At 37.4% G+C, this 60,948-nt stretch overlaps 4 protein-coding genes across 16 annotated transcripts in view; 1 reads left to right on the top strand and 3 right to left on the bottom strand.

Moving 5' to 3' along the window:
• Window positions 1-258: 258 nt before the first annotated feature.
• Window positions 259-26,983, bottom strand: c21h15orf39 (chromosome 21 C15orf39 homolog). 2 transcript variants are annotated; one of them, XR_007972768.1, is made up of 5 exons: window positions 26,816-26,983; window positions 9,838-12,746; window positions 6,396-6,432; window positions 5,586-5,775; window positions 266-390 (listed from the first exon to the last, which is right to left on the bottom strand). XR_007972768.1 is itself a non-coding variant. In XM_052152376.1 (4 exons), exons 2-4 carry the CDS (start codon window positions 12,707-12,709, stop codon window positions 339-341), a joined length of 2,961 nt encoding a protein of 986 aa, XP_052008336.1. In that variant the 5' UTR covers window positions 12,710-12,746; window positions 26,816-26,983; the 3' UTR covers window positions 259-338. The 2 variants fall into 2 exon arrangements, 1 of the variants encoding a protein (XP_052008336.1); XM_052152376.1 differs by lacking the exon at window positions 5,586-5,775 and having other exon boundaries at window positions 259-390.
• A 16,476-nt stretch (window positions 26,984-43,459) lies between these two features.
• On the bottom strand, window positions 43,460-52,445 carry LOC127661622 (phosphopantothenoylcysteine decarboxylase-like). 2 transcript variants are annotated; one of them, XR_007972769.1, is made up of 3 exons: window positions 52,260-52,445; window positions 43,933-44,101; window positions 43,460-43,697 (listed from the first exon to the last, which is right to left on the bottom strand). XR_007972769.1 is itself a non-coding variant. In XM_052152412.1 (3 exons), exons 1-3 carry the CDS (start codon window positions 44,226-44,228, stop codon window positions 43,645-43,647), a joined length of 237 nt encoding a protein of 78 aa, XP_052008372.1. In that variant the 5' UTR covers window positions 44,229-44,352; the 3' UTR covers window positions 43,460-43,644. The 2 variants fall into 2 exon arrangements, 1 of the variants encoding a protein (XP_052008372.1); XM_052152412.1 differs by lacking the exon at window positions 52,260-52,445 and adding an exon at window positions 44,214-44,352.
• Window positions 52,446-52,533: 88 nt separating this feature from the next.
• Window positions 52,534-59,697, top strand: LOC127661616 (very-long-chain (3R)-3-hydroxyacyl-CoA dehydratase). The gene is made up of 11 exons (XM_052152402.1): window positions 52,534-52,743; window positions 53,965-54,007; window positions 54,087-54,160; window positions 54,337-54,501; window positions 54,726-54,774; window positions 54,884-54,994; window positions 55,374-55,501; window positions 55,595-55,707; window positions 58,195-58,301; window positions 58,466-58,597; window positions 58,999-59,697. Exons 1-11 carry the CDS (start codon window positions 52,663-52,665, stop codon window positions 59,073-59,075), a joined length of 1,080 nt encoding a protein of 359 aa, XP_052008362.1. The 5' UTR covers window positions 52,534-52,662; the 3' UTR covers window positions 59,076-59,697.
• Window positions 59,698-59,879: 182 nt separating this feature from the next.
• Window positions 59,880-60,948, bottom strand: part of LOC127661613 (integrator complex subunit 14-like) — a 23,275-nt gene continuing 22,206 nt past the window's right edge. For all 11 annotated transcript variants that reach the window (XM_052152389.1, XM_052152390.1, XM_052152391.1 and 8 more), the window contains 3 exons: window positions 60,631-60,749; window positions 60,453-60,518; window positions 59,880-60,298 (listed from right to left, as the gene is read on the bottom strand). In XM_052152389.1, coding sequence (XP_052008349.1) covers window positions 60,044-60,298; window positions 60,453-60,518; window positions 60,631-60,749 — 440 coding nt within the window. In that variant the 3' untranslated portion in view covers window positions 59,880-60,043. The remainder of the gene's footprint in view (window positions 60,299-60,452; window positions 60,519-60,630; window positions 60,750-60,948) is intronic.

Raw genomic sequence — 60,948 nt, 5'->3', positions numbered from 1 at the left:
AGGTCAACGGTCGGCCCCAGGAGTTAGCAGGCTCTACCTGGGTTTCATCTTCAATATTTACCTCCACATGTTCTTTTCTCTCATTGCAAGCAACAGGAGGTTCTTCCCATTCTTGTGTCTCACAGGAATTGACAATCCTCCATCTCTCTGGTTCCTCAGTGGAGTCCTCCTCTTGTGATGAACTGGAATCAGCTAAAAAGGTCCTCTTAGAGGAAATCGTTACCCTGCCTTTCTTTTTCTTCAGGCAATATCTTTTTTTGAACTTCTCCACACGTGTAGTGGTTTCTTGTGTAAGTGGTCTTGAAGATCCTTCAGATACATTTATACAACTGCTAGATTCATCTGAGCTGTCCGTGCTCTCTCTCTTGAACGGTGAGTTGGTTTCTGCTCCTGTAGAAAGAAACCAAATCTGAATTTAGTATCAGCATTTCTTGACTGAACACTTCAATGATAGAATTATTTATTATTCTCATTATACATGAGAAACAAGGCCAGTGGTTGGCAACCTTTTTGACATGAAGTGCCAATGTCTATTAACAATTATAGGTGCTTGTGGCAGGGCGGAGGGCGGGGCCGGGTCGTGATCCTACACACCCTGTCCCGTATTAGGCAAATCAAGCCCCCGAGAGGGATAAAGGTCGACTGCAGAGGATCGTGCGGGAGAGAGAGATCGTTTACGGACATGTCAGTCATGTGTGTGTTTGTATTTTGTTTTAGTTTAAAATTAAACTATTATTTGTATCGTCAAACCGGTTCTCACCTCCTCCTTTCCATTGATCCCTTTACACTGGTGCCGAAATCCGGGAAGGAGAAGGGATACGCCGTAGTAGAGTTCTCGCCACTACCGTCCACCCCAACGGAGTAGCCGCAGCTGTCTGCCGGGGGACGAGGAGCCCAGCCGCCTGGAAGAGGACGATGGCCGCCGACCGCGAGGGGAGAAGGGGCTCCTAGCCGACCACCTGGAGCGGTCAGGGCCACTGCCAGGGGCGCAGGAGTCACCTACCAGCCGCTGAAACGCAGCAGGGATTGAGACCGCCGACCGCAAGCGGGGAGGGGCTCGCTGCGACCACCTGGAGCGGGAGAACAGCTGCCAGGGGCGGGGGAGACCCCTTCTGTTCCCCAAGAACGCGGTGGGGTGTTCCGTCCGCCAGGGGCTGGAGGTCTGCCTCTGATCCGCCCGGAGAGGCGAGGCTGTCGTCCGATAGAGGGTGGAGGAGTGGCCGAGGAACAAGCTACGGCGTATCGGAGAATCGGCGAGTAGGTTTTTTTTTCATCTCTCTCTCCTCTCTCTCTCTCTCACACTGCCGCCCTGCGTTGGCCTTTTCCCTCTCGTTTAAATTTTAGTGTTTTTTGGGGGTACTGCACGGTTACAGGAAGTACCCCCCCATTTTAATTATTTCTGTTTCCCTTCCCTCATCCAGGTAGATGGGGATGACCTGCCGGCAGACTAGGCTTAAAGCACGCCTCCCCCGGGGAAAGAGGGGGGGGAGGGGGCCCAGCCTGAGAGAACGAGGGAGGAATGTGGCAGGGCGGGGCCGGATCGTGATCCTACACACCCGGTCCCGTATTAGTCTAATTAAGCCCCGAGAGGGATAAAGGTCGACTGCAGAGGATCGTGCGGAAGAGAGAGATCGTTTACGGACATGTCCGTCATGTGTGTGTCTTTTGTTTGATTTTAAAATTAATTATTATTTGTATTGTCAAGCCGGTTCCTTTCCATTGATCCCTTTACAGTACTGTAAGTGATTTTAGCATTCTAGAATTTCCACAAGCTAACCCATTGGATTAGCCACGCCCCCTCTTTCCAAAACCCTGCACTCAAAATATACCAAATGAGCTTTATTAAGACAGATATTGAGCAGAAACTGTTGTCAAAAACAGCAACAGAAAAATAGCACCCTCAACTGACCTGTTATTAGCAGCATGGCATAAAATTGGCTTTAAACTTCAGTCATTTGCTGCAACTCCAATACTATGAGAATGCCCAAAATTCTCAATGAGTCTCAAGCGTCATTGACCACAGACACATTTTTTTTTTGCCGTTTACAGAGTCTAGGGTGAGATATCTCACAACACCTATTTCATTAATATCTTTCAGGGAGTAGGAGCATTTTTTGCCTTTCCTTTCCATGAAAAAAATAAAATAAATCGATTACAGCGCCTTTAACATGAATGTCAAGGTTTCCTAATAATTTGGTATGCCCTCTTTCAGCTTTAAGGACAGCATATACTCAAGCTGACATGAACAAAACGTGATATTAATTGATATCCCAACAAGATTTAAAAAGGTTTACCAGAGAATCTTGTGTGCTTCAGTGGAATTACCTTGGAGGTAACAATGGCAGGTTACAACTTTTATACAACTACAACTTCAGAGTATGTATTTCTAATTCCCTAAATTATGTCGTTTTGAACACTTACAAAAATTAACCATGGTTTTACTACAATAACTATAGTTTACCCATGGTATTTGTAGTAAAACCATTGTAACCACAAAATGAACCAGGTTACTATATGGATACTACAGTAGCTTATAGAGAAAAAGAATTGTTGCTCTACATAAAGATGGCTGAGCTGCAGCACGGTGGCCAAGACCATACAGCGGTTTAACAGGACAAGTTCCACTCATAACAGGCCTCGCCATGGTTGACCAAAGTTGTTGAGTGCACATGCTCAGTGTCATATCCAGAGGTTGTCTTTGGGAAATAGATGTATGAGTGCTGCCAGCATTGCTGCAGAGGTTGAAGGTGTGTGTGTGGGGGGGGGGGGGGGGTTGGGGTGGGGGGGCAGTTCATACATGAGTGCAGCAGGTGACCTAATCCTGAAAAAAAAATACTCCACAAAATAGACTCCAGCCAATAGGAGGCACAAGCACAAAGAATGTGCGGATTCATACACAAATGGTCCCGAAGGAGTGTTACTACACAAAACAAACACCAGCTGCTAGGCAAAACCAGCACAAAAAGAAACCTCAGATGGTCAAGTGAATGTTCAGTGAGTCCGGCCCACTTGACTGCAAATTGAGAATCACACCATGACTTACTCATTCCATTGACTTTATGAAGGACATCGCTTGCTGTGGGCATGCAAATATTTTGCGGCCATCCTTAGTATCTATTCTCAATTTGGAAAATCTATTATCAATTTCGGGAAAATCAGTGCAAACACGAACTTCCGTTGATGTAAGAGTTTCTTGCATTCCTTGAATCGATCACGTTTCTCTCGTCGAAATCACAAAGTATGGGAACAACAAGATGTTGTAGTTCTTCCAAGAAAGCCTTCCTTTGCTCCTCGCCTTGCATAACAGGCAAGCTTTATCAGATGATCTCAGAAATTTGGCCAGAATTGATTGGGGCCTGTGAGCTTGCTCGATTTCCAGCTTATGGCCTGTTACGTCGAGCAGATTCGGAAAAGAGCTCATCCAGAAATTCTACCATATTCTGACCCTCTGCTCACTCAACAATTCGGACATTGTTTCGCCGGTAACGATTCTCAAGATCTTCCAACTTTTCCCAAACAAGTTCCAAGTCCACCTTGGTTGCTAGCGGATTAGCAGCTAATTCCCTCTCTGATGACTCCAGATAATTGATCCGCTTCTCAACATTTGACACTCTTAACCAACTCAGTGAATTTCTTCTCCATTGCAGTGATCGATCAACATGTTACAGCAAGATCCTCCATGTCAGCAACGACCTTCGTCAGCATTGCCATCATGCTCGACAGTTGATGCGGAATCTTTTCCAACGCACTGTCCAAACTGAGTCCCAGGCTTTAATCCTCTGGGAGGGGCATCAGCTTGAGCATTTTAATGTCTCCAGAGCCTGAGAATACATTTGCACGCAAACAGAGAAATACAGTACTTTCCAAGTCTTCTGAAGGGATTCAATCTGGCAGAACTTTTTTAAAGAGAACTAACGGCAGGATTTAGGTGAGAGAAGCAGTTTTAATGATGCCCATGGCAGGCAAAGGCACAAAGGAAAATCAAACTGCAATATTCGAGGAGTGTTTTTACTATTTAACCCTTGTGCATCAATTAAAAAAGTTACACATAGGTTCATTATGGACAAAAATGGCCATGTCCAAAAACTGTCATAAAAATATTATAGATTTATATTTTTTTCCACTTTCACTGACATAATTTTTTTAACCAGCATCAGCTCTAATCATAATGACCAAACATTTATTCATTTTTAGAATTTTAACCCTTTAAACACTGGTTTGTTTACATAATGCCACTGTTGTTTTTTTTAGGAAAAAATAGTAATTATTTTTAATTTAATAGATGCTAAGCAGAAATTTTTTCTTTGATTATTAGAGCCTCGGATATGTCAATGATTAACAACAACATTCATTTTGATGCTTTCATATTTTTTATGCAGTATCAGATTTAAAAAAAAAGCTACCACTTAGGTCCATAATGGACAAAAATGGCATGTCAAAAAAAGTGTCATAAAAATATTATAGAATAATATTTTTTTCTACTTTCACTGACTTATATTTTAACCAGAATCAGTTCTAATCCTAGTTACCAAACATTCATTTATTTTCAGAATTTTAACACTTTAAACACCGGTTTGTTTACATAATGCCACTGTTGTTTTTTATAAAAAAATATAATAATTATAATTATTTTCAATTTAATAAATGCTAAACAGAATTTTTTTTATTTTTATTATTAGAGCCTCAGACACATACAAACCACACTCTGAAATCCATACCAACACACTCACACAATTATATATTCATAATGTATCTAATTGGCTCTATAATATGCATAAGCCAAAAACAGCAGAAAACAACAACAAAAGCGTATGATATGCCAAACCTGAAAAAATGGCACGATCTGATAAAAAATATTTAAAATGTACATTTTGAAGCCTTGCCAACATAATGAAAGCATGTTAAACAAGATTGCATAATTTTATAGTTAAATGGCACTGGGATTAAAAATCGCAATTTTAATGGGTTTCAATGTGCCATTTTTGTCCAAAACGACGCTAAGAGGGATTATTTTGTGTAACTAGTGCAAAAAATATTTTTTTAAAGAAAATAGGGTGAAATATTAAAATTCCAATAAAAATTCACACCTGTGGAAAATTTTATGCAGTTAGCATTAACACAGACAAAGTTATCAAAAAAACAAAACTGAAAAAGCCAAAACTGTCCACAAGGATGCACAAGGGTTAATGATTATTAGATTATTTGTGAACATTCCTACTTAATAAATCACTATATGTAGCTTTGTAATATATAGATACTTGAATGGAAATCATGTTATAAGTTACTCTTAAGGACAATGAATTCTTCACTCCAACACGGACACAAATCTCGTCATCAGCAGTGTGCGCGAGCACTGAATGAGCGCAGCCCAATTTTTCTAATCACCAACTTTGAACACGCAGAATGCACATGGAGTTATTTGCACTAATTAATGGGTCCACAAGGTGACAACACTTACATTTTGACCCATTGCTGTTGGGAAGAAGAGCTAGAAGATAAATGCCACTAAACTTCAGAAGATGAAGGTAAAAACAACAAAAGTGGCTGTGCAAGTCAAGAGAGCGTGTGAGGAAGTCAGGAGATACCTGCATTTGTATAACTCGAGTCTGAAGGAATATAAAGACATATTTATGAGTCTAAATGCCTTTAGAGAATGTCCAGTGTCTCATAGCAGTTGTAGTGCTTATGCGGCAACCGCCAGTATGCAAACAGCCACGCAGCATTCACGTCAAACTGGAAGAATACCTAGGGCTTTAGAAGCAATTTTTCCAAACACTGCAAATAAGAACAGCAAGCTATTAGGTGCAACAGCATACTGAAAAAAAAAAAAACATTGTAAAAGGTGTCATAAATGAGAGATAAAAGCATTAGCACACTGCAGAAAGAAATAGATTGAAAGCACGGAGAAATCAAAATGCAGTAGGATTAGGATGTCTGATGCAAGAAAGGGCATGATCCGGTGAACCTCCAAAAACAAATTAGATAATTTTCGTAGGAAAGACTACCTACATACTAATTCTGTTTTTCTGAATTTGAGCTGAATATGCGCTGAAATGTACGAAAAACAATGACAGTGTATATAGCAACCCTTTCCGTCCCCCACCCTGCATTCCTCCAAATTAATGTTAACTTAATTTCCCCTGCCAAGATGTATGCAATGCATCAGAAACTGAAAGACACCCAAAGCCATAGCACTGTTCAGCTCCAAACTATATTTGATTAATAAAAACCTGCAATAAAACTGTATCAGTAAAGACACTGTGACTGCAAGAGCAGTTAGAAGCTATAGAATCCCTATCTGCAAATGACAATAGATTTACTATGAACAAAAAGTTTGCCATTTTAAGTGATCAGAAAGATAAGAGGTTTTTGGGACAAAGTAATTAGGAAGGTACCTGGGCAATATATGGACACCATCTGTAGCAGTGGAATCTGCAAAAACAAATGTGTATCAAATCAAAATAAGCATGCCAAAATTATTATTTAAATAAAAATGTCAAAATAAGAATATTAAAAGAGATGTCACTAAAGGTAAACACTACCTATGGCTGATCCTATGATAAAAAGCTATACAAATAATTAAACTACATGAAAATAATTGAAGTGACTGAAAGTTCAAAATTAAACAAGGTTTGTGTAAAGTTTTCATTATTATTAGTTTAAACAATTTTATCATTTTAAAAGACAGTAAGTTTGTTCCTGGAACTCTAGGAACTACGAACAAGGCCACAACCTAATTATAAGAGCATACAGGACAAACATCAAAGAGACAACACAACCCAATAGCTCTGCATACCTTAGAAATGTGGAACTTAAATTTAAGGCAAGTAAAATGCTAACAAATTTTCCAGTTACAGTCATGAATCATTATTGTGTCTATAGAGCAGCGTTTCTCAACGGGGGCGGTACCGCCCCCTAGGGGGCGTTTGGACAGTGTTGGGGGGCGGTGTGAACGAGGCAGCAGAGAGGGGGCTCAGGCACAAATGGGGGCGTTACTCAGAGGTACTCAACAGGCGGCCTGCGCAAAAATCTTTTCAGCTCTTCTCCTTAGCCTATGTCTTCGTCTTGCTCGGATTACTTCTGCCACTTCACCAGGAGGATAGTCCAGGAGAGCCGCTTCTAAGTTACACATGCTTTTAATAGGCGGAGAATTTTCAGCGCAAAATAGAGGCGCTTTCACCGGCTTTTTCTGTACATAACGCTGAATACATAATTAGGCGCAGTTTACGCTTCCCTCCCATCTATTTATGTGACACTCCCACTTTCCCCTTGTCCATCCCATGAATGCATATGCATGACACGAAAAGCGCATTTTGCCATTTTCTATTGCGACAGGCAATCTGCGCTTTCATCTCGGTAAGCGCCCCGCTCAGTACATACCTCGCCATGGTTTTATGCGCACTTTGCTAAACAAATACGCCTGAAGTGGGCGCAAAAGCGTTAGTACATCTGGCCCTGAGAATTTTAATTGTAATGTGATGATCGGGTGCGGATATCTAATCGGAGAAAATCATTGGTGATGGTGAGTTTGTTTTTAACAGCTGATTCGGGTGACGTTAGAGCTGATCCGCAGCATCTCTACTCTGCAATGTGTAATTGGTCGATGGGAATAATAAAGTCATAATAATATAAATATTGATTTTATATTATTTGTCTTTTGCAGCTATTCACCTAGTATATTAATATTAACTTAAGTTCTCCCTCGTGTCCCGCAAAATCAGGTCTGCTGACCTGCAACAGAGCAATAGCCAGGTGGTCACCCTACGTTACTCACTGTTATTCATCACAACGCTTAAGCCTCTGACAACTCATACAATGTTCATTTGAATGTAAAATAAAATTATGTCTGTGCAAATTAATGAATTCATATTTAAATGTTGCTAATAACCCACTCGCCTAGTTACCGCAAATGATCTCCATAGCAACGCCTAAAAACAAATGCCGCAGCTGTCAGAGTGGTAGAAATGACCGCTTGTAGGCTATTCAAATTTGAAGCCTAGTATATATTGCCTAATTGAGTGTGCTGAACGACCGCTGCTTTTTCATTGGCCATTTAGGTTAGTTACGTTATTGTTCACGTGATTGGTTCATCTTAAAAAAAATTTTGTGTGAGCCTGAATTTGTTTGAATTTCTAAATACATTTGAAATACCTTTCAAACAATCCATGTGTTTTTGCATTTTTTTCCAAACACAATATTACTCAACTTGAGGCTTTTACATGTAGTTTATACAATTAGAAACTTCTGTTTCAGTTTTTTTTTTTTACCAAAAACTCAGGCTTCAGGTATCAGTGTTGCAATTGTTTGGCTGTAATAGTATTTCTGAAGTGTTTTTGTTAAGAGGCGTTAAGAGGATCATGAAGAGGTCAGGGGGGCGTTTGTTCAAAAAAGGTTGAGAACCACTGCTATAGAGCATTAATGAAATGTTCTAAATTTCCTAAAATCATCAAGTTAAACCTAGAAAGTAACTAAGTTTTAAAAAAATGTCTTCTGCCCTACTTATTTTAGAGAAACCTGTTAACCATAAAAATGCATACCGCTAATCTGATAATTAAGAACTTTCTACAATTGAGTATTCCACAATATGTTTCAAGCCACGAGAAAACAGTTCCACCATTACCTTATGGCACTTTTCCACTGCATGTTACGGTTCGACACGACTCTAAATCGCTTTACTTTTCTGAGCTTGCATTTCCACTGCAGTTTAGTGCCTCATCAGCGTGGGTGGGATTATAGGCTGATCGTCATAGTTGCACCACATCTACTGCAGTGACATAATCTTAACCACGACACAAACTGACCAAACAATAACACAACTGCTAGCTACTAGCTCATTGTGCTGCATAAAGCAGTTGTTGCATGGTGATTTTGGTGTAACAGTTAAATTGACCTGGTTGTTTTAGAAGCAAGCTTCCAGTAGCTGGTCAACTAAATAAAGTGAAGCTTTCAAGCAGAATATAGAGTTAACGTAACAAAACGTGCCATCCTCCATCGTGGCTGAGTCCAGGGCACTCTCCCTACCATTGCTCGCTGGTTTAGATAGCGTCCATTTGGTCGAACCACTTCCACTTTTCCTTGATGGTTCTGTAGACATTTAAGTTTTTTTTTTTTTACTTTTCCCTACAGTGTTTGTAGGTCCGGTGGTAGCTGTGTGCAGCCAACAGCTCAGACTCTTCCTGAGAGACTTTTTCATTTCACTCATCGCTAACGAGTGGACCGTCTGCACCTTGTTTATTGACCATGGCGTGGTTTTGTGTACAGCCATTTCTTTTATCACAAATCGAAAGTCACATGGACAAATGATACTGCTATCGCTGTTACTAACTTTAAAACTAGCGGGTTGATGTTGCGTGTCGGAAATCCAGTGACGCTGGTAGTGACAATCAGTGATCTGCAGGATTTTGAGGTCACGTTTAGTATCGGCTTGGCTCACTTGGAACCTCGACCGAGGTGGTACTAAATAAAAGTATCAGGTACCAGGTACTATCCACAGTGGAAAACCCCCAAAAAGCGAGCAGAGTCGAGTTCCGTGCAGTGGAAAAGCCCCATTAGTACTAAATTCCATTTTTTTTTTAAAAATGGGTGATAAAACCATTGCAAAGTAATAAATTACATTGAAACAAGAGAGAGGTATGCAATCAATATGAAATGAGTTTTTGTGCAGTCATATTAAATACTTAGAATTGTAGTTACACAAGAAAAAAGGTCTGGCATTCTCTCACATTGCATTTCAACACTTAATATCATTAGTCAACTGTAACCCCTCCAGTATCTTTACATTATACATAATCAAGGAGGTCTTAGGTCGATAACAGAGGTCAACCATCCAAAACTCACCAAGAAACTTGCAGACATTGGCATGGTAGAGAAGGTTGACAACATCAGGGTAGATATCTGGAAGATGTTTAAGGGACAGTAGCCTCCTGAGTTTTGAAGAATAAGCCTTCCGGTGGAGTTGAGTCAGTTGCCTCTCCTCTGAGAGAGTGGTGGGCCGTAGTTCCACCCGATGCTCCTGGAGGACCTGGTCTATGAATGTGCCCTGAACCTGAGGAAACAGCACCTCTTTCACCACCAACATGGGAATAAACACCGCGCCTGCCCTCATGACATGAGGAAAGGGACATTCACGGCTTTCAATGTACTTCTGTAGCTGGCCAACAACCTTTTGAAGAGCCATCAACACATCTTCACCTTTCAGCCATATCTCCCTCATTTTGGACCCTTGCAGGCCAGAGACTCTCTGAGTTTTGCTTGGATGAGAGACTGATTCTCTAAGGTCCTGTTTGGATAACCAGTCCTTAAGCTCTTGACATGGAGTATGAGTAACACAGTGGTATAAGAGTCTACAAAGGGACTGGTGAAGCTCCATAAACTGATGATGGGCATGTTTGCTGCTACTTATGATAGGCCTTGTCTCCACAGGAGACTGAGAAATCTTGACAGATTGGGTTTCTGGAGCTTTTAGGACCTCAGGGATGACTATCTTATAATTGGACAATTTTAGGCAATGAGGGGGGATTTTACTGAGAGAGAATTTGGTAAATGAAGGTGCCACTGCAGCTGTTGAGGGCAGCAAAGGAACTGTAACAGATTCCACATTGTCCTTTACAACTTGATCTGTCTTGCATGGGGTTGGAGATTCTGGCATTTTAACTAAGGGTGGATAGCTTTCTTCTTCAGAGTTACTCTTTATCACATTGTGGCAAGGCACAGAGTCAGACATACTTGAGTTCAACTTCCCTTGCTCTTCTTTGACCACAGAATGGTGACCCTGATGATTCACCTCCTCAATGATGCTCACTTTCATTTCAGATTCATCTGGATCCAGTTTTTCTTCTTTGATCTTCACAGTCTCTGGAATATCAACTGGATCGTTACGGTTAGCTGGTGACGTTTGAGTTTCTTGTTTCAAGCTGAGCTTATTTTCAACTGAATTTGACTCATCACTGTTTTGAATTTCTGGCTGTGGCTTTGGACTTTTTGAGTCGCCTGGTGGAGGCAAAATGCCTGTAGCTTCAAAATAGATTTTATATGGAGCCAAGCTAAACACTTTATTAATTACTGGCATTGGTGGGAAGGATGGTGACTGAGGCTCATCTGGCTGCTCATGGGTTCTTTTAGTATTTAGTTTTTTCCTAGGTATGTCAGTTTCACTACCGTTTCCACATTCCTCTCTTTGTCTTTTAGATAGTGAGCCACTGTTGGGTGAATCGGCTACACAATGCCCATGAGACTTGCAAATATTGCCAAATTCTTTGCTACTGTCTACAAGTGAGCCAGTTCCAGCCATCTCTGAGAGCTCACGGCTAGGACTCTCAGCAGAAGTGTTATTGAGACATCTGTAATGGGCCAGTGTGGGTTTGAAAGCCCCAGAAGTTCCAGACTGTCTACAAAGCTCCCGAGGGAAGTCAGGTGTCTGGACCCTTCGTATAGAGAAATCAAGAGGTCGCTCTGACTGATGCGTGGTGAAAGGTGGATGTGGCCTCTCATGCAGGGATGCTGGGTTACTATTTAAATGCACTCCATATGGATAAGTGGGAAAGTTTGTGATCAGTGGATGACATGGGGGAACAGTGGAGCAGGAATTTGACATATTGTTCAAATCAGGCTGTGGAGAATGAATCTGACCCATGTGACCATGCTGAGTCTGCTTGCCTGTAATAAAATCTGTATCATCTCGGTAAGCCTCAGTGCCATTCTGAGGGTAATAGGCGATGGGACATGGAGGCATCTGTGTGTATTTAGAAATGCGAGAACGATCCTGATATACCTTGAAAGGAACACCATGGTGTGTTAATATCCCTGGGTCATAGGCAGGGGGGAGACCCTTGTATATTTGTGAGGGAATTGGTGTACGCTGGCAGTACTCTGATGTGGAACCAATGAATGGATATGTAGTGTTATAGGTATAGCTTCTATGACATGGTTCCATTATAGGAAGTGACCTCCTGGGCTCATCTGATCTGATCCCTTGGTAACCCTCTGCATTTCCATCCTTTAAAGGTACTCCCTCCGCACCATGCTCCAAATGCAACACCCTCTGCTGTGCCAAAGCCTCTTGGCCCTGTTTATGCAGGTAAGCCAGATGACTGAAATGTGCAGCCCATTCATCTTCATACATGCGAGGAGACATCCTTTGTGGCCCATGTTCCACAACATAGTTATGGCTTGCAGTACATCCACGCTCAGCACAGCAGGGGCTATGACCATACACAGGTCTTGGAATGGCCAACCCAACACAGTTTTCTGTAGCTGTAGAGGATATGCCTGACCCTGTAATGTGACCCTTGGGAACAGCCACTGGAGAGATGACTCCAGCAGCTCTGGGACTGTGTTGTCTAGGACTACTGGCATAATAGGCCAACCTTTGCTTTGTTGCCAAATCTTGCGGTACAGCAGAGTTGCCACCATCCACAGTAAAAGACATATTTTCAGGCCTGTAAATGGCAGATGAGTGAATCCCTGGGCTCGATCCATTTCTTACACAGGTCTTAGAAGGGCTCCATGAAGAGGGAAAGTCAAGGGCATCTTGTCCACTGTGAGAATAAGAGAAGTAGGTCCTGCTGATTGGTAGAGCTTTGTTTTGGGAATAGTGGGGTAGGCTGTCTGCTTTGGGGAGTCCCTCACTGACTACTGTGCCCATTGTTCCTTCCATCTTTCTTTGAACTAGAGGGTTGATGAAGCTCTGTATCTGCTTATTGCTCATCATGGACTTCCAACTGTGGCTTGACCCAGCTTAATCATAGCTATACATGGAAATAAGGAGAAATATAAATATTAGCTTTTAAGTTAGGATCTGATGGTTTTGTTTCCAAATTTTAAAGGGATACTTCACCCCCAAAAGTTCATACAAGGAACACATAGATGTTAAGCAGAATGTTAACCTCAGTCACCATTCACTCCATCTTTTTTCCCCATACAACTGAAGTGAATGGTGTCTGAGGCTAACGGTATGTGTCCACTAGCGCATTTTGAGCTGAGCTAAGTGGGTGTTTTCAATTAATTCCTATAAGAATCTTGCCCAACGTTCGCGTGGAGGATTGTGGGATTGACAGCAGAGAGGAGCAAGCATTGAGGGTGTGAAAATTTGAGAAATTAGAGAAGAAGAAAACGGTGGGGGACCGCCAATCACTTTGAAATTGAAGCAGTAACGTCTGTCATAATTGTTTCAAAATACACACACTGAGCACTTCATTCGGAACACTACGGTCATAATAAAGTGCCTGACATGGTCTTCTGCTGTTGTAGCCCATCCGCCTCAAGTTTCGATATGCTGTGCATTCTGAGATGCTATTCTGCTAATTGTAATTGTACAGAGTGGTTATCTGAGTCAGTGTTTCCCACAGGATTTTGTGAGACTATAGTGGGTGAACCTCTGACCCTTTAGGGGAGTCCGGGGGCATGTTCATAAGAAAAACATTTACATTTTAAAAGTTAAATGCAGCAATCTGGTGCATTTTGAGAGCAAAATTAAGAGGCTAGAACTATGAAAAACTTTGTGCTCTTGTAAACAATTTTGTGCTCTAAGATTAATTTAATCATAAACACATTGGTTGTATAGATATGAGTGGTGATGACACAGCAAAAAAGTCACACCCACAAAGAATAAATGACACAGAGTTTAACGCAGTTCACAAATTGTTAAAACACAAAATTGACGAGAGCATATATTTGAGCCAGAGCTCGACATTAAGCGTTGTCATGTGCTTGTCCTCCGGTCAAGTAAATTGGTCATTCACAAAAAGTTACTTGTCCGGAGAGAAAAAAAAAGGAAATTTAAGTTAAATGCTCAAGTAAAATGTCAAAAACATGTCATCTGATAATTATTTTGTCACATATAGTAGTCAAATAAAGAAAAGTCTCCATCGCCACCATTTACAGAAGGAGTGCTCACACTTCAATGGAATGAGAACTACCTTTTCATCATGTTATTTCAGCAAGATCTACAAATGTACAATAAAGGCTATACATTATCACAATACCAACATTTCAGTAGTCTGTAGTGAATTTACCACTACAAGACTAGTTAACAGTCAGTAATAAAATAACAATAAAAAACAGCAATGGATAGAAATAAATAAAAAAAAAAAAAAAATACAAATTAAGAATTATTATTATTTTTTTTTTTTTTAAAAGCTTTAAAAGTTAACAGCAGTAGACTATCAAATATTCAAGTAAACATTCAGAATGAAATGCAACTTAAAACTACTACTGGTCTTCACTTTATGATTATAATACATTCATAATTTTTAAAGCTACTAAAGTTACCCAGTCAAGAGCAGTGAGTGTTTTCTCGTTTTCTTAGACAGCAGCAGGTCTATAAGCTTGCATTTCTACTTAAGGCCGACATTTTAATACAAATCCGCCTTTTCTCTGCCGTTTACGTTCACTTTAGACATCACTCTCTGTGTTGCATGAATACCTTACCAAGACAGGCATTTTGGCAGAATTTTGAAATGTATTTGACCGTTCAGGCAAACACGTGCATGCACCGCCTGTCAATCAAAGAGGGCGCAGCGGTTACTAATCACTAGCGAATTATAAAATTACGTAATCTTCATTACTTTCAACAGCAGAATAAGAATATAAACTTTCTAATAAAGTGACACAGGCCTAGGCTATCACAAATATAGCTGGTTGTTTATGTTATTGACATTTTAATCTGTCTGCTTGTCTGGTCGGGCAAGTAAAATGTGCCCCTTCAAAAATCCACTTGTCCTGGATAAGCGTTAAGCTGCTGGTAATAACGTTAACGTTAGTTTACCTGACACTGCGTAGCTACGCATATGGGGAGTGCCTTCTTACACAACCTATTTGAAACCTCTCTACAACAACGCCAATATTCTAATATTGGCAATGGTGTTTGGGCCCCGCCTGTTTTGGCGCAAACTGTCTGCTATAAAAACAGGTGCACAACACCATTTCCTCAGAATTTCTTCCTTCAAGACAGCAATCATTCTCTTGTCTAGAAACACTCTAAATTCACCATCGATATACACGAGATAGTGGATGGAATCTTCACGGGAAGACTTTCGGCTGCCCTGCAGTGCTCCGGAAAACATCACACCACCTCGCTGCTTGACGCTTTGCTGGTGAACTGGCCTCAGCATTCGAATTCCCCGCAGTGTTTCGACAGGGTTTGTGTATCCTTACAAAGGAATTGTAAATTCTGAATTGTATATTTTAAATATAAATATATATAAATTTATATATATAAAAAGTCACTTACATGTTCGCGTCTTTTTAAAGTAGCCATCAGCCATCAGATCAGCATGCACTATCAGTCAACAATTCATGTCTGAGCATTTGCTCCATAAAACTGATATCATTTACCATTAAGTAACACGCACTTTCATTATAAATAAACTCTCAACTTACCGACTGGGTTCATAAGGAGTTAATTCATACTATGACTATAGTACATATATTCGTTATGAGAATATTGCCGTTAATGTAGAAAGGTTTCAACTAGGTTGTGCAAGAAGGCACTCCCCATATGCGTAGCTATGCAATGTCTCATTCCCTTCGTCTCAGGGAACTGAGGTTATGTACGTAACTGAGGCGATAATTGGTTATAGTGCGTGTGTGAGCATGTGCGCACAGAGGGTCAGTCAGTCAGTGCTGACTGACTGGAAGTGATAGATACACAACGTTAGAGATCTTTTATGTTATGATGAGAAGTGTAAAATTATTTTCGGTTCATTATGAAACTGTGGTGGGCCAACAAACCACTGTTATCTCAAACCAGTCTTGCCATTCTCTGTTGACCTCTCTCATCAACAAGGCATTTCCATCTGCAGAACTGCTACTGACTGGATGTATTTTGTTTTAGGCACCATTCTGAGTAAACTCTAGAGACTGTTGTGTGTGAAAATCCCAGGAGATTAGCAGTTACAGAAATACTCATCTGGCACCAACAATCATACCACAGTCCAAATCACTGAGATCACATTTTCCCCCCATTCTGATGGTTGGCGTGAACATTAACTGAAGCTCCTGACCTGTATCTGCATGACTTTATGCATTTGCACTGCTGCCACATGATTGGCTGATTAGATAATCACATGAATAAGTAGGTGTACAGGTGTTCCTAATAAATTGCTCAGTGAGCGAATGATGATACTGCTAGAGTTCTTGCTGAATCTTGGATTCAGAGCTTTAATCACATCACTATGTTTAGCCTAATTCAGCCTTCAAATGGTGATTGCACACATACATTGTGGCAATACTGTGGTTGGGTAGGCAAAAGTGTAATAAACCAAAACGGTTTGCATACTTTAGGCATTCAGAAATTAAACTAGCAAATTTCCAGCTGTAATTGTGTATAAGATAATTAGGGCTAATAACGTGCAAATATTTTTAAAAAAATAACGTGTTAAAAACATTAATGAAATTAAATCGCAATGCTTTCCAGAGAAAATCCTGAGAAAGGCAAGCTTGTAGTACCACCGCAGCAAGTGAAATTTCAGCTGTGTGAGCAATGCGCAGTTTATACAGTGAACTATACAGTGAACAAAACATTAACAACCCTTCAGCGGACACATAACATGAGTTACATTCTTGCGTTCAAAACATTTCAAGGGGTGCAAATGTGAACCAAGGGATCTCAAGATGTGTTTAAAGATTGAGAATTAAACTATATTTAACTTGACAAAGTGACCAAAACATTTTATTTTTATGACGCAACACACCCGAGACGCGACAAGCATGTCTGACGCAGGTCGTATGGTCTTTACCTCACAAATATTTAATTACCAACAAGGTTGATGAGGTGTCCTTTAAACTGTTACACCTTTTTTACCCGGTCAGAAACATGCTCCCTGAAATAGATGCACTTTGCTCCTTCTGTAATGCTGTAGATTAATCTGCCCCTCACCTTTTTTGGGAATGTCTCCACGCTGTAGTATTTTGGAGAAAATTTTGGTTGTTTGTACATACCTCTATTTTAACTAGTTTTTCTTTGCTTTATAAAGACGTTTTATTTGGTTTTCACAGTTTTGATAACAAGTTAATATTTTCCGATTAATCCGTTTATTTGTCTTGCCAAGTTTTTTTGTAAGTGTAAATTTATGTCTATAAAGCCCCTATTTGCACTTTTTTGTAAAGACTTGAAATATTATTTAAATACTCTTTGTACCTCCAACAACTCCAAAGCATTGAAAACCATGGCACCGTGTAATGAATATAATGTCTTGGCATTATTGTAAAATATATCTGTAGTATTGTGTACTATGTATTAGTGTTGTCAACAATACCAGTACTCCGGTACCAAGTCGGTACTCAAACAAAAATATATTTACGATACCAGAATTTTTGAAGGTCCTGAAAGGAGTGCACAACAGGGTTTACTAATTTTACAGAGGCTTTTAGATGACACAGTTTGATGACATAGTTTGGCAAAATTTGTGAGTTGGGAAGTATATTTACGTTTAACAGCGTTTGTAAAGTAGCACAACCAAACCTTTAAAAACCCAATGAAGCATTTTCACTCTTTCTACTTCTTGCAAATTATATTCAAGATTTTTATTTTTGAGCTCAACAAATTATCTCCAAGTTTGCTTAATGTCTACAACACTCAGTCCACACAAATACTATGGAGCCAGAAATATGCCAAAACAATTTGAATTTGAATTGTGTAAATTTGAATTATAGACTTTTGAATTTGAATAATAAGTGTGATTTTTGCCAAATTTAATATTACGTTGTATTTTAAATAGGTTTGAATTTAAATTTTTTAAACTCCAATCATGGACATTTCATATTTAACCAAATTGATTTTTTTTTTTTTTTATGGCACAATTTTATAAATATGTATTTTCAAACAGCAAATTTTTGGTTCTGAATTCTTACACTGTAAATATCCCGTTTAAAAAAAATACAGCTTCAAGTTTACAAGATGAAGAACAAATTCAGAACCCCAAATTCAATATTCTAAAATTCAAACCGCAGAAATTCAGATCTACAGAAAGTGGGTCAGAGATCAAGCTTCTGTGTTCCACAGGGAAGAGTAGAGGGTCTCGGAAAATAATTCTCTGGCGCGAGCGTGATTCAAAAGGTCGCCATTCTGACCATGAAGTAGTTCTAAAACTTTTTATATTTTTATGGTTAGCACGTTAGCACATTCTCAGCACATGAGACATTTGTCTAAGCGGTCTCTGGTATTTGTTTTAGTATAAATTATATTCAGTATGAAAGTATGCGTAAGAGTAAGCATAACATATAACTCAATAATTACCCGGTTCCCAATCAGAGTCGGGAACTTTCGAACACTCACAACAAGCAAAAGATGACGACAAGCAAAGTAGCTGCTGCTGCAGAGTCTGAACTTAATCTTGTCGAAAAGAAAAGTGGAAAAAGCCAGGTTTGGAAATTCTTTGGATTTGAGGCTGATGAAAAGGGAAACATCATAGATCAGCAAAAACCTATTTGTAAACGCTTCTTTAACAATTTTCTGAGGAAAGGAGGAAACACATCAAACTTAATAAAGCACCTGAAAGACAGACACCCGGATTTATTCAAGCAAATAAAGCAGGTGAGTTTAAAAGCATATTATCATTTGCATTAGGGCTGAAACGTTTAGTCGACATTATCGACAATGTCGAAAATAAAAAATTGCCGAGAAAATGTTTCGTTGTCTAATAGTTGTTTGATCTCATTTAACGTAACATATGTAGGGAATTAAGTATTAGGGAATTATTAAAAAAAATAAAATTCAGAAGCACTCTCGTTGTGGAATAAACGGAGCAGGAGCTCTTTAAAGGAAACATGCGTTACATCATAAATGCAGTTATTTCAATGTGTTATTGCATTATTAAAGTTAAAATAATACAGAAGCAGCTCATGTTAATAACTATAAACTCAGAAACAGGCATTTCTCTTTGTGGTCGGTGCCTCTTCTATGGGTTGCGTGAATGTCCCAATCTAAGGGGGAGAGATTGAAACTGCACCCGGCTGAGAGAGACTCTGCCTCGGGGACGCTCATCCCTCGAGTGCGGACGCTTAATGCAGCAAGATTAGAACGCGATGGCTCGCGACTTATTTAATCATAATATATGTCACTGTGCATTTCTTATCATGAAGAAAAATTGCAAAATGCAGCTTTATTAATAAGGGAGCACTTTGCACATTAGTTTGGGAATTGTTTTTTATTCATTCTATTGTATGCTTGTTTATTTAGGCTTTTTTTTAGTACTTGGTAAAAACTTAAAGTAAAAGTTAAAGCAAATCTTATATAAGTGTTCAAAAATACTTTAAGCATACATTGTACAGTTTTGTTATAATTCAAAAAGAATATATTTAACTTGAAGTGTTGCTCAATGGTATATTTTTGTTCTTTGTTCAGCTTTTAATTTGTTAACTTTGTTAATAAAAGAGTGTTGTTCAGTAACCTGTTTTTGTTTTGCTTTGGTACCGAAAATGGTATCGAATACCGTGACATTTCACTGGTATTGGTACCGACTACTGAAATTGTGGTACCGTGACAACACTACTATGTATACCCCTGGCTTGTTTAAAAAAAAAAAAAAAGAAATGTCTAACGCAGGTGTTCTTAAACAAGCCCTCATAATAAATCTCCAACTGATTGACAAATTCACTTGTGAAATGGATTGCTGTGAACTGTATGCCAATGATTGGATTATGATCAATAATATGGTATTAAACAATACATTGTATTCTAAAGCTGCTTTTTGAATGGTCTTATCAATGATTAACTCTTCTGCTACAGGAATATAATGCATTTTAATTATCTGAATATTTTTAAATAATATAACAAAATATTCATATTTTTAATATTAATAATATCTGAACTCGTGAACTGGTTCATGGAACACCGGGGTGAAAGCAACAGGAAGCTTAGCGTGCACGAAAGTTCACCCATCTAACTTTCTTGAGATTCATCTATGCAGGTGAGCCTAATTACAATGATTGCAAGGTAGAATATTAAAAAATTATTAAATTGAAAGATAACTATGTATAATTATTTCATCATTATATATTGAATTATTGTTATATGAGGGGCTTTCTTGGCAAATATTTGTATATGCGATTAATCGCGATTAATCGGGACACCATGTAATTAATTAGATAAAACATTTTAATTGATTGTCAGCCCTAAAGATAATATTATTGCTTTTTATTGAAATCAGTGATAGACAATACACATTTGCTTAACATATTACAAACATGCCCGAAGCAGCAGCTCCCAAGCCAATGGAAACATACAGTAGCATTCTCCTAACTAAATCTACTCTTGTGTTCCCACAGAAGAAAGTCTTACAGGTTTGGTACTAGTGTTGTCACGGTACCAAAATTTCAGTAGTCGGTACCAATAGCAGTGAAATTTCACGGTACTCGATACCATTTTCGGTACAAAAGCAAAAACAGGTTACTAAACACTCTTTTATTAACAAAGTTAACAAAACATTAGCAGCAGAACTAAGAACAGAAATATGCCATTGAGCAACACTTTAAATATATTATTTTTTCATTATAACAAAACTGAACAATGTATGCTTAAAGTATTTTTGAACACTTATATAAGATTTGCTTCAACTTTTGCAACTTTTAATTTAAGTTTTTACAAAGTACTAAAAAAAGCCTAAATAAACAAGCATACAATACAATTAATAAAAAACACTTTCCAAACTAATGTGCAAAAAGTGCTCTCTTATTAATAAAGTTGCGTATTGCCAATTTTCTTCATGATAAGAAATGCACAGTGACATATATTATGATTAAAGTCGCGAGCAATCGCGTTCAAATCGAGCTGCATTAAGTGTGCACGCTCGAGGGAGGAGCGACCGAGGCAGAGTCTCTCTCAGCCGGGTGTAGTTTCAATCTCTCCCCCTGAGATCGGGACATTCGCGCAACTCATAGAAGAGGCACCGACCACACAGAGAAATGCCAGTTTCTGAGTTTATAGTTATTAACATGACCTGCTTCTGTATTATTTGAACTTTAATAAAGCAATTTTACTGCATTTAAGATGTAACGCCGGGATGTTTCCTTTAAAGAGCTCCGCCTCCGCTTATTCCACAATGGTACATGCTTCTGAATGTACTTTTTTTTTTAAACATTCCCTAATACTTTGGGATCTACATAAAATAAACTGTGAAAGTTTAGAGTGCATCTGGACTGATCTGTGTAATTCTTCCTCCATCAGGCGTGAATTGTTGCTCTCACGCGATATCGTTACAGTTTAATGTGATTTCATTTTACATTAAATGAGATCAAACGGCTATTCGACAACGAACATTTTTCTCATCAATTTTGTATTTTCGCCGATGTCGAAAATGTTGACTAAACGTTTCAGCCCTAATGCAAATGATAATATGCTTTTCAACTCACCTGCTTTATTTGCTTGAATAAATCCGGGTGTCTGTCTTTCATGTGTTTATTAAGTTTGATGCGTTTCCTCCTTTCGTCAGAAAATTGCGAAAGCAGCGTTTACAAATAGGTTTTTGCTGATCTATGATGTTTCCCTTTTCATCAGCCTCAAATGCAAATAATTTCCAAACCTGGCTTTTTCCACTTTTCATTTCGACATGATTTAGTTGAGCTACTTTGCTTGCAGCAATCTTTTGCTTGTTGTGAGCGTTCGAAAGTTTCCGACTCTGCATGGGTACCGGGTAGACCCGGGACTCGGTACCTTCAGAAATTCTGGTATCGTAAATAATTTTTTTGTTTGAGCACCGACTTGGTACCGGGGTACCGGTATTTTTGACAACACTATTTGGTACAACATTTGGTTGAGTAACAGATTAGAATTTTTATTTTTGGGTGAACTATCCCTTTAAGAGAAATAAAGAGTTATGATACACATTGATTTGAATGATTAACTATTTATATTAACAAACATTCTGTATATTCACCTAGCTTCACCTCTGTGGGTTATTATCTTAATAAGCAATACCTTCCTTTCTGTGCGTGTGTGTTTTTTTTGTTTGTTTTTTTTAAACATACACCTCCTAACAAACTATTTTTACACGTCTTTATGCACTTTCCACAAGTATCACGTGACAGGCTCCCCCATACTTTAAGAAGAAATGGGTGACATTGTATGCGTGATATTGTAACCACAATTTTTAAAAAAGCAGGCACACCTTTCTACTTCACAGCAGTGGGTGCACCTTACTTCCTTTGTGTGCAAGAGTTTTTGGCAGCTTTGCACAGATAAGTCAATTAGGTGTGAATATACACAAATGTTCAAATGGTGGAGTGCACGATGAGTTCAGTTCAGTAAGGATGGAGGAAAATAAGATTTCACTAAATAAGTTTAATATTAAAACAAGATCAATATTATAAACATTGTAATAATGAGTATTTTTATTATTAATATTTTGTATCTGGTGAATATACAATATTGAATAATATGAAATAATAGGATAATGCAGTGATTCTCAAAGTATGAGGCACACCACCTCTCATGCAAATCTCCTTCACTTTTACACATTCACAAAAGTTAAGACAAAACTTGCAAGAACCAATGTACACAAATTCTGTTTCTCCTGAAGCCTTGTTTATACTTTCGCCTGGCGCTGCACCACGTCCTGTGTGCACAGCTCTCAACAGCGTGAGGCGTTTATAATTATGTGGTGTCATGTGCACTCACTGCACTGTGCTTATGTAAAAGAAGATATTTTCACACATGTGCCAGATCCAAATGGGTAAAGAAGTGAATCATGCACAACACTATTGTATGGCTATGGAAGAATTTAAATAGCTTATAGCACACGAGCGATATGCACAACTTTTATGATGTTTTTGGAACTTGACAGTCAAAATCAGTCCTCTCACCCCTCAATCTTGTGTTTCAAGGATGAGAAATGTTATACTCGTTTTAACTAGAAGAGTGAGTAAATTGGGAGAAATAAAAAGTGTAACTTCTATGCAAAAAAGGTAAAGTTGAAAGAACACATTTTTTTACATAAATAGTTTTTGTGACATTAAGTTGGGAAAAATTCAGTTCATCTTTTAAAGTATTATTATTTTTTTACTTGAAAAATGGGGTGGGGTGGGAGAACGTGAACATCTAATTGTATTATTTTTTTCAAAGGGGCGCAACCAAAAAGAGTTGAGAACCACTGGAATAATGCATCTTGAAATGTGAAAATCTTGTGACCTTTCATAGCTATAACATTCCCAGAGTCCCTCAACCAAGGGAGAGCCTACAAGGTTAGCAAAACAAAGCAAAACATAGCAGTACACTGGTGAGAAGACCAGATGCCATTCTTTTTTAATGGATGTCTATGGAGGAGATGCTTCCGCACACTGAATAAACTGCTTCTGTGGGGAAACAGCTCATCATTTAATGAATTGACCACCTGTCCGCTAACATGTTTTACACTAAACAATCCTTTTGGACTGAACTATGTGTTATACTATATTACTATACTATATTACTATAATACAATAGCTGTTTTAGCTGTCGTAACACTCCGAATGCGGTTCATTGACATCTAGGGCCATTAAATGATTGGCTTTGAAGACTCTCATGATCCAAGTTGACCGTTATGCTCTCTCCTATGGTAAAACAGTGGAGGTTGATATTGCAGTATAAAAGTTTCTCTGACCATTCCCCCCAGTTTTGCTCTCCTAACAGCCATGAGAGCATAATGATGCTCACAGGAGGGTAACGTGTGGTTTCAGAGTAGCAGTCAAACTGGGATTTCAGTGCTTGAGACAGTTCCCATGTGAGGCCACCCGGGGACCACAAAGTGATGAAATAACCCATAACATCTTTCAGCACACTATGGCTGTGTGTCAAAACCTAGTTTGCTACCTACGCATACAGCAACATTAAGCATCATAAGAGCATGCTGCATTTTGATAGCATATCTGTTAAGAAGAACTGAAAATCAGGGCTCAACAATAAGGATGATCTGCTGGCCCAAGGCCAGTGTGAGAAAGTTTCAGGCCAGTTCCCGGAACGGTCACTTGCCCCCATTTGGCCAGTGCTGCTGCAATTATTAAATGTTATTATTAACATTTTAATGCCCTGCAAACTTAAATATACTTGGTTTCTGTGAGGTGTTGAACATTGTTGTTGTAAATTCACTTGTCCTCCAGGTAGTTTTCGAGCTGCTTAACATCAATGAGGTTTGGTCGATGCTGTGAGAATTATTTGAGATAGTCTTGGAAGCATACATTGTATAAAAACTGTCTTGGAATACATCTGTTTAATCTCCAGCTATGATTGCAAATGAAAAACTTAGCAATTGTCTCTTTTTTGGAAAGAATGCTTCAAATAAAAAAAATAATAAAATAATTATATATTGTGGCAGGGCGGAGGGCGGGGCCGGGTTGTGATCCTACACACCCGGTCCCGTATTAGGCTAATCAAGCCTCTTGACTAGCCTAATAGTGCGACTGCGGAGGATCGTGCGGGAGAGAGAGATCGTTAGCGGACATGTCGGTCATGTGTGTGTTTGTGTCTTCTTTTAAGTTTATCATTAAACCATTATTTATACTGAAAAGCCAGTTCTCACCTCCTCCTTTCCATTGATCCCTTTACACTGCTGCCGAAGACCGGGAAGGAGGAGGGATACGCCGTAGTAGAGTTCTCGCCACCACCGTCCACCCCAACGGAGCAGCCGCGGCCATCTGCCAGGAGACGAGGAGCCCAGCCGCCTGAAAGAGGACGATGGCCGCCGACCACGAGCGGGGAGGGGCTCATTGGCGACCGCCTGGAGCGAGAGAACCGCTGCCAGGGGCGAGGGAGACACCTTCTGTTCCCCGAGAACGCAGCGGGGCGTTACGTCCGCCAGGGGCTGGAGGACTGCCTCTGATCCGCCCGGAGAGGTGCGGCTGTCATCCGTTAGAGGGTGGAGGAGTGGCCGAGGAACAAGCTGCAGCATATCGGAGAACTGGCGAGTAAGAGTTTTTTTTTTTTTCCATCTCTCTCTCTCTCACTCTGCGTTGGCCTTTTCCCTCTTTTAAATGTTACAGTTTTTTGGGGGGTACTACACTGTTATAGGAAGTACCCCCCATTTTAATTATTTCTGTTTCCCTCCCCTTGTCCCCTCCCTCGTCCAGGTAGATGGGGATGACCTTGCCGGCAGACAGCGCAGAAGGCGCACCCTCCCCCAGGGAAAGGGGGGGGTGTACATCAGGCCGGGGGCTCCCCAGCCTGAGAGAAGGAGGGAGGAATGTGGCAGGGCGGAGGGCAGGGCCGGGTCGTGATCCTACACACCTACTATTTATATTGAAAAGCCGGTTCTCGCCGCCTCCTTTCCATTGATCCCTTTACACTGGTCAATGGAAAGGAGGAGGTGAGAACCGGCTTTTCAATATAAATAATATTTTAATGAGAAACTCAAGACAACATAAACACACACATGACCGACATGTCCGCTAACGATCTCTCTCTCCCACACGATCCTCCGCAGTCGACCTTTAAACCTCAGAGGCTTGATTAACCTAATACGGGACCGGGCGTGTAGGATCACAACCCGGCCCCACCCTCTCACATATACATATACACACACACACACACACACACACACACACACACACACACACACACACACCCACCCACCCACCCCACTGGTCAAAAGTTTTGAAACAATTATTTATTCATTATAATTTTTTTTTTTTTTTTTTACATTTTAGAATATTAGTAAAGTCAAAACATATATATGGAATAACATAAATGGAACTATTGAAATTATGTTATTCAAAACTGTGTTATATTTTAGCATCTTCAAAATAGTCCCCCTTTGCCTAGATTTTGCAGAAATGTACTCTTGACATTTTCTCAACCAACTTCTTGAGGTATCACCCTGGGATGAATTTTAAACAGTACTGAAGGAGTTCCCATCTATGTTGGGCACTTACTGGCTACTTTTCTTTATTATTTGGTCCAAGTCATACATTTCAAAAACTATGTTTTTCCATTACATTTTAGTTCTATAATTAAATAAATTTATATGGAGGCACAATTATATTTTGGTCTACAAAACAAATTTCAAACCTTTAAACATATGCCTTTAGATCAAAAGATTTTTAAGATCCTGAAAAACATTTCAGTCAAGTGTTTCAAACGTTTTGAAAGGTAGTGTGTATATATATATATATATACACACACACACACACACACTACTTTAAATATATTTAATATTTCTTATTTTAAACTTTCTTTACCAAAAAAAATAAAAAAATAAGTGTTTTTCATTTGCAAAATTAGTTGGCCTAAAATAGAAGATAGTTGGCCCAACTGAAATAAATCCTTATTGCTGAGCCCCCAAACAGTTCCTAAAATGCGAAAACGATAATAATAATAATAAATAAAAAAAACTATACTTTAAAATGGGAAAAGACAAAAAAACAGCTTATCTTTATTCCACACTGATAAATTGAGGGCAAGACTCTGTTGTGGGTGCGAGGCGGACATGCAAATATATTCATGCAAATATATTTTAAGAGGAGAGACCATTTTGGACACGCTTTTTGTAAGTGTTCTGGTAAACTTCCTTCAACATAAAAACTTGAGGCTAAAAAGATTGAAAATTGGTTTAAAACATTTTTTAAAAGCGGCAAAGACCACCGAGCGCGAGACATTTAGACGGTTCATGATCCAACATACAGTTTAAAATACTTCTATTTGTTTGTTTTACATAAAACTTCTGATTGTATCATGAGATAAATGACAAGCGGCAATTAATCTCACTTGGGCTGCTAGTCGAGAAATACAATTTTGTCCACTTTTATCAATTAACTGATGTTCGCTGATCAAAGGAATATATAATTAAAGTATGTATGTTATTTTGTTTACTTCTTAATCATTCCAAAAGCCATTTTATTCGTCAACACTCACCTCACGCTCTGAAATTCCTATCCGTCCCCACCAATCCATGACACCTGAAACATGCAAAAGTATAAACCAAATGGTTTGGAAGTGGATGAAATGTTTAGTTTTTTTGTTTGTTTTTTTTTACAAGAGAACAGAAAGCATGCTTCCACGGAAAAGCTACAGCATATTTTGCAAAAGGTTTTTTTCGACTAACAGTCGAAGTACGTCGGTTGCCGCACGTTTAGCCAATCAAAAGGCGACAAGAAAAAGAAGGCGCGGCTTCGTAACAGAGGCGGGCAGCATGTGTGTGTTTCATGAGAGATTTCAACAACAAAAATAAAGGTATGTTGTCATATTCAGCTCACAGTATAAGCATAACAATTGAAATGGTTGCAGTTTAGTAATAAAAAATGATTAGGTCTACATAAAAGTGTTTTATTTGGCATGATTTGAAATGTTCCAAAGAGGATCTTGTGTGCTTTAATAGAGGCAAGGAAATCTGACATTAACATGATCAATGTCACAAATTTGCGTACATTTGATTACTGCTAAAAAAATTAAAAAAATAGTGCAGAGTATTAAATATTTCATTTTATTTCTTCATTTTTTTTTATAATCCTCAAACTTTAAGTTTATTTCCAAGTAAAATAAAAAAATATAGAAATATTGTGCACGCCAAGCTGCAGATTTATGGTTGCCTTTAGAACTTACTAAACAAACTCATTAAACATTTTTAAATGGCAAATGTTGTACTACTTCAAATTTTGCATTTAAGATGATCTCATGTCAGGAAAAAACATAACTCAATATGTTTACTTGGCTAAATGAACAGCTTGGGTCAGAAGGAAAGAAAAATGAAGCCATTTACGTCGACTCCTGTCACTTCCTGGAAGATGATGCAATTTTGGACCTGGCTTTTGTTAGTTAAAGTGATATTACAACAGACTAACAGAGTGGAAAGTGAAATTGAGGACACCTTTAAAATTAAACCAATATTCTCAAGAAAACATGTTTGATTAGAGAAAGGGGTTAACCAGTGAAACACCTGTGTTTGTTTGTACAGTATATGCCATCCAGTTCTACCACTTGATGTTTGATTGATGTGATGTACTTACAAGATCAATAAGCCACATTATTTCGACCGGTTTCATTATACTCAAAGTTTATGTACTCTTGAGTCACGATCTGAATAAGCCTCTTATTAACCAGTCATTAACGTCTTCACATTTATGATATATCAAAGTTGTAGAAGTTGTGTTTTCTCAATAAACAAGTGAACTTCTAATTCAGAAGACAATGTTCAGTATAGATGAGGAAATCTGCAGAGAAATGTGGTAGAATAAAGGTAATGGTACGACACTTTCTAACAGGTCTTGGTCTTTTGTTCCTCATCTGACTCAGATATGATCTAACAGCATATTTTATTTTACACCCAACTGAGTACTGGCATTTTTCCACATGTCTGTCTAGAGGAATGTAATACTTCCCTTTTTATCTAGTTTCCAGTCATCCTGCTAACCCTGACAAAATTGAAGGACAAGAGATTATGTTGTCCGAAACAGAATGTAGAACTAAAAACTCATGATGTAAGAAAATGATACCTAAATGTTAAAGTGTCAGACACCAAAATGACCCCTTAGAGAACATTAAATATTCGAATAACCTTAAAATAAGATTTTTCTTCATTCCTTTTGTTTTTGACTTATTACCCATGGCACGTGCCTTTTCTGTCAGTATTAAAGACTAAATTATCATACTCTTTTTTTTCTTTTTTTGGTAAATTGTATTTTCTTGGAATTTTCCATGAGAGATGAATAAACAACCCTTTTCAAACAGAAGAAATGTGGCTGGAGTACTTTTCAAATCTCTCTCTCAGGACACTCAGTTTATACCATGCAAAGAATCAGCAGTTCTTTAATAATAACAATTCTATATTTGGTTAAATGTCACATTACCCTTTGTGCAGGCATGAACATTTTCCCAAAATATGTCAGTTTCAAAAGAACCTCCTTGCTATATCCTGTTCTCCATACTTCGAATCCCCTTAGTCTGAATTGAGCAGAGAGGGAAAGAGCTCTTCTCTGCTCAGCTTACATGTAAAACTCATTTATTCATTCAAGAATATAAGGTTACAGATATTTCCTCACAATATCAATTATGAAAATAAATGTGATGATTACTAGAAATGTACACATTTTAGTTGTATCCCTTACAGTATAAACTGACCTTGCAAAGAAAAATACAGTATCATTATGTATCATGGTTTTAATTAAAAGAATCAATTTTATTGTTATACTCTGCCAACGTGTGGGTAATACTTGGCATTGTATGTAAGTGACTCATTGTTCAAAAACATCTCTAACTCGGCCAGTGTCACTTTGAGTGCACTCCGTGTGAAACTATTTTAATGTTGTGATACTTTTAACACCTTTTTATTCGACTTTTCTATTTGCTGTTGATGCCTGCTTTGCACCTCAGTTACTTAAATAAGCACTCACTTTATGAGGAACACTGTGGTCCTAATATGTTTGACTTGTTGTGCATTCTGAGATGCTATTATGAGATTGCTATGTGAAAGATCTTTAGGCATGTGTGGTCTTTGACCCACAGCATTCACTAAATAGGACATACTACTTTCTTTGATTCTTTCAATGTTAGCAAGGGTGTGTGAACTGTCAAAAACTGTGAAAAAAAAAGATGCCAAATAAATTGTTCTTGGTTTTCATACAGTGTCTTAAGCATTTGGCCTAGATTAGCAAAAACAAGCTAAAGTAAACATTTGTTGGAAGGACAATAAGATGCCTTAAGTCATTACCTTGAAGTCATAAATAAGACACATAAGTTATCCATTTACCTCAGCTATGTTTTATTGACCATTTACAAAGCCGTATAAAAGAAACTGCTTCAATAATATGTGAATATGAATGTTTTACAAATTGTCTGCAAAATTAAGATATTTATGGATATTCCAGGTGTATTTATACACTGTAAAAGTTATAAATGATAAGGGGCTAATATAGAAGATACTTTGAGGTTATTGTTACGTTTTGTCCCAAGTCCATAGAAGTATCTACATTTTAGTTTTGACACAACACAGATGACAGTGTTAAGGTAATCCAGCAGCCTGTTGTTTATTGGACCAAGTCTTCCTGCTGGAGTTAACGGTTGAGCATGATTTGTATAGGAGGCCAGAAGTCCTTTTATTTGCAGAGTCCATGATTTTTGTTTATTTCCAAAACAAACGGTGTTCAAATAAGGTATTACACCAATATTTTGCATTACCACTGTAGCCTTGCAACTATTATAAGGATACCTGTGTTTTCTGTGAAGAGAGAGAGAGAGAGATGAGAAAAAAGTTGTCCATGACCTCTTTCATTTTAGATTGCAGTTGAATCACAAGTACAAAACATCTGTTAACTGTGCGTAATTGTATACCCGTTGAGATTGCAACTGTGTAGTGTAGACAAGCTGGTGTCCTCCGAAAGACCCTTTGATCCCCAGGGGTTTGGGGCTTTCCTTAAGAACGGGGTCTCAGCAGGAGTCCCCACAGCACCTAGCGTTTCCATGGCATTAAACATTAGAGCCAATCGACACATGTCATGAGGAGTTTATACAGTATAAAACTCTATTCAAGTGAAGATGAAAACAATGCCATTAGATGTGTTTGGTCAGGTGGCGACATCAAGTTCAGTTCCAAAGTGGAAACACAATGAATAAAAGTATCAATCATTTTTCATTACAAAGAATCTTCAAAAACTTGTTCCACAATTCCATTTCTTTATTCTTTCTCATTGTCATAAAATGCTGATATTGCTATTAATACTATTCAAAATGAGTTAGCAGTTTCATCTAGAAAGAAAGAGTTATCGATAATGTTCCATCAAGAAATATTACGGGTTCAATACAAGTGAAGCTTATTCGACAGAATTTGGTGCAAAAGGTTGAATACCACAAAAATGTATTTTTATATGCCCCTAATTTTCTTAAAAAATATAAAGCAAATATCTGGGTTACAGTGAGGTACTTACAATGAAAGTGAATGGGGGACAATTTGCAAATGTTAAACCGTTCCAGAAGCATATCCACAAGAGGTAAACATTATGCACGTTAACATGATTTTAGTGTGATAAAATCATTTACTAACCTTTTCTGTGCAAAGTTGTTTCCAATTTTACAACTTTTTCCCATGACGACGCAACGCTCTAAACCCTAAAACTATAAACGTCTGTAAAAATGACACTTTAAACAACTTGACTGCTCAAATAATACATGAGTTTTAAGAGAAGATTTAATGTAAGTGCTTTTGAAAAATTATAAACTTCACATTTCTGCCTTTAAACCCTCCAAAAATGGGCCCCATTCACTCCCATTGTAAGTGAGTCACTGTAACCTAGATTTATTTTTTATTTATTTTTTACAAATTTAAAGACGGGACAAGTCAAAAAAAAATGTGTAGTAATAAACATTATGTCAGAAATGCTGTCAATTGAGCTTAACTTGTATTACACCCGGAACATTCCTGTCAAAAGGGTTCATGAGTTCTCTATTTTTACTATACAGACCAGATTAATCAGCATGCAATTCCCATAAAAGGCTGAATTTTGCTTGCTATTACTGGTTTAAAAGCCTGGTTAGAACACCAGCACATCCCATGCGATACATTTTTATCTAAACAGTACATCAATATGTAAAGGAGATAAACAAAATTTAGAAATAGAGCAAAGGCTGTGAAACAACAAGATAAGGGAAACAGGAAACCAAACCATGAGTGCCCCCAGTTTGCAACACAGAAAACCAGGTCTGGGGAGGAGAGAATGGGGTGAGATGAGATTGAAATCTGAAAGAGTTTTTGTGCAAAAAAAACAACAAAAAAAAAACAAGAAGAAAATAAAAAAACCCTGATATTCTGCTGTTCTCTACATTTCTTTCAAAAGATGTTTGACACCTCTGTAGTATTTTTGTTTTGCTGAAATAACACCTAAAAAGGTGAGACTTGCTCTGAGACTCTCAGTGCTCTGGTATAAAGGTCCTTACAAGAGAATTCTAACACTTTACTTATTAAACATGTATATACCACCAGCTACAGCATTTAATATAAAACAACCATTTATTTACATGGAAAGTGGTCATCTTTTGTTGTGTAATTATATAGGACCTTCTTTGATTATGTTGGTATTACTTCATAAATTCAATGCTGCTATGGTGTTTTCACAGTTACATTTAGGTAATTGATGGAAAAGTCTTGAAAACTTGCAAACTGCTGTCTTGGGATGATTTAGCAAAAAAAAAAAAAAGAAGAAAGAAAGAAATTCAACACACTCTCATGGCGTAATCGTCAGGATTCGTATGTCTTTTCAAAATTTGGCTTATTCGTATGTGATATCGTGCAACTGCATTTGTTTCAATTCCTATGACTTTCACTGCAGCCAGTGACGTCGCTGGACATCTTATGTCACACACAACAGCTTAATACCATGTTTAAGCACTCTACTGATTGGTTAAGTTTAGATAAGGGGTTTGGGTATGGGCATAATATTAGTAAGTATGTCTTTAATGCCTTGTGCATGGAACTTACTTCCTCATTAGACATCTGGGAATTTGCACGTGATGAAGTTGTACGAGTTTATGCAAACAACATTGTGTGAGACCATACGACATAGCCAACTCATAAATTATGTATGACTTTTCATGAGATCGGGTTGAAAAATTATAGTGAGCCGAAGGTCAATGACTGGAAAACTTATCTGACAAATTTTGTGATTAAAGTAGGTAAAATGCAAACAATGCTTGAGTTAGCATATAGGGTTCAACGGTGCTAAAGACACACCTTAAGATTTTTTTCCCCCTGATCATAAAGTGTGTCAAGATTGAAAAAAATACAGGAATTTTTATTAATTATTGATGGAGCAACATAATTTGCTCTAAAAAGAAATAATACTGGAAGGTTCTTTTAAATAAAAATATTTATTTAAAAGAAGGATCCTTTTACACCACATTTGGGGTAAAAAGCCCCCAGGGGAGTTAAAGAGATATTTGTAAATATAGGGACAAAAGACTGTGTTTTTAACAACAAAAGTTGACAAAAAATTGTCAATGAGGGTAAATACAGGAAGATTGCTTTTTTGAGTAACAAATTAAGATAATAATAACCACTTAAAAATGGTTTGCACTTACACTAACCTAAAGGATTATTAGGAACACCTGTTCAATTTCTCATTAATGCAATTATCTAATCAACCAATCACATGGCAGTTGCTTCAATGCATTTAGGGGTGTGGTCCTGGTCAAGACAATCTCCTGAACTCCAAACTGAATGTCAGAATGGGAAAGAAAGGTGATTTAAGCAATTTTGAGCGTGGCATGGTTGTTGGTGCCAGACGGGCCGGTCTGAGTATTTCACAATCTGCTCAGTTACTGGGATTTTCACGCACAACCATTTCTAGGGTTTACAAAGAATGGTGTGAAAAGGAAAAACATCCAGTATGCGGCAGTCCTGTGGGCTGAAAATGCCTTGTTGATGCTAGAGGTCAGAGGAGAATGGGCCGACTGATTCAAGTTGATAGAAGAGCAACTTTGCCTGAAATAACCACTCGTTACAACCGAGGTATGCAGCAAAGCATTTGTGAAGCCACAACACACACAACCTTGAGGCGGATGGGCTACAACAGCAGAAGACCCCACCGGGTACCACTCATCTCCACTACAAATAGGAAAAAGAGGCTACAATTTGCCAGAGCTCACCAAAATTGGACAGTTGAAGACTGGAAAAATGTTGCCTGGTCTGATGAGTCTCGATTTCTGTTGAGACATTCAGATGGTAGAGTCAGAATTTGGCGTAAACAGAATGAGAACATGGATCCATCATGCCTTGTTACCACTGTGCAGGCTGGTGGTGGTGGTGTAATGGTGCGGGGGATGTTTTCTTGGCACACTTTAGGCCCCTTAGTGCCAATTGGGCATCGTTTAAATGCCACGGCCTACCTGAGCATTGTTTCTGACCATGTCCATCCCTTTATGGCCACCATGTACCCATCCTCTGATGGCTAATTCCAGCAGGATAATGCACCATGTCACAAAGCTTGAATCATTTCTAATTGGTTTCTTGAACATGACAATGAGTTCACTGTACTAAAATGGCCCCCACAGTCACCTGATCTCAACCCAATAGAGCATCTTTGGGATGTGGTGGAACGGGAGCTTCATGCCCTGGATGTGCATCCCACAAATCTCCATCAACTGCGAGATGCTATCCTATCAATATGGGCCAACATTTCTAAAGAATGCTTTCAGCACCTTGTTGAATCAATGCCATGTAGAATTAAGGCAGTTCTGAAGGCGAAAGGGGGTCAAACACAGAATTAGTATGGTGTTCCTAATAATCCTTTAGGTGAGTGTATATAGCACCTTTTTTAACCTTAGTGGTTACCAAAGCACTTTACACTGTGTCCCATTCACTCATTCACACACGCATTCACACTCATAGGGCCTACTCATACACCAATGATGGCAGAGCTGCCATGCAAGGCACTAGCCTGCCATTGGGAGCAACTTGTGGTTCAGTGTCTTGCCCAAGCACACTTCAGCATGTGGAGTCGTGTGGGCCGGGAATCAATCAGCCAACCCTGCGATTAGTGGCTGACCTGCTCTACCACCTGAGCCACATCCGCCTTCAGAACCACTGTCTGTCACATTTGGCATTTCATACATCTCAAGTATTCTAAAAACAAATAAATCTCCATTGTGATTGGATCAGCAGGTTTGGTGAGTAACAGAATAAATGTAATGGGAATACGTATTTAAAATTTAAATATAATTAACTGTAATCCACTACAGTTACAATTTAAATATTTGGTATTTAGAATACAGTTACATTCAAAAAGTATTTTGATTACTGAAGAGATTACTTTGCATTTTATTGTCATTTCTTTAGTTTAATATTTAGTCCTCTCAGATGGAAACATTTATACATATAAATGATGTGATCCAAAGTGCATTTGAACAGCGGTGAAACACTTTCTTATGAAGTGTTACATTCATAAGAGCAGACAGAGAAGTACATTTGAAGTAAGTTTGGAGCAGAAGAAATAGAAATAAACCTTGTGTAAATTGTCAGCTTTACATTAAGCTGAAATTCTGTTTCTAGACATTTTACATGCACATGTGACCAGCACGATCATATTTTTTGTCAAGAAAATTCATGTTGGATCATGATTTTTTTTTTCTAGTAAGACCTTTGATATTAGGGCAAAAATCATATTCTTGATAATCATTTTTGTATTGTTTTCCTGTAAAAATATCTACAAATCCTTAAAACAAGATCAGTTTGATTTACCTTGTTTTAGAAACAACACCGCATAAGATATTTAGGTTTTTCAGAGAATGTATTTTTAACATGTGTATTTTGTCTCACTGTACTGGTAGAGTTTTTATAGTCAAAACAAGTGAGAAAATCTAGCAGTGCTGAAGAAGTAATCCAAAGTATTTCGAATACGTTACTGACCTTGAGTAATCTTATGGAATACGTTACAAATTACATTCTACAGCATGTATTCTGTAATCTGTAGTGAAACACAGTTCAAAAGTAACCCCCCCCAACCTTGTGGATCAGTCAATGTGAGACCGCTTTGTATGTTTTTATTTTTTTGTGACAAATCTATTCACCCCATGTAAAGGTGCTTTATGTAATATTGGCAACAAACGTTTGAAATAGGCACTGCAGTCCAAATTCAAAATATTGGAGAGTTGACAGCCCCGTCCCAGACTCGAAACTCATGTGGGTTGTCATCATGTTGACATGCAAATTAGGCAATTCAGCATCCGTTTTAAAGGATTTCTGGGCTTTAAGCCGTCTCCATCTTCCAAAGGGATTTCCAATATTTATCCTTGTTTTACTACTCCTCTGGTCATGGTGGTGTTTAGATGGATGGCGAGGCTTTTTAGTTTGGGTGGAATCTGCTATCTCTGATCCAGTTTGTTTGCTGGTTTCCACAGTTGCAGATGTAGAATATTTTTATAAATTTAAAAATAAATTAATCAAGTATAATCAATGTATTTTAGCCATTTTATTCTACAATTAATTCTGATGGTTAAGCATGCATCATACTGTGTGTGTCTGTGTAAGGGCCTGTGTAGAAATGGAATGTGCTCACATATGGTAAACTGAGTCTTCTGTTTTGACACTAGAGAAAATATAATGTGAGGCCCCTCCACAAAGGTTTCCTGTCCCCTTCTTAAAAAACCATAGACTGGAGTCACAGAACAAAATGGTAAAAGTATGATAAATAATAGTGATATGTATGGAATGTATTTGCCACACCTTGGTAGATCATATGTATATAAGCAGGTGAAGGGTGAGGGTCGAAATCCCTTGTCTCTTCAGATATATCAATACATATATATATCCTTTTATATCAATATCTATCTATATTCTGTTGCTTAACTTCTTTAATAAAATGATGAATTAACTATATGCATGATCACATAATCAATTTTATTTTTCTTATGCATAACTGAAATATACGCTGAATCATATGTGTGTTACGAGTTAATTTTTGATTTCATGCACATTCCTTGAAGCCTCTCTCTCTGTTCTGCACGGAGGCTGACTTGAAGGTCGTCTTGGGAATAAGCTTGAGATGAGACAACAGGGAGAATGTTAAACATATGTTCCAGATGTATTCTGTGGTTGATTTTTACCTGTCCATGACTAATTATATGATTTAAAATCCTATGTGATAGCACTTGAATAAGTAGAAGTGTAAATTTTCTCTTATTATTTCTTTCCTCTCCTTTGCCTGAGGGGTGAATATTTCTTATCTCACTGTTTTGGTTAAAATGACCTGATAAATGTGTGCTCTGGTTCCCTTAGGCGCAGAGAAACACTGTCGTTCGTCAGTGTTTCGTGTGTGCGTATTGACCTTCTACCCAGGTTTAGAACCCAGGGAGACACAGCAGGCAGACTCGAAGACGCCCGAGACCATCTGCGAGGTCACTTCAGATGTAAATCTCGGGCCAGGACGACAATTGCGCTGATTAATGTTGATGTGCTATAGCTATCTATATGTTGTGACTTTATGCTCTGTTAGCCAATCAGGAGTGAAATAATAGAATGTACTCCTTGCAAATGGTATAATTGATGTAAGATTTTGTGTAATGTATGATTTGGCTTTCGATCTCCTCGTGAGACTTTGCCACTGGCTCTACCAATTTCACTGCAAACTATTCTTCAGTAAATTTTGGATTCTTTGATTGAACTTCTTGACTCCTGGTTTTTCTTTCTCCTTATCTGATCCGTGTCATAACTGTTATACCCCTAACACAGGTATAAACCCAGATGCTACAGTTGCTCTGCAGACAACGTGACTTTTTTTTATCTCTAATAAAAAAAATCTATCTGCTGGCATCAAAACCCCAAGACTTTTAGAGTGATTTTTCACAGAGGCAACAGAAGCCACGACACAGCACGCAGCGTTGTTTGCCTGTAAACTTGTTCAAATGTAGCAACCCGGCAGTGTTGAAATACTATTAGTGAGTGGGCAGTGGGCGGGATCACACGGGCCAAAACATAAACAGAAATTCGGGCCGGAATGGAAACTTTAAAGTAGAATATTCTGGCTATAGCATACCGGTAGTTATCGGAGAACCCAGTATTTCAACTTACCATGTTTCCTAATTCTCTAATTACATACTATGGTCATTTTATGATTTAGTACAGTAAAAATATTACATATAGCACCTTGAATAGAAACATTAGTCATTAAACGTGTTTAATGCGGGCAGGGCTTTTTACCCCAAATACTATCCTTACACTTATTGGATAGTTATTATAAACTTTAGATTTAATCACCTTGAACAAAACTGAAAATGCAAAATAAGTATTTTGCCTCAAAATAAATGTGATTCAGAGATTCTCATTGGCTACATAAATTTGCAACATTTGGAATATTATTAAATTTTAGATCAAATAACTGCAAAATGAAACTTTAGACATTGCAATCAAGGATTTCATGGATGATGAATTGTCTATAGTGGCAAACAGGTGTTTAGGAAACTACTGTGGTAGTTTTTGTTGCTGTTTAGTGTTTTGGGAGACATTTTTTTTTTATTCTGCAAGGCGTTTAGCCCCGTTGTACCCTGTGTGTGAATTGTTTAGCCAAATATTTGTTTATGAAAATATTTTTTCCACTATGTGAGCTTTTCCATCTTTAGAATCAGCACTATCCCGGACGTTTTGAATGTGCAATGTCTTTATACTAAATGTGTGATGAAACCTTGGTAGCCCAGGCCCTAGTGTCATGAGTTCACTCAGCTGGAGAGTTACATCAGCCATGTCTATTACCTCTCTGCTATCTGGGGAAGCAGTGCCATGGGCCTTTCAACATCCCAAAGGACTACAAGCAGGAAATGTGAGAAGTGTTTACTCAACCTTAGTGACATCTCCAACATCAAGCAGTCAGCTGGGGTACACCTGCACCCTGTGTGCGTCACCTTCTTGCTTTTTAAAATCACAATTAGAGTTTATTTATTTATTTATTTTACATTTCAGGGAGATGCTGAAATATATGGTTCACTGGTAACACTTCACAATAAGGTTCCATTCGTTAACATTAGTGAATGCATTTGATATCATGAAACAACAATGAACAAAATTTTGCATTTTATTGTCATTTGTTTAGTTTAATATTTAGTCCTTTCAGATGGAAAACATTTATACATATATATGATGTGATCCAAAGTGCATTTGAACAGCGGTGAAACACTTTCTTATGAAGCGTTACATTCATACGAGCAGACAGAGAAGTACGTTTGAAGTAAGTTTGGAGCAGAAGAAATAGATATAAACCTTGTGTAAATTGTCAGCTTTACGTTAAGCTGAAATTCTGTTTCTAGACATTTTACATGAACATATGACCAGCACGATCATATTTTTTATCAAGAAAATTCACGTTGGATCATGATTTCTTTTTCTATTAAGACCTTTGATATTAGGACAAAAATCATAGAATGTATTTTTAACATGTGTATTTTGTCTTTCTGTACTGGCAGATTTTTTTATTGTCAAAAAATTTTAAAAAATCTACCAGTGCTGAAGAAGTAATCCAAAGTATTTCGAATACGTTACTGACCTTGAGTAATCTAACGGAATACATTACAAATTACATTTTACAGCATGTATTCTGTAATCTGTAATACAGTTCAAAAGCACCCCCCAACCCTGTATATATATATATATATATATATATATATATATATATATAACACCGATCAGCCACAACATTAAAATCACCTGCCTAATATTGTGTATGTCCTCCTCATGCCAGTAAAACAGCACCAACCCGTATTTCAGAATAGCATTCTGAGATTATTTTCATCTCACTACAATTGTACAGAGCAGTTAACTGAGTTACTGTAGACTTTGTCAGTTCAAACCAGTCTGGCCATTCTCTGTTGACCTCTCTCATCAACAATGCATTTTCATCCCCAGAACTGCTGGACTGCATCTTTTTAGTTATTTTGACCAGTTGACATTTTCTGCAAATAAATGCTCTAAATAACAATATTTTTATTTGGATGTTGATAGAAATATTGTCAGTACTTTATAGAATAAAATGTTAATTTTACTCAAACAGATACCTATAAATAGTAAATCCAGAAAAACTTTTTTGCAGTGGTCTCTAAATAGTATGTATATACTGTATTTACAGCATTTATTCTTCTTTTTTAATGTAAGTTAATAAAAATACTATTGTTAGTTCATAGTGCAGTAACTAATGTTAACATTAATCAAAATTAATCAATGATGTAAAAGTATTGTTCATATTAACTAATGTTGCTAAATAATGTAAACAAATGGAACCTTATTGTAAAGTGTTACTGGTTCAATCATGATTCAAAAATGCAATTTCTATCATAAAAACCTTTTCTATTGCTCTTAATCCTTGAGAGAATAAAGGGAGATGTACATGTGTAGCAACATTGTGCAACAGTTAAGCTGTTGGTGTTTCGCAATATATTTCCAAGTCAGCTTCCTGCTAACCCTCAACAAAGACCAGTTCAGTGAACTGACCTTGACTGAAACAGAAACGGTCTACAACCCACATGTGACTGAGATGATTTTACTAGGGAACCTCCTCCACATTATTCCCAGTACTATGTTACTCCCTTCCACCACCACTTGATAAATGTTTAGCCTCCTGTCGGGGCGTTTTAAAAGTCTGGCTTGCCAGCCAATGACAAGAGGACAAGTTGCAGCATCAGAGAGGGGGACATGTGAAACGCAATACTGACTAGATCTGATTACAACACATCAGCTACTTTGCAAAACAAATAAGGATGAACAACTGTTTTGATTATATGCCTAAAAAAACAGTTATGCATCATCTTGATTCAACTGACTGCCGTGGGGTTCAAAAATTTGAGACCACATTAAAATGAATTAAATCACATTTTTGATGAGACCACATTGAAAATACCTGAAAATAAACAACATTTTAGGATTTAAAAAAATGTTATGATGTAAAATGACAAATAAATTTGTAGGCAAACTTGTGATATTGACTATATTACCTCTTTTGTTCAAAGGTCAGATTTCCTTGCACACAACATTGCAAAAAACAATTTGGAACATTGTCAACTCATCATCATGTTTGGCACAAACTTGTAGAGTCCTTGAGTGTATGCTGTAATTCAAGCAAAAGTGGGACATCATTCAAATTCAAATAATAAAAAAATCTGATATTTTATTTATAAAACTCACTCAAACTGTTATACTAAGAATATAATTTGAGATGGCAAAATAAAATCTCTTTCACTTGTCTGAGATTTTTGGACTTTTTGTCTTGAAAATATGCTGAAGGAGAAAAATTCTAATCCCTCTTTGCTCTTGAAAATTATATCTTATATTTCATAATCCTCACTTATTCTTATTATATTCATCAATGTTCTGTTCTCTTTTCCTAAAAGGTACAAGTAATATGTATGTAATCTGAGGAGTCACTGAGGGTCTGGTCCATGTCAGGAGTGCAGTAACAGGGTTTACTCATTCAGCCTAGCCTCCAGAGAATGTGAATTTTATGTTTTTTTGCATTTATTACAGTTCTATTAGATAATGAATCATATACCCTATTTAACCATTTGATTATATTGTGGATTGATTGATCACAAACAGAAATGCAAGATAGAGAGATCGTAGTTATGATTTTTTTTTATTATCTTTGTTTTATGGAACCATGTCTGGACAACACCTCATTATGATCTACCTCATGTCATCAATGAAAGGAAACATGAATTAATTTCCTGATTTTACTATAATAGTAGGCAACTACTGTAGATGCAGCAACGGTGTGCTCTCTGTGCCCTGTCCTAATGGTCCACAGATTGTGAGGTCCGGCATTCAATCTAGGTTGGGGAGAAGGCATCTATTCCTGAGAAGATAACACCTTCTAAATAACTCATGTCTCTGAATTATTTACAGTTATTGTGCCCTCTCAAATGTGACTTTGCCATAGTCAAAAACAACTTCCAAGGATTTTAACTGGTCTCTTTGGTACCCCTTTGACATAAAGAAATAAGGAGTAGGCATAACTGATAGCATTCCTCTGATTTCTGACCATAAGGTTGTGTCAACCAAGGATGGGAACTTGATTCATGTTGTAGCTAACAATTATTGTTTGCAATGTTAAAATGTTTGAAGTAATTGACCTTTCAGAATGCTATAAATTGTGGTACGATGACAACCATTATTAATGCAGAATTAGCAAAGAGGGTTACATTAGTATTTCTGGTCAATGTGAAACTGGTCCAAACATATTTGCTTTTAAGCTTTCTCTTAAAAAAAAAAAGGTGGCTTAGAAACTTCCACATATGCTGTTTATCTCTATACACACATTAGCAACATGTCATCAATCCTTTTAAAACATAGTGACACAGATACACCATTTGTTCTAAGCCCAATGTCAGATATGTACATTTAATATCATTACATTTCATACATCATTATATAACTGTACAGCCTCAAGATTTAGACATAAAAATAAAGGAATCAAGGAAAAAAAAAAAATATTATGTAGAGGAAGAAGGAAAATTGAACAAGAACATACAATATATGTACAGCTTTTTTTAATCCTTCAAATATTTGAGATGAAACCCATTATTGAAATATTCACAGTTAAACAGGTGTCAAATCGTGCATAAACAGGAATCTGTGAAACTTAAATTCATGAAGGTTTCAATAGGAATGCTTTCCTGTGCATGCTTTCCTGCCCCTAAAATAAATCTTGAAAATAATTTGGTATGAGGTCTTTGAGCTTTCAGTCTGACAGCTAATTACTGTATATCTAGACCCAAGGTCAAATGTATATTCTAACATTCACCTTGATTACTGTATTGCTTTATCTGAAGTTAAGTTTAGGCTTTTGCTGTATAAACAGTAAAATGTCCCATTCAGCACAGCAGCATATATAATAGTTTTTTTGTTTGTTTTATAACTGAGAAAATTAGACGTTATTCCAAACCTTTATAAATGTATACAACATCTGAAATAGTGTGAACATTATGTAATTTGTTGTAGCAAAGCTTTTGTTGGTAATTTTATGGTGATTTGTTTGATATAGTAATCTCAAGTAATCTGCCTAGGTATTTTTGAATCACACCAAATTGGTATGATTTAATAATTACTGCAGGTTATAAAGAAATACTTTATTGAAATTAAATATTGTAATCAGTGTTCGCTAAGTTACTTAAAAATAGTAATCCACTACAAATTAATTATTTCTCTAAAAGTGAAATCAGATGACTTTACTAATTACTTAATTGAAAAGGTAATCACATTACTACTTATTTACTTTTAAGTTACTTTCTAAAACACTTTTCCACTCAAAATAATGTCCATTTCTTCCTTGTTAATTGTTACACACAAGTCATACACTCAGCACCTCACATTTCTCCTTCACAATGACTCATTACAGGGCCATAATTAATGTATTCTACAAACTAAAATATATCAGAAATAAGCATAACCCTATAATGTACTTAAAATAAATTAAATTAATTGAAAGTCAGTAGCTTTAATGCATTACACTACTTTGTTTTACTAAAAAGTGTTTTAGATTGAAGAAACTAATCACAATCAGCACTCTAACACTGCTGGACAGAAACATTGCATTCTCAAATCAGAACTTCTCATTACCTCTGTTATGGACTGCTCACTGTATCAAAGTTATGAGGAAAATATTGTTTAGCAATGTAATTGATATCCCACATGATTTGTCTCTCAATTGGTCATTAGTATTATAGTAGTTCTGTGGTCATTACTATGATGGTCATTTTCAAATAGGCTGTGGCAGTCTTCCGATCATCAATTCTTATTCGTTTAGCGAGTTCACTGGTTCATTTAGTCCTAGAATGTATAAGGTAAATTAATTTGGTTTGCTGTCCGATGGGCTCAAGCACAGGACTGGGCATGAGCTCTAAGAGCTCCCCAGGACAATCTGACTAAAGCAAAGAATAAAAATAAATAATAATACAGGCGGTATGAAATATAAAGCTGGTGATGTGGAGGCAGAGGGATGTCCATAGTATTGTCACTGGAGTGAGGGAAGCAGCAGCTTACTTATGCTTGAGATATACATATATGATTGGCAGGACCGAATTTATGTTTGGAGCATAAGAAAGAATAAAACCATTACAAACATGCATGAAAAAAATGTCATTATTGTATCACAATAATTGTAAAAGACTAATATATCAAACCAGTCTACATAATAAAAACACTTCAAACTTGTCTGTTTTTGTTGATTGAAACCTTGTCTCTCCTGATCGCTGGCCCTAGTGAGGTTATTCAGCGGGTTTTGGAGTTATTGTTTGACAGTATTGACAATATTTGAAACATCTGCCATGGCACCTTTACCTGTGAAGATACAAAGGCTGTAACATAAGATGAGTGAAACTTCAATTCATTAAATCCTCTGACCAAGGAGCATACTAATTAAATCCAGATTACAGCTGTTTGATATTCAGATAACTAATAATGCATGAGCGATTTCACACATTGATGCATATACTTATCTGTCCACTAGCTTCCCTTTTCAATGCAATGCCTCATTAAAACCACTCAAATTTAATGACACCACATTAAAAGATACCTTCATCTCCACAGACATGTTTTTTGGTAATACAGATGATCTCAATGTAGCCAATGCCTTTAAGTGTGGTCACATGCTGTGCAGTGAGAGGGTGCTGCCACATGCCTGTGTTCATAGCAGGACAGAAGAGCAGAGCATGGCTTGTGTCCCATGCCTGCACAACACCTGTCTGTTAATAAGAAAACAGGAAAACACACTCAATAATGCATTTAAAAATCCATACAGAATGACGTGTATGCCACCTACTAGGAGGTTGTCACAAATCCCACTAGAAATTTTACCAAGCGTGTTTGCATCCAGCGGGGCACTGACTAAAATGTTCGCCCAATATCGAAGTTCGAGATAATAAGATATTGACTAAAATATTGTTATAATTTGAATGCATCTCCTAGTCTTTATCTTTCTCCCACTCATCCTTATCTGTGTAGACATGGACAGGAATTTCACTGATATCATAAAAATGAGTGGCATTTTCTGTGGTGACCACACATACATTAACCTTTAGAGCAGAAAGTATCTTTTAAAACCTCAAGTATTTAAAAGAGAGCAAAAGTCATTAAGTGTTTTAATGATTAATGAATGTGTTGTACTTTTGTAATAACTTCAGTTCAGGCAGATAGCACACTCTGGTGGATAAATATGTGACATGGCAAGGGCATTGGATTATATGACATATGGCTCCGCTAAACCATTTCATATGGGCTGAAATATGTGCCACCAGAAACTGAATTTGAACCATTATATTTGAATTTGAATGGCTAAACTTGAATAATTGCATTGAAAAACTGAATTTGAATCACATCATTTGAAATTGTATTGTTTAATTAAAATTGAATTTATTCAAAAACTGAATCTGAATTGTATCATTTGAAATTGAATTTATTCGTTTGGAACTGAAGTCCAATAAAATTTGATCCTCACTGAAAATTAAACTCTCTATATATCTTCACATTCACTTCTCACAATTCAGATTCAGTTCTCAAATTCAATTTCAAGTTACTGAGACAGACATCCGGGTAGTTGGAGGATGAAGGAAGAGCAATCGAGCGCAGATCGATAGATAGCGTTCATTGGCGCACAGGACTCCTCTTGGGCCAATCAGCACCAATGTTTTGGAGCACAGTACGTTACCCGCCATGAAACTATGGAATTACGATTGTGTCAATAATAATGAATGTAACTTTATAAAACTGAACGTAACTTTTTCAGAAACTATCAAAAATATTCCATTACAAAAGAAGAAAAACACAATTAAAATGAAAAAAAAAAAATGAACTCAGTCGCACGAATTTAACAGGCTCTTCAAATATGCTTCATTTTTTGTTAATGTTTTTCAAAGATTCGTTTTCGCAAATCGTGGATTCTGAATACATTGCCACAGATTTCGCTTACGCTTCGCAGTTTTTCGTTTGCTGTTTTGAGACAAACCTCTCGTGGGGTGGGCTTAACAGTGATCTACTCTGATTGGATAGTGAGCTTTTGATGGACAGGTGCTCTCTGACCCGGATGTACAGACGTCACTCAGTGGCGCGCATATTGGAAAGCTCTCGCGGTGATTTGTAGTTATGCAATACGTCGTGCTTTGTTGTGTTACTTACTAACAATATGTAAATAATATTTGACCTATAATTATATAATTTAATATTATATGAGACCTTCGATCGTCTAATAATCGTCTTCGATCAGTCTGTAAAGATGAGCTTTCAGGAGAGACATGGAGCGGCATCATCTTCCTCTTATTTATTTAAAAAAAAATATATATATATATATGTTTTTTTAATGCAAAGAACAGGAACATACAAAAGAGAAAGCATACGTACATCACATAATATCAACCAAAACAATAAAGAAGACAAAAATAAATAGAAAAAATAATAATAATAAAAAAAGATAATAATAATAATGTATTTAACAATAAAAGAAGAGGTAGGGCCATTACATCACACAAAAATGTTCACATGAAGAGATCAAATGCAGTGCAGATTCTAACAGTCCTTATGGCTTTCTTATTAGTAGATACTGAAATCAAATTTAGATAATTTTCTATTTCTTTTAAGAAGACAGAGAAGATAGGTTTACAGTTTAAAAATTTGCATTTGTGAATATAGAATTTGCTTAAGAAAATAATTAAATTAATAACAAAACAGACATTTTCGTTTGTGGGGTCTGAATCAAAATACCCAAATATAATGTTTCTCATATGTATTGAGAAGCCTGGCAAAATATTACACTTGATAAAAACATCAATTTCATTCCAGAGCTTCTGAGTGTAATGACACAACCAAAATACATGAACCACTGTTTCATCAAAATTCACACAAAAAGAGCATGTTAGCTCAATGTCAGATTTAAATCTTTGTATAAATTTCTTAACAGGATAGAACCTGTGTATCAACTTAAAGGAAATTTCTTTCACTTTATTTGTGAGAATGAATTTCTGCTGTAAAGACCAGATTTTTTCCAATTAAGGTTACCAAACAAATTATTCCAAAAGGAAATAACAGGTGGAACAGAAATCAAATCCTTAAGAAATAAAGATCTTGTAGTTTTTAGCTTTCGACTCTGAAAAACAGATTTGACCAACAGAAGTATCACAAGGTTTAGGAAAGGATGCAGTAGATACTGGGGTGAAGTAATTACGGTTTTTAAAATGCATACATAAACCAGAGGGAATAGCACCCATTACTGTAGCAAATTCTTTTGGGGTTACTGGTATTTGGTATTCAGAAAGAAATTCTGAATATCTGAATAAAAGACCTTGCTTATTAAACAAATGCTCCACTCCTCCTCCTCTTGTCCTTCAAGGCAGCTTGAAGTAAGTTTGTGTTACTGAAGTAACCAATAACATCGATACAATTTTCTAATTTTACAGAAAACACTCTAAATTTCAACACAGTGGTGGAATATTGCATATATTTTATTATATTTATTCACAATGTTTTGATAAACACATATAAAATATCATAATTTTATATATTTTTTAATAATGTTTTTATTGTCATTCACAAGTTTGCAATGCACTGATGTCATGTCATGATGTTATGTAGTTTGATTGTTTGCTCTTTTGCACAGTTATTATATTCAAGGACGTGTCAATGTAGACAGTGCAGATATCAAACTGGTCTTTATTCTACAGCAAGGCAGAAATCTTGGTGCAGATGCTGCATCGGTACATAACAACCTTGAAATTCTTAACCAGTCGCTCGGGAATACCAGCACAAGGCAGGGTCAGCAGCAGTCCGTTCAGCAGTCAAACAGTGGACCAAGATATGGCCAGGTTTCAGTTTTGCAGTCATGACAATGACAAAACAGCAACATTTTATTTAGCATGCATTTACAATACAACAATAAATTTGCAAAATAAAGCCAGAACTGTTGCACACTGTAACGTTACATGAATAAAAGTTTTATCGATGTTATTGGTTACTTCAGTAACACGAACTTACTTCAAGCTGCCTTGAAGGACAAGAGGAGGAGGAGGAAGATGATGCCGCTCCGTGTCTCTCCTGAGAGCTCATCTTTACAGACTGATCGAAGACGATTATTAGACGATCGAAGGTCTCATATAATATTAAATTATATAATTATAGGTCAAATATTATTTACATATTGTTAGTAAGTAATACAACAAAGCACGACGTATTGCATAACTACAAATCACCGCGAGAGCTTTCTAATATGCGCGCCACTGAGTGACGTCTGTACATCCGGGTCAGAGAGCACCTGTCCATCAAAAGCTCACTATCCAATCAGAGTAGATCACTGTTAAGCCCACCCCCACGAGAGGTTTGTCTCAAAACAGCAAACGAAAAACTGCGAAGCGTAAGCGAAATCTGTGGCAATGTATTCAGAATCCACGATTTGCGAAAACGAATCTTTGAAAAATATTAACAAAAAATGAAGCATATTTGAAGAGCCTGTTCATTTTTTTTTTTTTTTCATTTTAATTGTGTTTTTCTTCTTTTGTAATGGAATATTTTTGATAGTTTCTGAAAAAGTTACGTTCAGTTTTATAAAGTTACATTCATTATTATTGACACAATCGTAATTCCATAGTTTCATGGCGGGTAACGTACTGTGCTCCAAAACATTGGTGCTGATTGGCCCAAGAGGAGTCCTGTGCGCCAATGAACGCTATCTATCGATCTGCGCTCGATTGCTCTTCCTTCATCCTCCAACTACCCGGATGTCTGTCTCAGTAACTTGAAATTGAATTTGAGAACTGAATCTGAATTGTGAGAAGTGAATGTGAAGATATATAGAGAGTTTAATTTTCAGTGAGGATCAAATTTTATTGGACTTCAGTTCCAAACGAATAAATTCAATTTCAAATGATACAATTCAGATTCAGTTTTTGAATAAATTCAATTTTAATTAAACAATACAATTTCAAATGATGTGATTCAAATTCAGTTTTTCAATGCAATTATTCAAGTTTAGCCATTCAAATTCAAATATAAATGGTTCAAATTCAGTTTCTGGTGGCACATATTTCAGCCCATAATTTCATACTATTTATGAGCCCTGTAGAGTCAGAACTAATTATATACAGTAGTGTGCAAAAGTCTTAGGCACATAAGATGATTCAGAAAAGCATTTGTCTTAGGATGGTTATTTATATCCTCAGCTTTAGTGTGTCAATAAGAAATATAAATGTTAAGACTCGCAAACATTACTTTTGCAAATAGAAAAGATTAGAATCTGCAACAGATGTCATGGCCCCCACTGAACATCGTGTCAGTATGAGATTACATGAAGTGACAGAAGCAATTGAGACTTCAATTGAGACCTAAATAGATAGAAGAAATGTGGTGAATTCTCCAAGAAGTTTGGAACATCCTATCTGCCAACAACCAAGAAAAACTGTGTCCTGGTGTATCTAGGAGATTTGGTGCTGTTTTAAAGGCAAAGGTGGTCACGCCGAATATTGATTTATCTTTTATATGTTTACTGGACTTTGTATAACAATAAGTGATTATTGAAAAATATTTATGGCATTATTTAAGACATCCTCACTATGCAACATTTTTCACAAGTGCCTAAAAGTTTTGCAAAGTAATGTATATACTTGCCCCTGGAATTTCAAGTAGTTGCGTTACCAACAAAGGTGCATTGAGTCCAGCAACACTACCAGTCAAACCGACCAGGATCCGACATTTTTAAGTATTTGTTTGCAAGTCCAATTTCACATTATCAAATTCAGAACGCTTCTGTATAAAAATAAATAAATAAAATAAAAAACTTTTTATCAACTATTTAAGTTTTTGTTTGGTTAAATGTATTTATCTTGTAAGACCTAATATTTGTATAGTTCATGTTTATATTACAGTTCGGGCTGAGAAACTGAATTTTACTGTTTAAACTTCAACACATATACTAGTTTGGACTCCACGCGCTCTGAAACTGATTCTCCTGGGGTTCTCGACTTCCGTAAACACTGGCATTAGGCTCTGATAAAACCGTAGAGAAAAAGGAAAGAGCGTAAACTGTTATAAAAATGGTCACAGCGGCACCGCTGGAGGGGAGTGCAATTACAGGTGAAACACGAAAAATTTGAATATCGTGCAAAAGTTCATTAATTTCATTAATTCAACTTAAAAGGTGAAACTAATATATTATATAGACTCATTACAAGCAAAGTAAGATATTTCAAGCCTTTATTTGATATAATTTTGATGATTATGGCTTACAGCTTATGAAAACCCCAAATTCAGAATCTCAGAAAATTAGAATATTACATGAAATCAATAAAAAAAAATATTTTAAATACAGAAATGTCGGCCCTCTGAAAAGTATAATCATGCATATGTACTCAGTACTTGGTTTGGGCCCCTTTTGCATTAATTACTGCCTTAATGCGCGTGGCATGGATGCTATCAGCCTGTGGCACTGCTGAGGTGTTATGGAAGACCAAGATGCTTCAATAGCGGCCTTCAGCTCTTCTGCATTGTTTGGTCTCATGTCTCTCATCTTTCTCTTAGCAATGCCCCATAGATTCTCTATGGGGTTCAGGTCAGGCGAGTTTGCTGGCCAATCAAGCACAGTAATACCATGGTCATTGAACCAGGTTTTGGTACTTTTGGCAGTGTGGGCAGGTGCCAAGTCCTGCTGGAAAATGAAGTCAGCATCTCCATAAAGCTTGTCTGCTGAAGGAAGCATGAAGTGCTCTAAAATGTCCCGGTAGACGGCTGCGTTGACTCTGGACATAATAAAGCACAGTGGACCAACACCAGCCGATGACATGGCTCCCCAAACCAACACAGACTGAGGAAACTTCACACTGGACTTCAAGCATCTTGGATTGTGTGCCTCTCCATTCTTCCTCCAGACTCTGGGACCTTGGTTTCCAAATGAGATGCAAAATTTGCTCTCATCAGAAAAGAGGACTTTGGACCACTGAGCAACAGACCAGTTCTTTTTTTCTTTAGCCCAGGTAAGACGCTTGACATTTGAAGCCCATGTCCAGGACCCGTCTGTGTGTGGTGGCTCTTGATGCAGTAACTCCAGCCTCAGTCCACTCCTTGTGAAGCTCCCCCACACATTTGAATGGCCTTTTCCTGACAATCCTCTCCAGGCTACGGTCATCCCTGCTGCTTGTGCACCTTTTTCTTCCACACTTTTCCCTTCCACTTAACTTTCTATTAATGTGCTTTGATACAGCACTTTGAGAACATCCAACTTCTTTTGCAATTACCTTTTGAGGCTTTCCCTCCTTGTGGAGGGAGTCAATGATGGTTTTCTGCACAACTGTCAGGTCAGCAGTCTTCCCCATGATTGTGAATTCAACTGAACCAGACTGAGAGACCATTTAAAGGCTCAGGAACCCTTTGCAGGTGTTTAGCTGATTAGAGTGTGACACTTTGAGCCTACAATACTGAACCTTTTCACAATATTCTAATTTTCTGAGATTCTGAATTTGGGGTTTTCATAAGCTGTAAGCCATAATCATCAAAATTACATCAAATAAAGGCTTGAAATATCTTACTTTGCTTGTAATGAGTCTATATAATATATTAGTTTCACCTTTTAAGTTGAATTACTGAAATTAATGAACTTTTGCACGATATTCTAATTTTTCGAGTTTCACCTGTATAGTACAAAATGCCAGATAACAGCTGGCAGAAACGTAAAATGTTGCTTCATACATTACATAATGATTTTTAAATAATTATTCATTATCAAAGAAACAGTAAACAAATGACAGAAAGCATTCCAGAGTTGGCATATGTCATCTCTTTAAAGGAATATTCCAGGTGTAATACAATTTAAACTCAATCGACAGCATTTGAGGAATACTACTTTTACAAACAATATATTTATCTATATATACAAGTCAAATATATATATATATATATATATATATATATATATATATATATATATATATATATATATATATATATTCTTTAAAAAAAATTATATCTGGGTTCCAGTGAGGCAGTTAAATTGGAAGTGAATGGGGGCCAATCTGTAAACGTTAGAATACTCACTGTTTGAAATGTATAGCTACAAGACGTAAACAGCATGTGTGTTAAGATGATTTTATAAATTCACTTACTAAAATTTTCTGTGTGAAATAATAGCCAATTTCACAACTTCATTGCCATGACGATATACTGTCAACAAACACTAAACCTCTAAATATGTAGATTTAAACAACTTTACAGCTCAAATAATGGATGAGTTTTAACAGAAGAATTAATTTAACGTCTTATTGTGTATTTCTATATATACTTATATTTTCTATTGGCCTTTTTTATCATAATTATTATTATCCCTGTTTTGCAGTTGTATTGTTTATGCACTGGAAGCTTCTTTCACAACTCCCTTGCATACCAAGCAAGCATACTTGGCAATACATCACATTTATGAGCTTATTTCGGACTTTAAACCCTCCCAAAACATACCTCTTTCATTTCCATTGTAAGTGCCTCACTGTAACCTATATTTTGTCCTTTTTCCCCCTTTTTTTTTTTTTTTTATAAGAAAAGGGGGGACGACTCGAATTTTGTTTATAGGTAGTCAACATTATGCCATCCATAAATGCTGTCGACTGAGAGTAACTTGTATTGAACCCGGAATATTCCGTTAAATGGGTCGTTCACAACGAACTCAACACTCCATAGAAAAAAAGCTAGATGCAACGCAACGAACGCAGCGTCTCGAATTTGTTATTTTTTAAGGGTCCGTTCAGACAAACACATTTTTGCGCTAAAAAAAGTTAGAAGCAACCACTGATCTATCTATCTATATCAGTGTAAGCAACGCATATTACAGCACGCAGTCTCGATACGCGTTTTTAAAAGACGATTTATTTATTTTTTTACCTGACATGTTGTCTGAAAACGCGGCGCTACTGTGCGAGTCAGCAAGACGCAGCGGAACGGTCAAAGACGTCCGTCTAACGCATGTTTACAAAGGAAACTATTTAAAAACAGCGCGGACTGACGCAAAAACGTGTTCGATGTGATGTGAACTGTCCATAAGAACAAGCGTGTCACTACTCGATCCGTACCGGAAACACGATTGGTACTGCGATCGAGTAGTGACAAAGCGTGCGCGCTTCTGCGACTGTCCACATGCACGTGTGCGCACGCGCGTTGGTGGAATATTCTGGCCTAATGACAAAATCTTGGAAACGTCTTCCGGCGGCTCGCACATAAGATTTCTACTGCGTGTCATTCATTGTTATGCTGGCATAAAGCGCGTTCTTTAATGTGAATATTTGCAATGCAGGCTCTTACGCCTCACGTAAACTGGGCTCAGCGGCACGGGGAGATTTACCTGCGAGTGGAGATCAGTGATGCACAGGTACGACGGCTGACATGCGGAAACTATTTTTTGTTAACAGTTAGACACTATATTATTTTACGTATAATTTATATTTACCCTGGCATTTTTAATTCACGTCATCATTATAACATACATAAACATATATATATATATATATATATATATATATATATATATATATATATATATATATATATATGTTTATGTATGTTTACTTTCGTCTATAGTGTTCAGTCTTGACAACTTTATCTATCTATCTATCTATCTATCTATCTAATCACAGAGTTGAAAGGGTGATCTGTGAATTATTGACAGCTTCTGTAGGTCTGATTACAAAGCTTGCACCATCAAATGATGATCAATAAACATGGTTACTAGCTGAATGTGAGATCAGGACTTGATCCTACTGGACCTACATGCCATCTGGTCCAGTTACAATGGCAGGGCATGTTTTATTAACAAACCAGTTAATGACAGAGTGAACACAGGAGCAGCTTCCTCAGTTCTTTCTCAGGGCAGGAAAAGGCATGTGTTTGACCTATCCTCTCATTAAGATAAGTGAATTTGTCTTTTGTCACTGGGAGCTCTGGGACAAATGTGGTATTGGTGTTGTACTAATATGGTTGCTATGACTACGGTTTATGCAAATAAAGCTGTGTATGGTAAACTACAGGTTAAAACAGGTTTTAAGTAGTGTGTCACTGTAAAAACTATTAGAAAATGGCAAGGGTAACTTTGACCCACATGTGGGTCAAAGCATTATAACATAGCACTATTTAAAGGGATAGTTCACCCAAAAATGAAAATTATTTCATAATTTACTCACCCTCATGCCATCCCAGATGTGTATGACTTTCTTCTGCTGAACACAAATGAAGGCTTTTGGATGAATATTTCAGCTTTGTTGGTCCTCACAAGTGAATGGTGACCAGACATTTGAAGCTCCAAAAATCACATAAAGGCAGCATCAGGAAAAATCATGTAAATTAGTAAAAAATACTACATTTCTATTGTGAATATCAATATTTTTTTTTTCAACTGGAAAAGTAATGACAAAAAAAAACAATGATTAAAAAGTGTAGGAACCCTGAAACAGTGACAAAGTGAATGTATTTACATTATGCATTTAGTTCATTACAGTTGCTCCATAATCATTTCATGCATTTGAAGTCAAGTGTACAGAAGGAGGAGGAGCTTGAAACCTCACACTTCTTGTTTTATTGTATCTCTATCTCACAGAATCTGAGTATTGGTGTTGAAGAGAACATCCTGCACTTCCGAGGTACATATGACTAATTGTAACCATTAGATGGTCTTTCTTCATTCTGACTTTATTTTGACCTAATTCTGTTCTTTACAAGGCCAAGGACATGGAGCAAAAGGAGAAAATGAATATGAATTCAGCCTTGAATTTTTAAAACCAGTTAAACCTGAGGTAATAGTCATCTTGTTCGCTATTTAGACATTTGTATTAGTCTCTATGTACAGTGAACATTTGCATTGCCAAATACATTTGTATGTTAAGTTTGCTGTTTATGCTGTTTTGTTTATTTATTTTGGAACCACATTCATTGTGTATCAAAATCTGTGAGTCTGTATTTTTATGCACAGGTGAAACACAAATCCACTCAGCGGCAGGTGAATATTACGGTAAAGAAGCAGGAGCACGTTTGGTGGGATCGGCTTACTAAACAGGAGAAGAAGCTTTGGTTTCTAGCACCTGATTTTGACCGTTGGCTGGACGAGTCAGATGCAGAAATGGAGCTCAGAGAAAAGGTGAAGAGGAGGAATGGCCACATCACCATTAACTGAAATAGATTGAAAGCTAAGAACTGTGTAATGTTAAAATACTTGAAATACCTATCTGAGCTTAATATGCAGAGACAACCATAAGTAAGTTTGGTGATGCTAGTGCTAGTTAGAAATGCACACTTCAGCTTTAATTGAACAACATACAGCACTGTCTAATGTGTTGCCTGTCTGGTGTTTTCTGTATACAGGAAGAGAAACTAAACAAAGTCAGCATTGAGTCAAGGGTCCGAAAGGACCGTAAGTATATTTTTTAATTCTTTGGGTAGAAAATAAAGCAGTTTTGTGGCTCTCTTTACCAAAAAAGAACAACATGCTCATTACTCCTTTTAATGTTAATGTTTTGCAGCTTTTCTCGGCTTGAAAAAAGGATTTCTCTTTATGTACAACTTGGTCCAGTTTCTTGGATTCTCCTGGATCTTTGTCAACATGACTGTACGTTTGTTCATACTTGGGCAAGGTAAGTCCTTTTTTTTTTAAAAGCACAACTGCTGAAATAGTCAGTTTTTTCCTTTCAGGCCACTTAAAATGTATTTCTGATTGTGTTTCAGCATTTTTCATTGTCAGGAAATGCATCTCGTTTCAATTTTTCTGAGAAGACCTACAGGTCTGTTATGCAAATGTCTGTAGATACTATTCATAGAGCGCAAAATAGAGGAAGTGATCTGTATATGTGTGATGGTAAACCTGGGCACACTGGTTTTCACAAACATGCAGGGGTTTGAACCCAAATAATGCAATATACAAAGAGACCAGTGGGGGGCAAGCGCTGGAGGGTAGAAAGGGTGTTTGGAGTTTGGACCAAGCAATAACGTGTTAAAACATCCTCAACCCAACAGATTCTTTCTACGACACCTTTCATACCATTGCTGATGTGATGTACTTCTGTCAGATGCTGGCAATAATGGAAGTTATTAATCCTGCTGTGGGGCTGGTTAAGACTGGAGTCATCCCTGCTTTCATACAGGTATATGTTTAGTGACCAAAATAGATGCTCTTCATTGTGCACCATTTTATAGCAGTGAGAAACACAAATCTTTCTCTCGCCAAACTTTCCAAGGTGATGGGCAGGAACTTCATCCTTTTTGTCATATTTGGAAACTTAGAGGATATGCAAAACAAGCCAGTGGTCTTCTTTGTCTTCTATCTATGGAGTGCAATCGAGATATTCAGGTAAGTATCTGAGTTATTCATTCACAGAGTGTTATATATGTGATTTTATAATTTTAATCTCTGCAAAAAAAGAAACGTCCTCTCACTTTCAACTGCTTTTATTTTCAGCAAACTTAACATGTGTAAATATTTGTATGAATCTCCTCCTCATGGACTGCATCAGATTTGCCAGTTCTTGTTGTGAGATGTTACCCCACACTTCCACCAAGACACTTGCAATTTCCCAGACATTTCTGGGGGGAATGGCACTAGCCGTCACCGTCCGATCCAACAGGTCCCAGACGTGCTCTTTGGGTTTGAGATCCGGGCTCTTCGCTGGGCATGGCAGAACACTGACATTCCTGTCTTGCAGGAAATCACGCACAGAATGAGCAGTATGGCTGGTGGCATTGTCATGCTGGAGGGTCATGTCAGGATGAGCCTGCAGGAAGGGTACCACATGAGGAAGGAGGATGTCTTCCCTGTAACGCACAGTATTGAGATTGCCTGCAATTACAACAAGTTCAGTCCGATGATGCTGTGACATACCGCTTCAGACCACGACGGACCCTCCACCTCCAACTCGAGGTGGTGTAACACTCATTCCTTCGAAAATAGACGGGAGTCCGACCATCACCCCTGGTGAGACAAATCCACAACTCGTCAGTGACGAGCACTTTTTGCCAGTCCTGTCTGGTCCAGCGGGTTTGCGCCCATAGGCGACATTGTTGCGGGTGATGTCTGGTAAGGACCTGCCTTACAACAGGCCTACAAGCCCTCAGTCCAGCCTCTCTCAGGCTATTGCGGACAGTCTGAGCACTGATTGAGGGATTGTGTTTCCTGGTGTAACTCGGGCAGTTGTTGTTGCCATCCTGTACCTGTCCCGTAGTTGTGATATTCAGGTGTTGTTACATGTGGTCTGCCTCTGCGAGGATGATCAGCTGTCCTTCCTGTCTCCCTGTAGCACTGTCTTAGGTGTCTCTCAGTACGGACATTGCAATTTATTGCCCTGGCCACATCTGCAGTCTTCATGGCTCCATGCAGCATGCATAAGGCACATTCACACAGATGAGCAGGGACCCTGGGCATCTTTCTTTTAGTGTTTTTCAGAGACAATAGAAAGGTCTATTTAGTGTCCTACATTTTTATAACCGTGACATTAATTCCCTACCATCTGTAAGCTGTTAACGACCGTTCCACTGGTGCATGTTCATGAATTGTTTATGGTTCATTGAACAAGCATGGAAAACATTGTTTAAACAATAAATATCTGTAAAGTTATTTGGATTTTTACAAAATTATCTTTTAAAATACAGTGTCCTGAAAAAGGGACATTTCTTTTTTGCTGAGTATATAATGTAAAATCATATATATTTTAAGGGATAGTTCACCCCAAAATAAAAATGATCTCATCATTTACTCCCTCTCATGCCTTCCCCTGTGTATGACTTTCTTTTTTCTGCAGAACACAAAGATTGTTAGAAGAATATTTTAAGGAATCTAAAAGAATTTTAATGTGAATGTGGAGATTTATAGTAAAAAGGACTTAAATATTGATCTGTTTCTCACTCACACTTATCATATCACTTCTGAAGATATGGATTTAACCAGTGGAGTCTTATTGATCAATTTTATGCTACCTTTATGTGATTTTGGAGCTTGAAAAGTCTGATCACCATTCACTTGCATTGTCTGAACCTACAGAGCTGAGATAATCTTTATTTGTGTACAGCAGAAGAAAGGAAGTCATACACATCTGGGATGGCTTGAGGGTGACTAAATTATGAGTATTTTAATAAAAAAAAAACTCACCCTCACATTGATCCATGAAAGTGAAGGGTGACTGAGGCTGTCATTCTTCCCTACAAAGGAAGTCATACAGGTTTGGAACAAGAGATTGAATAAATTATGCGTGTACTGTCCCTTTTTGAGTGTACCGTTTCTGTTAGTGTTGAGATGATGTGGAAATCGGTGACAGTGTAATATGAATTTCTTTATTTACAGGATATCCTTACTAATATTTCAACTTCCTATACAGTTGTGTGAACTCCTTAGTTTGTTAAAGGATCTAGAAAATGTATTAACTCTATCCCAAACCCTGTGTCTTGAGTTTAATCACGAAAACATCAGTGCATCAGAAGAGCTTTTGTATTTCTTTGATCTTGGTGTGTGTATATTGGGGCTTTCGTCATGTTTACGTGGTCAGTGTCTAATGTGTTACAATTTCACATGGTTAAAAAAACAAGACAGAGCCTAATGCTTTTAGCTAGAGTTTTTATGCTCTTTGCTGTTTACGATGTGGTTGACACATGTGGTTTGAGCCAGTATATCTACACTTCTTCATCTATCTCAAGCTCAAATTACTCATACATTGGTGTTGCCAGAAGTGGGATGTCAAGGCATTACCTCAGAGAACCAGGTTTACAGCTGTAACTTAAAGGAATAGTTGGATAAAAAACATAATATTAAAGACATATCTAATCTCACCTTTCTTAAAATGAATCATAGGTATCCCTTCTACATGTTGGCCTGTATTGATACTGAATGGAAGTTGTTGACTTGGGTGAGATACACCATATGGATTCCGCTGTACCCTCTTGGTGTGCTAGCTGAAGGTATGCGTTTGTCTTAATCTTTAGAATAGCAACTGTCACATGGAGAAAAAAATAAATAAAAATGATGGGCTCCTCATGAGATGGAGACACATTTTGTACAATAATGATCTTACAATGTATATGTGTACCTCATAGCTTATTTTATGCTCTCTAACTTTGATCAGCTGTGGCAGTGATTCAGTCCATCCCCATATTTGATGAAACCAAACTCCTCGGGATTCCTCTGCCTAAAGCCATAGGCACATCGCTCAGCTTCTCGTACATCCTGAAGATCTACCTGGCACTAATGTTTCTGGGTAAGGCCTGCATAATAGCATGTGGAAATGGCTATATGGAAAACCAAGGTTCCCACACCTTTCGACCAATGAATTTCCTTGACTTTTCCAGTTGTTCAGATTCGGAAAAATTATTTTTAAATGTAATTTTATATAGATTACATACCTCAAAGGGCAATTTCTAGCCAGTGACATATTTAGAACCAAGCATAAAAAGACATTTATAATCACTATAGAAATCTTTTGGGGATTTTATTAATGTCCATGACTTTTCCAGGTCTTGAAACCACAATTTAAAAATTCTCTGATATTCCCAGGCTTTCCAAGACTGGGAACCGTGTAAAACACAAAGCACATTTCTCTTTTTATCAATTACAGTAAAACTGTGCTATGCTTTATTAATTAACTTCCAACCATTTCAGGCCTCTTCATCAATTTTCAACACCTCTACAAACAGAGGAAGAGACGGTTTCGCACAAAGAAGAGGAAAGCCAACTGAGTTTTCATCCAGGGGAAGACTCCTGCTTCAACTTCATAATTTCTCTTACTGCATCTCTCTTTTCAGTGATTTAACCTTTCTCCCTTTCCATTTACCAATGATGTTATATACCCTTATCTCACAGTGAACACATTACATGATGCAAAAAGAACCCTCTACATTCAAACCCCAAATCAAGTGCATTTACTTTCTACACTTTAGTACTGAAGGACAATGACCAAACTGACTATATAAACATTAGAAAGAGAAATTGATGATCTAACAAATAGTTCTAAACAGGAACATGAAGGTATTTATACATATTGTCATTTCATCTGTGTGCGGCTTGTTTGCTGTTTGAGTGTTTGATATTGTAGATTAGTTGTGTGACAGGCTTACTTGACTGAAAACACAAGCAGCATTTTATCTTCCTATTATTCCCTGAGAGGTGTTGTAGTAGTTATTTCTGCAGAGTATTGATAACAACAAGACAGACCATTATCCTCAGGGAAAACCTCATGAAACAACTGAACATGCATTGGAATAATCATTTCAGTGTCATATGTGAGATCCGGAAAGTTTGTATAACTGCAACTGATGATGATTAATAAATTTCACTACTCTGAAGCATGCAATACGTGGTTTTATTTACATTTAAACAGACATTTTTATCCAAATCAATTAATGTAGACAAATTTATTAATTTGGTCAATGTGAGAAAATGCTATTTACTCAAAAATAATGGTCTTTCTTTCCTTGAATGGAGTGCTTCAAGTCACAAAGTTTATTGTTCCCATCTCTATCACCAAAAGAGCAACCCAAACGTTTCCTCTTAATCCTTGGTTTTGCTGAGGGGTGACATTACTAAAATTGAAAATGAAGGAATCATTTCCTATAGAGAAATCTTTAAAAGCACTGAGAGACTCTTAGAGGTCCAGCCGTCTTTAGCAGATCAAATAGTTATCCATGGAAAATTTTACACTGATCCCCTACATTCTCTCAGCTCCACCGCCCCCAGAGAAGTCAGTGAGCATGGGGGTAATGTTGTGTTCAAAGGCTGCATACTTGGAGTCTCCACTACTGGCCAGTTTAAGTTGCTGTGCAGCGTGTGAGAGCTGAAAGGCAGCGTCAGGGTGGGCGGAGTCAGGCAGCAGAGTGCACTCCCTATCCAGCAGTTCAGCAACACTCTTCAGAAGCTCCCAGAAACCAAAGGCAAGAGCAGCCTTCCGAAGACGATTCAATTCCTTCAGTTATGAAAATACAAAATGCCACAACCAATGGATAAAGGAGGGTTAGAGAAACCTGCTTGAAAACAGTTATTTTTGCTATTATGTTGGGCGATGCTAGTGCCGCAGAAATTCCACACATCCACAAAACATTTAAATGTTGATTACTCACCTTATAGAAGGTTTGTGTTTTTTCTGGCAGCTTCCTTGCATTACGGAGGATTTTCTGTACATCTGTCTGAGCATGATTATACAAACTTGAATTATGTTGATGTATAATCAGCCATTTAACAAATCACTTAATCACCATTATTCTTTAGTCCGATATGGTGTAATGTTCAGGTCAATACCTGCAATCCACTGGCTTTAATCCAGACCGTAACATTCTGAGCATAGCTTCTCTTATGTTTTGGCTGTATGGGGAAAGGACTTTTACTGTCATCTTCACCATAGGGATTTTCAGTTGCATCTACAGGTCAACCAAACAAAGAGTAATAGTGAATAGATAATTACTGTCGGCCAGTAAGCAAAATTTTATGCAAAACAACGAGCACATGTTTTTTTATTATGGGCATGTAGTCTGAGAAGTCCTCTACTCTCAGAAGGGACCAAACAGTGAGAGGAAAAAAAAAAATGAATGATGCAAATGTGTGGCGCAACAGTTATCC

Source organism: Xyrauchen texanus, chromosome 21 (genome assembly GCF_025860055.1).
Source record: "Xyrauchen texanus isolate HMW12.3.18 chromosome 21, RBS_HiC_50CHRs, whole genome shotgun sequence".
Taxonomy (NCBI): domain Eukaryota; kingdom Metazoa; phylum Chordata; class Actinopteri; order Cypriniformes; family Catostomidae; genus Xyrauchen; species Xyrauchen texanus.
The sequence above is the reverse complement of the archived record's forward strand: the minus strand, read 5'-3'. Positions and strand labels throughout refer to the sequence as shown.

What these genes read in the sequence shown, in the direction of transcription:
- LOC127661622 (XM_052152412.1), bottom strand. An exon ending in ACATGTCTGTGGAGATGAAG is followed by an intron (nt 43,698 to 43,932) that starts GTATCTTTTAAT and finishes GTATCTTCACAG; the next exon opens with GTAAAGGTGCCATGGCAGAT.
- LOC127661616 (XM_052152402.1), top strand. Translation starts at nt 52,663, where the DNA reads ATGCAGGCTCTTACGCCTCACGTAAACTGGGCTCAGCGGCACGGGGAG. An exon ending in TAAAACCAGTTAAACCTGAG is followed by an intron (nt 54,161 to 54,336) that starts GTAATAGTCATC and finishes TTTTATGCACAG; the next exon opens with GTGAAACACAAATCCACTCA. An exon ending in CCTGGCACTAATGTTTCTGG is followed by an intron (nt 58,598 to 58,998) that starts GTAAGGCCTGCA and finishes CAACCATTTCAG; the next exon opens with GCCTCTTCATCAATTTTCAA.
- c21h15orf39 (XM_052152376.1), bottom strand. Translation starts at nt 12,709, where the DNA reads ATGATGAGCAATAAGCAGATACAGAGCTTCATCAACCCTCTAGTTCAA. An exon ending in CAATGTCTGCAAGTTTCTTG is followed by an intron (nt 6,433 to 9,837) that starts GTGAGTTTTGGA and finishes TTGTTTTTGCAG; the next exon opens with ATTCCACTGCTACAGATGGT. An exon ending in GGTGTCCATATATTGCCCAG is followed by an intron (nt 391 to 6,395) that starts GTACCTTCCTAA and finishes TTCTTTCTACAG; the next exon opens with GAGCAGAAACCAACTCACCG.